Genomic DNA, 72,089 nt, shown 5'->3' on the forward strand with positions numbered 1-72,089 from the left:
TGAATGCTTGATTGTGGTTCTAAAGTTAGTAAAGAACCGCGAAAAAAACTACAAGGTTAAATATTTCAAAATTGGTACCGCATCAAGTTGCGACTAATTGGGCCAAGTATATTAACATCCATAAAACGCCTTCGGTTCACCTTAAATCACACTCATTTCAGATGCTAATGACCTGCATGTCATTGCTATCTCATGTTCCCTGTCCTCTTATTGTCATTGCAACCGAGATGATGTTTGCTTGGATGACACACATGGTAACGCAACGACTTTTTGCCAGCGGTGCCCCAGGGGGACGCACGGCAATGACAATGGGCTGTCCACAGATCGTTTTTCAATCCGCATTAATTTGGTTTGTTGAAAGCAACATGTACAGTGATAGGAGACATGCAGAGCCCATCGTGTGGACACCCTCTGAATGTCCCCTCCCGTATGCTGTGGACACTAGAATTGTGTGCCAAACTCTTACTTTTCAAGACAGTAATTGAATAGTAGTATGTCGTGAAATAACAAAACCGTCGGAGCCCATAGACCAGACACACCATGGTTGGCATTAAGGTTATTAATTATTTTAAACTGTTGTGATTTGGTAGTTCACGGCATCTTACGAATGGTAGTGAGCTTTGGCAAAAACTGCATTGCTCAATTCATAGTGAGTGTGTAGAAGAATTAAAATATCACAAATATACTTTTATAGGTGCTGCGGTTCTTGAGTTACGTTGTAAAGAGGGCTGAAACAACAACACTTTTGTAAAACGTACATAACTCATTAACAACAATAAATTAAGCAAGTTTGCAAAGTATACAATTTGTAGAATGAACTTTTGCAAAACATCAAGGTGTTATTTTTCAATAATATATTGATCTAGATAATGAAAATCGATTTTAGGTTGCTTCGACCAACAATACCTCGTCTACCCTTAAACCAGTCTGGTTGGCAATAAATTAGGCACACCATTGTCATAATACCAAACTCTACTGATATTTAGACTGATCTACATTCAACACTGATATGTAAGCTATGTACCGTCGATAACCCTCCTCATACGAAAAGCTTGAAAATATACACACACAAATTCTCAATTTTTGTAACATTTACATTGTCTTCAAATAAGAACAAACATGTCTGGATTAATTTGTGCGGCTTTTAAGATGACCGATATTTGGTATAAATCTTGGCATACTATCTGATGATCTAGGGATGTCTATGCTCCCCTTGGAATGCCACGTCATAGCAGGCGTGAATAACAATTTTATCAGATTTAGCGGTAAATAGTGGCTCTTCATGTCATTTTGACATTTGGCAATGTAAAATGATATTGTGATGACAATTCAACATTCATTAAAACACAATTCACTTGGGAAACCCCAAGAATAAGTGGCTTTTACACATCGTCTGTGAGGTTTGTTTTAATTTTATTACTTCTCTTATAATCACTGTACATTATCATGTAAATTCAGTTCATTTGTTTTCACAAATTAGTCATCTTTATCACATTACTTTTGTTGTTAAGATCGTTCAAAAAAAATCCACCAAAATTAATAAACAAAAATTAGAATACTTTTTAATAATAACAATACATCATGTGCAATTTTTGAATGAGGGTGTGCGCTTCATGTAAGAGTGCTTTAAAAAATAAGAAAACTTACGTGGGTTAAAACAAAACAAAACACAACAATTGTCTATGATATAATGTATAATTGGCATATTTAAACCTATTTAAGAGTTGAGCAAGGAAAAACACATTATTATGCTTACAAAATAATCCTACTGACACTTAAGTTAAGTTCCATAGACATATCTATGATAATTAATAATATTCTCATCTAAAATTGCAAGAATCTAAGATTAATATCAATTCCAAATTAATGAGGTGCTAGAAGGAGTCAATTCCTCTATGAACCCCAATTGTCGTAACATCCTTTATTCCTCTTTCAGGATAGCCTTCATCCAAGATTCCCTAAATTTTCCTCCTCTTGAATGACTGAACTTGGATTGAGTCTATGAGCTCAGCCGTAGACTCAATCCAAGATCACTTGTTCAGCATCTATGCAATCATTGTTTCATTCATCGTGAGGGAGGAAAACAAGAGCTTTGGACAAAGGCTACTTTCAGGATGAATCAAAGTATGAAAATGTCTCTACAGATCAAAAGGAACATGACATGCAAACTGTATCCCTTGTACAAAGACCATAATGCTTACACAATTCATACATTGAGCAGAACAGGCTGATTTGTTTGGCCTTGAGTATATAAACAATGTCTCTTGTAATAAAATACAATAATTTTATCATCATACAAATATATATTTGGTCCTTATTTGGGCTAAAATTCACATAAAACAATATTCATTTTCAAATACATGTTTTTTACTCTCAATAAAATATTATTGGAAAAATAAGATTGAAAAATATCACAATCTTTGCTTATGCTTAAAGAGTAGTCAAATATTAATTATTCTTAATTGCTATCACAATAGTCATTATTATATATTAAAGTTTAACACATTTTTAACACTACTTTTACACATCTTGTTTGTGTTTTCCTGGTCAAATATATTACCAATGTTATTTATCAGGTAGATTTACTTTTGTTCCTGAACTTTTGTTGCAATTGGTGCAAAAATGAAACCAAATGTTACATATACTATAGCATAATAATAATACATGGCAACTCCAAAAGAAATACAACATATTTACATAATATAAGTCATCAATCTTTGCAGTGCTTTGTTCCCATGGTTTTTGGCAACACAACTGCTATATCAAGTTCATTGTGAACAAAACGTTGTGTCCAATATAGTACAAATGAAAGTGTGCTATACATTTACACATGTTCCATTTTTTCCCTTCACAATATCACTTGCCTGTTGAGCACATACAATTTTGCGCTAAATTAATTAACACAACAAACAAACCAATAAATATAAATATAGGAATATTTTTGAGGGGGGGGAGGGGGCAATGTGAAATTGGAAGGGGAGGAAATCTGAAAATTTGCCCAAAATAGTGGGATTTTCTGTGATTCTTTGTCCTGACAGGGGGGAACTGGGGTGAGGGTGGGAGGCAAGCCCATACTTGGGGGTGGTGAGTGAAATGATACAAAAATGACAGTTCTTGGGGGAGGTACAAAATACATGAAATAGGAATAGAACTTTCAATCTAAAGGGAAATGAGAAACATACTACAATCTTTAGCATTCTGGTATATTACCAAGACACAGAGATGATAGATTTTTCTTTATGGTACATACAATATACTAAGCACACAGATGGAGTTGTCCAAATTATACAAGCACACATCAAACAATAATTACTGTTCTCATAATTTGCAATAATAATACTTTTAATATATGAGTGCTATATACAATATATATACGATAAGGCACTTGTGTATAACATCATTAGGCACCGCAAAGTCAATTCTGAGTTTCCCGTCACATATTTTTAGAAAACAAACCACAGATCCTTGATATCTGTGAACAAACGAGGCAACATTTTCTTTATTCATTATTGTCTTACAGTTTGCAGTATGTGAAGCAAATTCAGATTGCTTTCCCCGTCCAAAGCAAGTGCACACATTTAATATCAGATTTTGTTGTTCAAGTCCAGAATTTTACTCACATTTTAGACGTTTCATCTTCCGTGCGGAAGATTTCATCAGTAATGCGCTGATACAGCCGCTGCACCACCTCTGATCTTCCTACTCTCATCCCCAGGGTGTGTTGTTGTTTTCAGTAGCTGATTGTATAGAGTAGGAGGATCGGCCATAATTGATGAAATCTTCCGCACAGAATATGAAATGTCTAAAATGTGAGTAAAATTCTGGACTTGTATAACAAAACCTGATATTGAATTTAACTATATCAGTCCTGATGAACTTATTCAAAAAGTGCGCACATTGTTTCAATGCAAAAACACAATTAAATAATGAATTAAAACCTGGGCATTTATTTCAAATGTTGGTAGGCAATGGGAAACTCAGAATTGACATCGTGGGGCATTTGCAGTTGTGATGATTAAGACCCTGTTTCATGTAAGACACTGTCACATCACATTAATTCTACCATCATTAAATTTGCATATCTATGTGGCACTTACATACATATAGGCACTCTCCCACATGGTCACAAAATGAATCCCAGAGCTAAGATAATTTACATTAATTACATCATATCAATTATCAAGACACCTGAAATAAACCCTTACAAATTTGTGGAGAAGGGTACAGAAATTGAACTTAGAGATCATAATAGACCCTATCCAATACTACACCAGTCTTCCTCATAAAATTCTGCCCTCCAAGAGGCCTCCACGGGGGAATTCACATCATAATACAATAAAACAGGTGATAGGTATGAACGGTTGTGGAATAGAACTACAGACTTTTTCCTCGTGTCACTTAGAACCAACATGTCTGCCATTTCAATTGTTAAACCGTTCCGACTGAGTTTATTCGATAAGGTCTATACAGATTCATTAAACAACAGGTCAATAACTCTTTTCCATAACAACTTCTCTTGTCACCTTAGTCCTCCCTTCTCTAAAATCAAACACCTGAATTAAGAGTGACAATTACTGTGAAATGCCCTGAGTGAGCAACTTGATGTCACCTCAAGATTTAAACATGTGACTTGGAGTGTGATCATGTGTCAAAGTCCACACTGCTATATAGCAGGCCACCGGCTACTACTCCAAGTGAAGTACTATTAATTTAGTGTGATAGACTTAATAGGATGACATCTAAACAACAATGACAACATAAAAGGTATATGGACTGTTTGTGTGTCAAATATATCTATATCAATTATAACATTAGACATATTATGTGATGATTTCCTCATCTGGGCTGTTGGGCTGTTCCAGCTGAAATTTATACACCGTATGGAAGACATTTGCTTAATCTCCCACATGGGGGTGTAGATTTCAAATGGAACCACCTATTCAGGTAACCCCATTTGAAATTCACACTCCTCTGTAGAAGATTAAGGTCACATCTTCCATAGGGGGGTGTATGGATTTCAACTGGAATAGCCCAGTATATAATAGTATAAAATAGTCCATTGTTTTTTTCATGCATTTTTTGATGTTAGACAAACACAGTTTTTATTTCACTTCTTTGCTGCGATTTCAGTTCTCTGGTACAATTTTCCAATCCAATAATTAGCTTTCTATGAGATTAGTTCCTACTTCTTAATGCTTTGTCGCAGCGGTACACTTTGGACAGATTCTGCAGCAAAATTGCCATCTCATTTGTCGCAATGGCAAAATGCATCACTGCATTTTTGCACTTTTCACGGTTACTTTAGAACTGCATTTTTGGTCTAAGGCTTTAATATGTAAATGTTTGTAATCACAAATATAAGAAACAGCAAAACTGCTCTGAACCCCTGAAATCGTGAAAAATGAATACCGTAAAAATATCACGCTTTAGCCTTCACACAATTGACCTCTCGTTTATATTCAACCCTGGATGACACACCAGTTGCACTACAGCCTTTGTATCAGGAAATAGGATTAGAAATGGATAAGAAATTTCAAATTCCTTTTATCTCGTCCCAAATGCTAAGAGCAAAATTGTTACTTGATTGTTGAGAGAGGTCTCCTTTCTTCCCTCTATTTCTTCCTATTCTTCATTCTTATGATAGACCAGCATACTTGTTATAGGTTTTCTTAGCCTGGCTTATGCATTTTGAATGGATCTGGTTTTGGATTTCCCATGGGCCCAAGCATGTGTTTCCTTACAGAATGACTGGATGAACAAACAAATAAACAAACAGCCTATGTATGTGTAACACTAAAATGATAGTAGTTTCCCTACAAAATAAATGTATACGAGTGGATATTCAATCCAAAAATAAATGTAATCTAAACATATTTTATAACTAACCACACTGATATGCACATTCTGAATTTCTTTTCATCCAAAGGGCTCAAGTCATAATTGCATCCCGTATAGGCCAACTTGTGTTTCTCTTAATTTGAAAATTAAATTTTATTACTACATCAAGTCTTGACATTTTTGGAAAAACATATACATGTGCATCTCATGAATTACAATAACTATGTGGTTATCTACAATACAGATTCCATATAAATTTAGTGAGTTTTAAAATAAAAAAGCAGCATTATATCAATCACTTGATTCACATCTTGCTATTTGATATACAACTAACATTTGTTCACATGTTCATATTTTGAAGTCTAATTTTGATAAATTCTCACCCTTCACATATAACTAAAGAAACTTAATTGAAATAGATAATACATGATTCACTTCTGGTAACAAGCAACTCATTTTCCTACATCATGCTACACCATAGATCTTCATGCTACATGATTAACTGCCGTCATATGTCACATTGTGTTTACATACATACTGGCAGCGATCCATCTGGTAAGCTTAATTAAATAAAAAACATTCACATGAATTCATCTTAGAGGCAAAACATTTACATGACCTAAATCTTGTCTCTCGACTTAATCAATTCCCTTTTTTGCCAAGTTATTATTTGTAGCTGTACAATGGGTGGAGATAATTAGAGGCATAGATCCCCAAGGTCTCCTATTACACTATCATCATTGCCACTTTATTGTGTGTTACAAACTCATATGCATAGAAAATAATTGAGTCACTGTAAAAGAGCATATCTTATCTTTACTTCTTTGACATTTTACTTCTCTTATGACAAAGCTATAGTCAACTATTTTCAATGACCCTCACATTGTAAAAGGATGTAATTTATACAGACAGTAAGGGGAAGATACTTTCTTTTAGCAGATTATGTGGCATACAGTTAACTAGTAACATCATTTTAATATTTTTATATGCCACCACTTTTTTCCACTTCAGGCAAATAAAACAGTCAATTTCAACTAGGCCTATATGGCAAATGGAAGTAAACTATAAGTGATGTAAACAAAATATACAGCATTTTACCTTATTACGACCATAGAGCTGTATATAAAATATACAAAGCTCTATTATTACAACCCAACTGTGACTCTTACTATCTGTGAGGGACATGAAAAAGTTAACCAGAACCATGTAGTATAGTGAATTGGGCTATTCTGCTTGAAATCCACACTCCCCTGTGGACAATTAAGTGAAGCCTTTCACAGAGGAAGTATGGATTTCAAATAGAATAGATGAGTTGATAACTTTCACTTGAAATACTCCAGTTGTGAACATTTTAGGGGCAAGTCATACAGTACAGAGGGAAGTATGGGTTTCAAAATACAATAACCCCTGAGCACTACCTGCCAATCTAACATTGCCTATGATTGGTCAATTACATGATATCTTCACTTTGATCACCAATCAGAATGGAGCTTTGCAAATAAGTCACCCCAATTTTTGTGTGTGGTGAAATTATTCTAACAATGTTGCTGATTGGTCCAATTGATAATGAAAACTTCTTTTTGGACAATTAGCAGGTAGTTCACATGGGGTTAAAGCCTGTCAATTCCATTTGAAAAACATACTGGAAGAATTTTCTTAGTCTTCAAATGGAATAGCAAATTTTAACAAGAATTGGTGGAAAAATAGGAAGGAAAAAACTATCAGTTTGAAAGCATATGGTAAAGTGTTTCTGTTACAAATAGATAATGCTTGCAATAATCTGTTATCATCCAAGTTACTAAGTTGGATGCACTGTGTTAAGGTGATCACCATGGTAACAACTTCATAACAACATTTGTTTCTTACTAGAATGTCTCCACATTATTTTTCGTTTTGCATGAACTGCATGTCAAATTACAAGTCTCAGGTGACTACAATTCTTGTGAACAAACTGCTATATCAAGTTCATTGTGAACAAAACGTTGTGTCCAATATAGTACAAATGAAAGTGTGCTATACATTTACACATGTTCCATTTTTTCCCTTCACAATATCACTTGCCTGTTGAGCACATACAATTTTGCGCTAAATTAATTAACACAACAAACAAACCAATAAATATAAATATAGGAATATTTTTGAGGGGGGGAGGGGCAATGTGAAATTGGAAGGGGAGGGAAATCTGAAAATTTGCCCAAAATAGTGGGATTTTCTGTGATTCTTTGTCCTGACAGGGGGGAACTGGGGTGAGGGTGGGAGGCAAGCCCATACTTGGGGGTGGTGAGTGAAATGATACAAAAATGACAGTTCTTGGGGGAGGTACAAAATACATGAAATAGGAATAGAACTTTCAATCTAAAGGGAAATGAGAAACATACTACAATCTTTAGCATTCTGGTATATTACCAAGACACAGAGATGATAGATTTTTCTTTATGGTACATACAATATACTAAGCACACAGATGGAGTTGTCCAAATTATACAAGCACACATCAAACAATAATTACTGTTCTCATAATTTGCAATAATAATACTTTTAATATATGAGTGCTATATACAATATATATAACGATAAGGCACTTGTGTATAACATCATTAGGCACGCAAAGTCAATTCTGAGTTTCCCGTCACATATTTTTAGAAAACAAACCACAGATCCTTGATATCTGTGAACAAACGAGGCAACATTTTCTTTATTCATTATTGTCTTACAGTTTGCAGTATGTGAAGCAAATTCAGATTGCTTTCCCCGTCCAAAGCAAGTGCACACATTTAATATCAGATTTTGTTGTTCAAGTCCAGAATTTTACTCACATTTTAGACGTTTCATATTCTGTGCGGAAGATTTCATCAATTATGGCCGATCCTCCTACTCTCATCCCCAGGGTGTGTTGTTGTTTTCAGTAGCTGATTGTATAGAGTAGGAGGATCGGCCATAATTGATGAAATCTTCCGCACAGAATATGAAATGTCTAAAATGTGAGTAAAATTCTGGACTTGTATAACAAAACCTGATATTGAATTTAACTATATCAGTCCTGATGAACTTATTCAAAAAGTGCGCACATTGTTTCAATGCAAAAACACAATTAAATAATGAATTAAAACCTGGGCATTTATTTCAAATGTTGGTAGGCAATGGGAAACTCAGAATTGACATCGTGGGGCATTTGCAGTTGTGATGATTAAGACCCTGTTTCATGTAAGACACTGTCACATCACATTAATTCTACCATCATTAAATTTGCATATCTATGTGGCACTTACATACATATAGGCACTCTCCCACATGGTCACAAAATGAATCCCAGAGCTAAGATAATTTACATTAATTACATCATATCAATTATCAAGACACCTGAAATAAACCCTTACAAATTTGTGGAGAAGGGTACAGAAATTGAACTTAGAGATCATAATAGACCCTATCCAATACTACACCAGTCTTCCTCATAAAATTCTGCCCTCCAAGAGGCCTCCACGGGGGAATTCACATCATAATACAATAAAACAGGTGATAGGTATGAACGGTTGTGGAATAGAACTACAGACTTTTTCCTCGTGTCACTTAGAACCAACATGTCTGCCATTTCAATTGTTAAACCATTCCGACTGAGTTTATTCGATAAGGTCTATACAGATTCATTAAACAACAGGTCAATAACTCTTTTCCATAACAACTTCTCTTGTCACCTTAGTCCTCCCTTCTCTAAAATCAAACACCTGAATTAAGAGTGACAATTACTGTGAAATGCCCTGAGTGAGCAACTTGATGTCACCTCAAGATTTAAACATGTGACTTGGAGTGTGATCATGTGTCAAAGTCCACACTGCTATATAGCAGGCCACCGCTACTACTCCAAGTGAAGTACTATTAATTTAGTGTGATAGACTTAATAGGATGACATCTAAACAACAATGACAACATAAAAGGTATATGGACTGTTTGTGTGTCAAATATATCTATATCAATTATAACATTAGACATATTATGTGATGATTTCCTCATCTGGGCTGTTGGGCTGTTCCAGCTGAAATTTATACACCGTATGGAAGACATTTGCTTAATCTCCCACATGGGGGTGTAGATTTCAAATGGAACCACCTATTCAGGTAACCCCATTTGAAATTCACACTCCTCTGTAGAAGATTAAGGTCACATCTTCCATAGGGGGGTGTATGGATTTCAACTGGAATAGCCCAGTATATAATAGTATAAAATAGTCCATTGTTTTTTCATGCATTTTTTGATGTTAGACAAACACAGTTTTTATTTCACTTCTTTGCTGCGATTTCAGTTCTCTGGTACAATTTTCCTTTCCAATCCAATAATTAGCTTTCTATGAGATTAGTTCCTACTTCTTAATGCTTTGTCGCAGCGGTACACTTTGGACAGATTCTGCAGCAAAATTGCCATCTCATTTGTCGCAATGGCAAAATGCATCACTGCATTTTTGCACTTTTCACGGTTACTTTAGAACTGCATTTTTGGTCTAAGGCTTTAATATGTAAATGTTTGTAATCACAAATATAAGAAACAGCAAAACTGCTCTGAACCCCTGAAATCGTGAAAATGAATACCGTAAAAATATCACGCTTTAGCCTTCACACAATTGACCTCTCGTTTATATTCAACCCTGGATGACACACCAGTTGCACTACAGCCTTTGTATCAGGAAATAGGATTAGAAATGGATAAGAAATTTCAAATTCCTTTTATCTCGTCCCAAATGCTAAGAGCAAAATTGTTACTTGATTGTTGAGAGAGGTCTCCTTTCTTCCCTCTATTTCTTCCTATTCTTCATTCTTATGATAGACCAGCATACTTGTTATAGGTTTTCTTAGCCTGGCTTATGCATTTTGAATGGATCTGGTTTTGGATTTCCCATGGGCCCAAGCATGTGTTTCCTTACAGAATGACTGGATGAACAAACAAATAAACAAACAGCCTATGTATGTGTAACACTAAAATGATAGTAGTTTCCCTACAAAATAAATGTATACGAGTGGATATTCAATCCAAAAATAAATGTAATCTAAACATATTTTATAACTAACCACACTGATATGCACATTCTGAATTTCTTTTCATCCAAAGGGCTCAAGTCATAATTGCATCCCGTATAGGCCAACTTGTGTTTCTCTTAATTTGAAAATTAAATTTTATTACTACATCAAGTCTTGACATTTTTGGAAAAACATATACATGTGCATCTCATGAATTACAATAACTATGTGGTTATCTACAATACAGATTCCATATAAATTTAGTGAGTTTTTAAAATAAAAAAGCAGCATTATATCAATCACTTGATTCACATCTTGCTATTTGATATACAACTAACATTTGTTCACATGTTCATATTTTGAAGTCTAATTTTGATAAATTCTCACCCTTCACATATAACTAAAGAAACTTAATTGAAATAGATAATACATGATTCACTTCTGGTAACAAGCAACTCATTTTCCTACATCATGCTACACCATAGATCTTCATGCTACATGATTAACTGCCGTCATATGTCACATTGTGTTTACATACATACTGGCAGCGATCCATCTGGTAAGCTTAATTAAATAAAAAACATTCACATGAATTCATCTTAGAGGCAAAACATTTACATGACCTAAATCTTGTCTCTCGACTTAATCAATTCCCTTTTTTGCCAAGTTATTATTTGTAGCTGTACAATGGGTGGAGATAATTAGAGGCATAGATCCCCAAGGTCTCCTATTACACTATCATCATTGCCACTTTATTGTGTGTTACAAACTCATATGCATAGAAAATAATTGAGTCACTGTAAAAGAGCATATCTTATCTTTACTTCTTTGACATTTTACTTCTCTTATGACAAAGCTATAGTCAACTATTTTCAATGACCCTCACATTGTAAAAGGATGTAATTTATACAGACAGTAAGGGGAAGATACTTTCTTTTAGCAGATTATGTGGCATACAGTTAACTAGTAACATCATTTTAATATTTTTGTATGCCACCACTTTTTTCCACTTCAGGCAAATAAAACAGTCAATTTCAACTAGGCCTATATGGCAAATGGAAGTAAACTATAAGTGATGTAAACAAAATATACAGCATTTTACCTTATTACGACCATAGAGCTGTATATAAAATATACAAAGCTCTATTATTACAACCCAACTGTGACTCTTACTATCTGTGAGGGACATGAAAAAGTTAACCAGAACCATGTAGTATAGTGAATTGGGCTATTCTGCTTGAAATCCACACTCCCCTGTGGACAATTAAGTGAAGCCTTTCACAGAGGAAGTATGGATTTCAAATAGAATAGATGAGTTGATAACTTTCACTTGAAATACTTCAGTTGTGAACATTTTAGGGGCAAGTCATACAGTACAGAGGGAAGTATGGGTTTCAAAATACAATAACCCCTGAGCACTACCTGCCAATCTAACATTGCCTATGATTGGTCAATTACATGATATCTTCACTTTGATCACCAATCAGAATGGAGCTTTGCAAATAAGTCACCCCAATTTTTGTGTGTGGTGAAATTATTCTAACAATGTTGCTGATTGGTCCAATTGATAATGAAAACTTCTGTTTGGACAATTAGCAGGTAGTTCACATGGGGTTAAAGCCTGTCAATTCCATTTGAAAAACATACTGGAAGAATTTTCTTAGTCTTCAAATGGAATAGCAAATTTTAACAAGAATTGGTGGAAAAATAGGAAGGAAAAACTATCAGTTTGAAAGCATATGGTAAAGTGTTTCTGTTACAAATAGATAATGCTTGCAATAATCTGTTATCATCCAAGTTACTAAGTTGGATGCACTGTGTTAAGGTGATCACCATGGTAACAACTTCATAACAACATTTGTTTCTTACTAGAATGTCTCCACATTATTTTTCGTTTTGCATGAACTGCATGTCAAATTACAAGTCTCAGGTGACTACAATTCTTGTGAACAAATTGGCACCATATTAACTTTGAAGTTAAAGGCACTATCAGTAATCCAGTAAAATAGTTCATTCTGTTAGGAATGGCTTAAAAGTGAAGGAAAAGTCATAAAAATATAAGACAATGAAAAAAGATTTACGAGCAGACAGACTTTTGCAGTAGGGTCGGTCTGGATTTTTTTTGCTGCAAACCTAATGATATTTTGAGACATTTTTCGGTCAAAATCAATACATTTTGAAAAAATAATCTCCCAAAAAACAAAATCTGGGTTGGTCAGGGGTGTAATTTTTTCATCGCCTTAAGTGGTTTTTTTTTATTCATATAAAAAGAATCGGCAAAAGTGAAGAAAGTGAGTGTGTTGATAAATGATATTCCATGCAATTGCATGTAGCTAGGTCCATAGGGACAGACTCCTCCATAATTAAATGAAATGTAACCTTTTACCCTTATTTGGACATGGTCGGTCTTCAACTGGAAAGGCAAGTTAGCTCTTAACACACAGAACGTTCTTTATGAAAATGCAAAAATCTGATTTTGAATGATTGATTTACTGCTTCAACAAATCACTGATATAGCTTTAACTAATAATCATAAAAATATACTATAAAACTGACTTGGTTGTTTGTAAATTTATATGAACAGATGCAAAACTTCTCATCAGCAGTCTGCATTTATATTCCAAAATTGTCAAGACATCATTTTTACTGGGAATCATTAACATACAACGGTCCTAGAAAAGATATCTTCCACTACCCACAATGTATTTCTTCCTGGTACTGATTTGCCATTCAGTGCACCATGGGTCAAAAGTGACAAGAAACACCTCAACTGCAAGATCTAGATCAATACTGTTAATTGACCTTTGAATATCAACCCATATTACACTGAATAGCAAATCAGTAGATGGAAGAAATGCATTGTGGGAAGTGTAAGATATCATTTTCGCAACAGTCCTACCATGATTTTTAGCCCATAATGTTCTGAAAAGCTAATGTGGAAAAAATAATAAAATGAAGCAGTATTTCCAAAATTCTGTTGCGGAGAAATTTTAGGGTTCATTTTTGTTTTCTGCTCACACAAGCAAACACAAACATAGATGTTGATAATGGTACTATCAGTCACTCACTCCACCATCCTGTTCATCTCACTTAGCTACACTATCCATTTAGTCCTCATCCCAAGATACCATGTCACATGACACTCCATCTCACCAGGTGTATCCTTCCTCATGTTACCAAGGCAACTAATGGAACTACTTGCCTTCAAAACAGCCCAATAACATTATGCATGTCCATGAAGCCATTTACATGTACATACATGCAGTACAGTGGCAATGTTATGGTATAGAAAGATAATATTCAATGCGTAACACAATTTGGTACATACTTCTACGGAGCATTTACATTCAATTATGGTGGACAAAAACGAATCAAGTCTAGACCGGAGACCGAAATTTGAAAATGCAACATTAAAAATCACAAAAGATGAAGATATGTCATTTGAAGCTTTCGCCTGTATACAGTGTGTGAAATGAGACAACATTCAATGGCCTAAGTCTGAAATTCTAAGTGCATTGTCAATTTCTAAATGTCCAAATGTAAATCTTACAAGTAACACCACAAAACTGTATCCACCTTTATTGAAATGTCCTTAAACTTCATAGGATTTTTATAGATAGATAGATCTTCAAATATTCCAAATTTATGCATGAGATTTGAGAATGACAACAGGTAAAGTAATAGCAGAATAATGGAGGAACTGTTCATTTTGAAACAACTGATATGAAAGTGATAAAACCTACGCTCTTCATCTTGATGACGTAAGCATCAACATTTCATGAGCCCTGGGAGCACACACCTGGTGCACCCGGCGACTCGCAATGATTACCATGTGTATTTGGTCCGAGGGGCCTCCTTATTTTGTACACTGTGTCTACACTTACGCACATCAAATCCACACACCCCTATGGAAGACATTTTCTTAATCTCCCACACAGGGGGTGTCGATTTAGCATAGTCACCCATTCAGGTAACCCCATTTGCAATTCACACTCCCTGTGTGGAAAATTAAGGTCATGTCTTCTACAGGGGGTACATGGATTTTAACTGGAATAGCCAAATATGTAATGAAAATACCTTGAATAATTAAAATTATCATGCCTGCCTGCTTCTGCTTACCAATTTCATATCCCTATTAAAATATTAAATTTCACTGCCTTTGCACATACAGCTTCCATGCATTCAGCACTCCAAATTTCATTCATTAGACATGTCAAATATAACGAGAATTACAGGCAAATCACCTGTTGACTGACACGCAATACTAACAAAATGACACCAATCGATTACCACAAAATCAATACATCTCTACAGTTACACAAATATTACTTTCATTCCCAGTCAAAACAATTAAGAGTTGAACATGTATTGCTTTTATGCACTTCTTGCTTCAAAAAATATTTCCAGAACATGTCATAATTGATTTTAGGCATGACTGGGCATGCCTAGATCATTTCCATAGCAACCCTCCATTTTATCATCCTCCTCCTCTTCATCTTGATTGAAGGCGCTATGGTGACAATCTGCATCCATCCCTTAGAAACTAAAGAGGACTATTTGCACCATCACTTACTCCCACTTGGGATACCACCAGAGTATAAATGTGTACATAAACTCCATTAATATTCATGCGCTTATCTAATTTCACCACAACTGCAAAGATTACCTGCACAAATTATTCTTGTAATGTGTAAATTCAAGAGTCGAACCAAATTAAAATAATCAAATTCGGAAAAATGCACAAATGTTTCAAATAATCAATGAGTGAAAATTTCTAAGATGTAAAAAATAGTTGACATCTTGAGAGAAGCTGTGTGTTTTCTCAGTTGTTGTGATCTGTTTTGTGCACACCATTCAAAAAGTGTGTCAATGAGATGAACTAGAGGCACTGATGAGAACCATATGGGAACTGTTGATATATACTTCACCCTTTAAATGGCCTAGTCTATTTTTGAAAATGTCAAAGAAAATCCAGAAATATGCAAAAAAAAAGACATGTTGAAAAGAAAGAAGACTTGTTAATGTGGATGAAATGTTGTTTTCAGTGTTAATAGTTTATTACATTAAAAACTAAAATAATGCTCTAGTGGTGCTTAAGGAGTGTCAGATCTATCAGGTATCATTTTTCCAGTTTGGGTAATTTTGCTTTTATAATTTATTTCCGCAGGGTAATACATTGATCTTTTAAGATATGCATCAAGGAAGCCGCTGGTCAGATTCGTATTTCAATATGTATTCCAGTTATTGAGTTATGACAAATAATAGGCCAAAATGAACATTTTTGCTATCTCCCTCTCCCAGGAAAAATTATGCACATAGGGGAAAATAAAACCCATTACAATGAGCCTTGGAATCTCATGTACTGAACCCATCCCTTTTCCTATGAGTGTGGGCTTTATTTTTCTCAATATTGGATCACAAACACCACTGCTTCTACCCGCCTTACATGAAGGAAAGAAATTTCAGACCATAAGGGATTCATCAAGGTTCTTGTGATTCCAACTGAGAAATTTACCACTGTACTTTTAAGTTGTAGGTGTACGCATTATAACGCATGTGACACAAAAACATGTGTCATGCACATGTGGGTGTACACAAGATTATGCTCGGCTTCTTGACAGCCTCATCACAAATTGTTCTTCATAAAAACTGAGATTTTGAAGAAAGCTCATGTTTTCTTATTACCTGTAGGATTTAACACCAGAGATGTTTCAATTAGATGGTGTGAACAAAAACATGGTGAATTGTGGTAACAACCACCATGAGTGTATCCTATGGGGCATTGTTTTATATGTTTGCATTGTTTTATATGTTCGCATGTCAAAACTGATGGAGCAATACAACTCAAAATTTGGAAACATAACGTTTTAGAACATGGAAAAAAATTGGGCAACAAACCTTTAATAAACCTTAAACAAAAAATGTGTTATTGGTTTAAAACATGTGTTCAAGTTCCAGTTACGCTCACATACTGTAAATATATTTCTCATTCAAAACAGCATTTATAATAAGCTTACACGATATTAGATATTGCATGATTTTGATATACTGGCATGTTTTAAATTGAGATTAATTGCATTGGGCTTTGGTGAATTTCCTCAATAATTGTGTTACATACACTGAGTAACATGTGCTGAATATTTTGTGTTTCACTACACATTTTACAAATTACTCTTTCTTGGGTATTTCAAGAGCTATGTGTGATCAAAAGTTAAAAAACTTTCATTGTACTTGTTCAATTGTATCATTAATTGCATTACTTACTTTTTTGGAAACACATGACATTTCTTTTCTTTCCAATTTTCTCTTCATTTTTTTTGTCTAAAGTAACAGACTACAATGTATGTTTTAATGTTTAAAATATCACAAAGACTGCTGTTACAATATGATGAACCAAAACTCTAAAAGTAAAACCAATCAATATAAAGAAGACTATTTTAAATTATTGGGCCAATCAGCAACATGATAAGAATGGTGGCAGGGCTGAAGAAGACAGGTTAATGCGGATTGGTCTCTCAGATGAATAAATCATATAAATAAGAGATATTATATTAATGCTTAGCAACGTTTTCACATATTAACAATCACATCCTGACATCCTCCTCCCCCCCCCCCCCATGTCAAAAAGCTAGGCTCCTATGCCACTGGCTAATAATAGAAGTAGGAGAAACAGATTTCAAACAAGTCACCAAACAAAGAACAATCAGATCAAATCTAGAACCTGTGCGTGGTAATCTAGGAAACACTTTACGATACATTAAAAAAAGAAAATCATGATGTGCACTTTCCAAAACTGTTTTAAAATGTCAAAAACTATGCTTGTTTAAAGAAAGTTTTCTAGCCAAGTCAGGTCAGGAACGACTTATGCAGGCCTATAGCAAACAAATTTCTGTAGACTGAAACCCTTTGAGAGCACTGTATCAATCATTATCTGGATATGTTTCAAACAAAGTAAGTGTATTTCTTGTAGGAAACAATTTCAAATATCTATGTATCAACATTTCAACATGTCATGTCAACATCAACATGACATTATCACTGTTGACCTCTATTTCTCCCCAAACAAAAAACAAGAACACATAATGTCACATATCACATGAATTAATTATCAATGTCAAAGTTATTTATCCCTAAACAGTACACATAATGTCACATAATTTTGAGGTGTCATGTCTATATCAATAGCATTCAAATTTATTTTATATTTTAGATTATAATATATAATTTCTTGTGAAATACATCAACATAAATTCAGAATATGCACTGGCAATACTGTGTTGCTTTACGACTGCAGCATATTTCAATACTTATTATATACGATATACAAAGCATTTGTAAGATACATAAAATGAAATACAATATGTTTTGTTTGTTCATTTCTTATTTTGTTCCTTTGCAGAGTTATGAAGCTAATTCTCAAACTGCACTCTAAAGTGATTATATTAACAGATTTGCAAATTCAGAATATCAGAAAATAATCCATCTTGGCATGGTCAAAAAATGAGCACCCCATGACCTCTTTCACCACCAGTCTGCAATTGGGTGTGATCCTTCTATGGGTTTGCCAAACGAGCTATTCCATTCGAAATCCATGCACTCCGTATGACAGACAAGACATTAATCATACATACAGGGAGTGTAGAATTCAAATCACTCATTCATCAGGTAACCCCAATTGCAGGGCCGTAGCAAGCGGGCGGGCGGGGATGCCATGGCCGCCCCACTTTTTGAGAAATTTGTTATGTTTTTCTTTATATCTTTATTTCAATTTGGGCATATATTTGTAATTTGGCCGCCCCACATTTGTGATGGCCGCCCCACATTTTTCAACCTTGCTACAGCCCTGTCCAATTGATATTCACACTCCCTGTGCAGAAGATTAAGGTCATAGGGGTATGTATTTCAACTGGAATATCCCAATGTTCATCTGCACATGTAAGAACATTTCAAAATATTCAGGTTAGAAAACAAACTTGTTTCATCTTTATTTCAATGGAAGGTTTACTAACTCAAGGATGTGCACCCTTGCCTGCAAGAATTGTATTATTTTTATCTGATTTTGAACATAGAGGGCTCCCAACCTGATCAAGGCATGATCTGACATTTAATCTTTAACATCAAGAGCAAGAAAATATTTTTTGTTACTGAAGTGCAGCAAATTGTTCTCATTCATATTTTTTCACGCTCATTTCAATAGATTTCAGCAATTCTTCTTAACAAGTTTCTGTATCATTAAATATAATCTATGTCCTACTGGCCTCTTTACATATATTGTAATATAACTCTAAATAAATCACATAAAACTTTCTATACATCAATAAATTGATCATGTTCAATATGTCAGAATGTAATACTAATCCGACATATTGGCTCATGACTTGCATAATTAAACATGCAGAATGATAACATAAATGCTGATAAGAATACAAATTCATATATAATACATAACAATTCAATATTTCATACACATGCAAACGTCATTAAAATGAAATACACCACAAAATGTACAGAAAATATTCTCCTTCTTGCTACACACAACAAATATTACTGGGTGGGGTACTGGGATAATAAAAATACTTTTTTAATGGTTTTACCAAGTATGAAAAAATATTTCATTCAAGTGCAAAATATATTTATGCAGTTGTTGATTTCAATTTGATTCCTGAAAAATTCATATATAATTTCAATTGAGTTTTTGTTACAATTTCATAAATATACATCAAGCGTTGATCTTCAAACATTAATTTGATCGATGTAAACATGGAAAACTAAGAATTCAAATGCTATTGGATGCACAACACTAAATACCTTAGTATTGTGTGATCCAACATGAGTATATGAGGCTCTCGGTGAAGTTAAAAATTGTGAGATTAATATAACAATGTTAACATTTTGTTACCAACACCAAATTGGTCCATTGATATCCAATCAAAATTTGTAAGAAACTAAAATTCCCGCTCTCCAAATTATCGGGTACATGGAAACCACATTTTCATATTAAGAGCACTTAGAAATCACAATTTTTGACCAAGTTATTGGTAAAACATATTCCTTGTACAAAATGAGTTATAGAGTGTTTAAAACCCTGTATGACTTACAGTAACAATAATAATTTTTTATCAAAGAATAGGCATAAGTGAAGGGTTATTTGTCCGAAAAACCACATTTTCATATTAAGAGCACTTAGAAATCACAATTTGTGACCAAATTTTAAAAAAATCCTGTACGACTTACAGTAACAATAATAATTTTTTATCAAAGAATAGGCATAAGTGAAGGGTTATTAGTCCGAAAAAGGTTAAAGTTAAGGTATTCGCCTTTAGAAGTAGAGAAGTAACAGGATTAAGTACCGTAGCGATAGGTGAAAATAATTTTTTAATATATTGCCATGCACTATAAGTAAGCTCACTAGGCTGCACTCATCACCTGTCATCTGTGTGCAATCGTAGATTGAATACAATACCACTCTTTTTGAAGACATTTTAAAATTGTACAGGTGTGATAGAAATGAACATTGACCCAACATAATGTGATATTTCCATAGAATTACGATCCAGGTTGTTATGCCTATTCATTGATAATCAATGGTGCGATGCAGAGATACAGCATACATCTAGTGCAGGGCAATACATTCAAAAACAGTTTTCACCTAACGCTATGGTAATTGATCCTGTTACATCACACTTCTGCTGTTAGGGAAAGGGTTAGGGTAAGTGTTAGGATTAGAGTTATTGTTAGGTTTTGGGTCATGGTTAGAGTCATGTTTATGGTTACAATTAGGTCCTAGGTTATAGGTTAGGATCAAGATTAGGGTTAGGGTAAGAATTAGGGCTTCCAACAAAGTTATTGGGTTTTCGGACTAATGCCCTTCGAAACTCTTGATGTGTAACCTCCTTTATCAAATGCATTCAAAATGTCAGATGAATGCAATAAGGTTATAAGTGCATGGTAATATAAACTCCTCAACAAAAGTTTGGAAAGTTTTTTCAAGCATCTGTATCTCCAATTATTTGTGACATATTCATATCGTGTTGCATATCACTGGATAGCTACAATACTCCCCTTTACAATGACACCCCATTTGAAACAATAACATTTTTCACGGTTGAGTACGCGCCTTGTGAATGTAGTGGGGTCTCAAACAGAATGTGCCAAATTGACATTATTCTGTGCCCAAACAACGCTAGCCACTAACCTCAATAGGCAGCCACAGCCTCAGGCACCTTCTCCTCATGCTGCTCACCGACCTGGTTACACGTTACTGTGGGATGGAATTCCATTCTTCAACAAGGATTCGTGGCAAGTCATTCAATGCGGTTGCATGTGGGCTTCCCTGGCACGCACAGCATGATCAAGCTGGTCCCACAAGTGTTCAATCGGGTTGAGGTCTGGCCCCGGGTCTGGCCTGATGGCAGGCCATTTTGACTCTACTCCCATATTCTGTAGTTAGTCGTTGATTACCGTGGCTATGTGGGGCGAGTGGTGTCATCTTGGAGGATTACATTAGGTCCCAGATTGTGAAGTTGTGGGATTGCAGCTTGCTGCACAGAATAATGATCAATTTGGCAAATTCTTTTTGAGACCCCACTACATTCACAAGGCGTGTACTCAGCTGTGAAAAATGTTATTGTTTCAAATGTGGTGTCATTGTAAAGGGGAGTATTGTAGCTATCCAGTGATATGTAACACGATATGAATATGTCACAAATAATTGGAGATACAGATGCTTGAAAAAACTTTCCAAACTTTTGTTGAGGAGTTTATGTGACTCGTTCTGACAAAACCTAGAACAAGTCACATTTTTTACATTTCATGATTTGAATAAAAATGTAAGCACGGGACAAAAAGCTATAAAATTATACCAAAAATATATACATAGCATCAATACTTTTCAAGATATGGATAATTTTGTAAAGGATACCTTGGATCTTTTTGCCAAATTGGTATTCTTAGTAATAGGTAATTATAGTTTCCTGCTTTACACGGGACTGAATAGGGATTATCATAGTTCAATAACTCAAAAACATGCCTGGCGACTTGTTCCGGGTTTTGTTGGAGATGGTCACATATACCAAAGCACTTCTTGCAATCAATTCAAGTGTAGCAGGAATGAAACTTGAAGTTATATCTTAATTTTTTTAAAGGTTTGGCCATATTTTACCAATTGTACCCTTTCTCTTTAATGGAAGTGCTCCCTATGGACTTACACAACTGTTTAAGAACCCAATTCAAGGCACTGGCCAAATTAGATCACAAGTTCACATTAAATTGGAAAAAACAAACAGTCGGGTTATTTATTGAGTTGCATTGGCTGTGACATTTGTTCTACACATTTCATTTTTCTATATCCTGAATCACAATAATAGCCCCGAGTTTAATGGTAGAACAGTAGATACAGGGATGTACCCTCATAATGGGAATACCCTTGAAATGGGTTATAGGTAAAACATTGAATATTAATGAAACCCTTGTTGTCCATATGTAAAAAAATTATCCTGTTTTTCCCCTAAGCACACACTCCAAAATACCGTATAAAATTTGTGATACAAAAATTCTCCAAACACTGGCATCCATCCAATACAAATCTCTAGTACCTTGTTTTAACACACCCTGATAATCCCACCTCAATAATATCCATTAATTGGCGGTCTCTCTCCTCCACCTCCTATTCCTCCACCACCTCCTCCTCTACCGCTTCCTCCTCTTCCAACCCGCATCTCGTATGACTCCGGTACCATGACTGCTGGTCCTGTGTTTCTATGTTGAGCACGAGGATGGTTATCGTGTGCGTATCCAGCATTGATCTCCTCTAGTTCTTGCTCTTCCTGTTGTCGTTTCTTCTCATAGTCCCGTCGTTTGAGACCATCTTTAAGGTGGCCCCAGTTGGCTGAGAAGCACATCAGAAAATTTACCTGTGAAAAACAACAGATTGATGAGATCAAGTCATTGATTAAATAAAATTTATCCACAGTCTTATATTTTCCCAGCAAGAGAAAGAAAAAATCTTTAGGTAATATGTTTTTAAAGATTATAAATGGCCACAAAATGTTTTTACCGATTTCATATGTTTGAGTCTATAAGATGATCAGGATCAAGTTTTTTTTATTGTGTCCTGGTTGTTTTATCATTAACTCAACACTGATTTTTAAAAACCAGCTAAGCAGATTTAACTCTTTTTTAAGTATATATCTCTCATCTTATATTTTCCCAGCAAGAGAGGAAAAAATCTTTATGTAATGTTTATTTAATACTTGGTATTTTTAATCAAATATCAAGTCCCTATAATATGCAGTTTTCTTCTTTCATTCGCCAATATAATATAGCAAGTTTTGTCCAAAACACATCTGACCACCTCTGGAAACAATGTCTATTGTACACTGCCCTCTATCTATGGCTAATAACACAAAATTATGGCATTGATGTTTACTGCCCTCTGTGATTCAGTGTAGTGCATTTAGGACAGAGTATGAATGAAAATCTCACCACAAAAGAAATATGTTTTCAAAAGGGAAATACCTTTTAATTTTGTCATTTTGGTTGTCATTGTTATCTGTAGGTTTCATACTAAGAATCAAGTTAGAAGCACAATATTGGCATATCACACTACAATATAAAAATTAAGTATTTCTTGGCCAAACTGGAACACTATAACGCTAGTGGCTCCGCGATAAACACACACAAATATAGCGCGATACAGAAGAAAGCATACACGCGCCTTACATTGTGTACACGCTTAGTATGCTACATGAACGCAACACACATGTTCCAGTTTGGCCAAGAAATACTTAATTTTACTGTAGCTTTATTTCATTACTTTGAAAATGTTAATAATCTTGTCTTTTCTATAACAAGATCTGATCCACTTGCGTCAAAGGCATGAATTAAGAAAATGAGATACTGGCCACAACAAGGAGTAGAAAAACAAACTAGAAGGCTATATATTTGTACACAAATACGGCTATACCCGCATGTTATCGGTGTACCCAAACTTACAGTCCTTATTTGCTGAGGACTTAAAATAAAGAAATTGTATGTGTAAAAAGTTAAAGTCCAAGTCACAAGCTTTAATTGAATGTAGGTTGCACTGTCGTAGCACTTAAAATAAAGAAATTGTAAAAAGTCCCCTCCTAGGGGAGTCGTCTCTCTCTTACTCTCCATAGGTTGCTGTTGTCAGTCTCTCTTACTCACAGTGAGGCTATGCAATATGATTCAGGGAAAACTATTCCAGAGGGAGTATGCAAATTAAATGGAACAGCCATTTCAGAGGGAGTATGTAAATTAAACGGAACAGCCAATGGGTATGTAATTTAACTGGAACAGCCTTAACGCTTCACGCTGGTATTTCCAATTATGATATAATACGATCTGTCTGTTTAGTCCTACGTGTGTTGTTTTCTTTGATGAGAAACGGCCCGCCCTTTGTTTTAACATTTGGGGCCCTGGGGCCGATAATATTTGACTTATGAGGCCCATGTACATAATTATGTTGAAGTATAATTTTCTAGTGCTATCAGTAGACTCAAGCTGGCCACTGTAGCTACTTTATTTACTGAGTAACGGCCGGCCCTATGTTTTAGGGTTTGGGGCCCTGGGGCCAATATTATGTGATATATGGGGCTCATATGTACATATAACAATGTAGTTCTCAGGTACAATCTGTGTACAAACTCTGAGCCATAAAGCTGCTTTATATGATGAGAAACGGGCCGGCCCTTTGTTTTAACATTTGGGGCCCTGGGGCCCAATATATATGACTTATGGGGTTCATGTACATATGTTGAAGTATGATTCTCAAGTGCTATCAGTAGACTCAAGCTGGGCATATTGTAGCTGCTTTATTTACTGAGTAACGGCCGGCCCTTTGTTTTAACGTTTGGGCCCTGGGGCCCATATTATGTGACATATGGGGATTATATATACATATGACAATATAATACTGAAGACCTATCTGTGTACCAAATCTGAACCATGTAGCTATTTTATTTGCTGAGAAACGGCCGGCCCTTTGTTTTAACATTTGGGTCCTGGGGCCCCCAGCCTTGTAACGTCTGGGGCCAAAATGGGCAAAAGGCACATCTACAACTTAGGGCCCATACATATGCCACATATGAGCCCTAGTGATCTTGTACTTTTAGAGCTAGGCTTGTCAATCTGTTGCACCATATTTTAACATTTGGGCCCCTAGGGCCCATAATATATAACATATGGGGCTCTTGTATATTTGTAAATATAGAGTACCCCTAGGGCTATCAGTGTACCAACTCAGGGCCCTGAGGCTGCTTCATTTGATGAGAAATGGCGTGATTTGTATTTTCACATTTGGGCCCCTGGGGCCCGTGACCTTTGACCTCTGGGGCCAAGATGGGCAAAAGGCACTTCTATGGGTTAGGGCCCATAAGTGTACCACATATGGGCCCCGGGGCCTTTGTAGTTTTAGCGCTAGCCTTGACAGAATGATGTGTTTGATGGAGAAGAAGAAGGAGATGGAGAAGGAGAAGAAACTAGAAGGCTATATATTTGTACACAAATACGGCTATACCCGCATGTTATCGGTCTACCCAAACTTACAGTCCTTATTTGCTGAGGACTTAAAATAAAGAAATTGTAAAAAGTCGCCCAATTGGGCAGAAAATGTGTAAAAAGTGAAAGTCCAAGTCACAAGCTTTAATTGAATGTAGGTTGCACTATCGTAGCACTTAAAATAAAGAAATTGTAAAAAGTCCCCTTTTCCAGAGGGAGTATGTAAATTAGATGGAACAGCCATTTCAGAGGGAGTATGTAAATTAAACGGAACAGCCTTTTTTGGGGACATTTCAGAGGGAGTATGTAAATTAAATGGAACAGCCAATTGGTAATAGTCTCTCTTACTCACAGTGAGGCTATGCAATATGATTCAGGGGAAACTATTCCAGAGGGAGTATGTAAATTAAATGGAACAGCCATTTCAGAGGGAGTATATAAATTAAATGGAACAGCCAATGGGTATGTAATTTAACTGGAACAGCCTTAACGCTTCACGCTGGTATTTCCAATTATGATAATACTGATCTGTCTGTTTAGTCCCCACGTGTGTGGGGTGGATGGGTGTGTGGGTGTTAGTAACAATATACTTCTCAGGTGCTATCTGTGTACATATTATGAGCACGGAAGCTGCTTTCTTTGATGAGAAACGGCCGGCCCTTTGTTTTAACATTTGGGGCCCAATATATATGACTTATGGGGCTCATGTACATACGTTAAAGTATGATTCTCAAGTGCTATCATTAGACTCAAGCTGGGCATTGTAGCTGCTTTATTTACTGAGTAACGGCCGGCCCTATGTTTTAGCGTTTGGGGCCCTGGGGCCCATATTATGTGACATATGGGGATTATATATACATATGACAATATAATACTAAAGACCTATCTGTGTACCAAATCTGAACCATGTAGCTGCTTTATTTACTGAGTAATGGCTGGCCCTATGTTTTAGCATTTGGGGCCCGGGGGCCCATATTATGTGGTATATGGGGCTCATATGTACATATAACAATATAATTCTCAGGTGCAATCTGTGTACAAACTCTGAGCCCTAAAGCTGCTTTAATTGATGAGAAACGGCCGGCCCTTTGTTTTAACATGTGGGGCCCTGGGGCCCATATTTTTTACTTATGAGGCTCATGTACATAATGTTGAAGTATAATTCTCAAGTGCTATCAGTAAACTCAAGCTGGGCATTGTAGCTGCTTTATTTACTGAGTAACGGCCGGCCCTATGTTTTAGCGTTTGGGGCCTTGGGGCCCATATTATGTGACGTATGGGGTTATACATACATTTGACAAAATAATACTAAAGACCTACCTGTGTACCAAATCTGAACCCTGTAGCTACTTTATTTGCTGAGAAACGGCCGGCCCTTTGTTTTAACATTTTGGCCCCTGGGGCCCCTAGCCTTGTAAATCTGGGGCCAAAACGGGCAAAAGGCACATCTACAACTTAGGGCCCATACATATGCTATGTATGAGCCCTAGTGATCTTGTACTTTTAGAGCTAGGCTTGTCAATCTGTTGCACCATATTGTAACATTTGGGCCCCTGGGGCCCATAATATATAACATATGGGGCTCTTGTATATTTGTAAATATAGAGTGCCCCTAGGGCTATCAGTGTACCAACTGAGGGCCCTGAGGCTGCTTCATTTGATGAGAAACGGCGTGCTTTGTATTTTCACATTTGGGCCCCTGGGGCCCGCCCGTGACCTTTGACCCCTGGGGCCAAGATGGGCAAAAGTCACTTCTACGGGGTAGGGCCCATAAGTGTACCACATATGGGCCCCAGGGCCTTTGTAGTTTTAGCGCTAGCCTTGACAGAATGATGTGTTTGATGGAGGAGAAGGAGGAGAAGAAGGAGAAGAAGGAGAAGAAACCAAAGGATAACAATATACCCGTTCATGCTTCGCATGCGGGTATAACTAGAAGGCTATATATTTGTACACAAATACGGCTATACCCGCATGTTATCGGTGTACCCAAACTTACAGTCCTTATTTGCTGAGGACTTTTAAAAATAAAGAAATTGTAAAAAGTCTCCCAATTGGGCAGAAAATGTGTAAAAAGTGAAAGTCCAAGTCACAAGCTTTAATTGAATGTAGGTTGCACTGTCGTAGCACTTAAAATAAAGAAATTGTAAAAAGTCCCTCCCAGGGGAGTCGTCTCTCTTACTCTCCATAGGTTGCTGTTGTCAGTCTCTCTTACTCAGGTAGTATGTAAATTAAATGGAACAGCCATTTCAGAGGGAGTATGTAAATTAAACGGAACAGCCTTTTTGGGGCCATTTCAGAGGGAGTATGTAAATTAAATGGAACAGCCAATGGGTATGTAATTTAACTGGAACAGCCTTAACGCTTCACGCTGGTATTTCCAATTATGATATAATACGATCTGTCTGTTTAGTCCTACGTGTGTGGGGTGGATGGGTGCGTGCGTGGGTGTTAGTAACAATATAATTCTCAGGTGCTATCTGTGTACAAATTGCAGAGGACTTAAAATATAGACATTGTAAAAAGTCGCCCAATTGGGTGGAAAATGTGTAAAAATTGAAAGTCCAAGTCACAAGCTTTAATTTAATGCAGGTTGCACTCTCGTAGCACTTAAAATAAAGAACTTGTAAAAAGTCCCCTGCCAGGGGAGTTGTCTCTCCATAGATTGCTGTTGTCAGTCTCTCTTATTCACAGTGAGGCTATGCAATGTGATTTGGGGAAAACTATTCCAGAGGGAGTATGTAAATTGAATGGACCAGCCATTTTAGAGGGAGTATGTAAATTAAACGGAACAGCCTATTTTGGGACCATTTCAGAGGGAGTATGTAAATTAAATAGAACAGCCAATGGGTATGTAATTTAACTGGAACAGCCTTAACGCTTCACGCTGGTATTTCCAATTATTATATTAATAATTATAATACGGATATGTCTGTTTAGTCCTCACGGGTGTAGGGTGGGGAGGGGTATGTGGGTGTTAATAACAATATAATTCTCAGGTGCTACTGTGTACAAATTCTGAGCCCGGAAGCTGCTTTATGTGATGAGAAACGGCCGGCCCTTTGTTTTAACATTTGGGGCCATGAGGCCCATAATATTTGACTTATGAGGCCCATGGACATATGTTGAAGTTTAATTCTCTAGTGCTATCAGTAGACTCAAGCTAGGCACTGTAGCTGCTTTATTTACTGAGTAACGGCCGGCCCTATGTTTTAGCGTTTGGGCGCTGGGGCCCATATAATGTAATATATGGGGCTCACATGTACATATAACAATGTGATTTTCAGGTGCAATCTGTGTACTAACTCTGAGCCCTAAAGCTGCTTTATTTACAGAGTAACGGCCGGCCCCTATGTTTTAGCGTTTGGGGCCCTGGGGCCCATATAATGTAATATATGGGGCTCACATGTACATATAACAATGTGATTTTCAGGTGCAATCTGTGTACTAACTCTGAGCCCTAAAGCTGCTTTATTTACAGAGTAACGACCGGCCCTATGTTTTAGCGTTTGGGGCCCAGGGGCCCATATTATGTGACATATGTACATATGACAATATCATACTGTAAACCTATCTGTGTACCAAATTTGACCCCTGTAGCTACTTTATTTGCTGAGAAACGGCCGGCCCTTTGTTTTAACCTTTGGGCCCCTGGGGCCTCTAGCCTTGTACATCTGGGGCCAAAATGGGCAAAAGGCACATCTACAATTTAGGGCTTATACATGTGCAACATATGAGCCCTAGTGCCCTTGTAGCTTTAGAGCTAGGCTTGTCAATCTGTTGCCCCATATTTTTAACATTTGGGGCCCTGGGGCCCATAATATATAACATATGGGGCTCATGTATACTTGTGTTTATAGAGTACCCTTGGGACTATCAGTGTACCAACTTATGGCCCTGAGGCTGCTTCATCTGATGAGAATCGGCATGGTTTGTGTTTTTACATTTGGGCCCCTGGGGCCCGTGACCTTGACCTCTGGGGCGAGATGGGCAAAAGGCACATCTACGGGGTAGGGCCCATAAGTGTACCACATATGGGCCCTGGGGCCCTTGTAGTTTTAGCGCTAGCCTTGACAGAATGATGTGTTTGATAGGAGAAGAAGGAGGAGGAGGAGGAGGAGGAGGAGGAGAAGAAACCACAGGATGGGAAGATACCCTGCATGCGCTGCATGCGGGTATAACCACAGGATGGGAAGATACCCTGCATGCTATTGCATGCGGGTATAAAGATATTACTATATTGACATTATACCTTCTAATAACTTTCACACCTAAGCATGCTAGGATGTAACTATTTCAGCAATAGCATACTTCTTTACTGGACAATGAATGATATCTAGTAACTCAATTTAAAATTGCCTCATTTGGATAAGATAGTGTTGTATGTAATGAGGCCTAGTATGGCTCAAAGGATCCTTGTCCTCTTTTTCACCTATGTAGACCACCATAAAGCATAAAGCTTGATGTATATTCCACTTCGCGGCTGTGAAGAAATTTAAGCTAAAATTTTACGACTTCCACGAAAGAATTTCCTTTGCAGAGCAGGTTTCTTCGCTCCACGTAGAGTTGGATTTGGTTCAACTTTTGGGGTGTAGGCCAGCAAAGTTTCTATCAGAAAGCACAGGAAAGGAAACAATTCTTCACAATACTCTGCGATGTTTTGATGGTAGTATACATCAATGCCTTCACGAGAAGCAGCAAATTTTTTTATCGTAGCTTCACACGAAGTGGTGAAGTGGTGTATACATCAAGCTTCAAACTATATACCCAATTGACTTTTTTGGTGAATCCCATAATTCTTTGCGTTTAGACCTGAGATGTTGTCATGTGGCATAACGCTGATGTGCACATCGGTTTTTGGCGCTTTGGCGTGACAACATCACATGTCTAACTGCAAAGGCTTATGGGATTTACTGATAAGGTCATTTGAAGATGCTAGTTCTAAAATGGGTTAAGTCACAAAATCATGAAAATGAAGATTATGTCAGTTTCTGTAGACACCCTCTGTGCAAGTTTCATAGTGAAACTAGCGGGTACCCGCGCTTCGCGCGGGCCCCCGCTAGATGAGTAAATGGGGAGCGGTTAGTAAGCGGGAGCGGTTAGTATAAACGATGGAAATGGTAATCATGTCAATTGGTATCGCTTTTAACAGCTCAATTATTACGCGGTTAGTGATGTGGTAGGCCTACCATTTGTTGCCTCTACTTTGCAAACGACTTCCTTAGCGTTCTCACTTTCCCGTTCTTTCTTGCTTTCCCGTTCTTTCTTTCTTGCTTTCCCATTCTTTCTTTCTTGCTTTCCCGTTCTTTCTTTCTTGCTTTCCCGTTCTTTCTTTCTTGCTTCTCCCGTTCTTTCTTTCTTGCTTTCCCGTTCTTTCTTTCTTGCTTTCCCGTTCTTTCTTTCTTGCTTTCCCTCCCTTTCTTTCTTGCTTTCCCTCCCTTTCTTTCTTGCTTTCCCTCCCTTTCTTTCTTCTTTTGCTTTTTTTTCCCTCCCTTTCTTTCTTGCTTTCCCTCCCTTTCTTTCTTGCTTTCCCTCCCTTTCTTTCTTGCCCTCCCTTTCTTTCTTGCTTTCCCTCCCTTTCTTTCTTGCTTTCCCTCCCTTTCTTGCTTGCTTTCCCGTTCTTTCTTTCTTGCTTTCCCTCCCTTTCTTTCTTGCTTTCCCGTTCTTTCTTTCTTGCTTTCCCTCCCTTTCTTTCTTGCTTTCCCTCCCTTTCTTTCTTGCTTTCCCTCCCTTTCTTTCTTGCTTTTTCTTTCTTTCTTGCTTTCCCGTTCTTTCTTTCTTGCTTTCCCTCCCTTTCTTTCTTGCTTTCCCTCCCTTTCTTTCTTGCTTTCCCTCCCTTTCTTTCTTGCTTTCCCTCCCTTTCTTTCTTGCTTTCCCTCCCTTTCTTTCTTGACGCATGTATGTGGGTTTCTTTCTTTCTTTCGTTCGTTCTTTCTTTTATGTGTTTCTGTTTCATCAAGTAGGTCTATAGCAACATTGGGTTTCAAGAAGGTTGAGTTACATAGGCGTAAATTCCGGTGGTGGGGTGGGGGATACCCCCCCCCCCATATTTTGATAAGGTCAATGGTTCGTATACAATCACCCCAAGTTGACACATGTATAATAGATGTGGGTTTCTGACAAAATTAACCTCATTTTTGGCCAAACTAAAAGTGCCAATTTTTGCGGCCTTCGATGCGAATTTGTTCCACTTTTGCACAATATAATTCACCAGTAGGCCTAATTAGCTTGCCATAAATTATTCTGTCGCCAAGATGCTGGCTTCACTGTAGGCCTATTGCAAATTGATTTAAAACGGACCCATCCCCCATGGCATGTCAAGAGAAATCTACGCCATTGTTAATGTTGCCAAAAGATGCCGGATTCACTATTAATATGCCTACTTCAAGAAATGTTTTCATCCCTCCCCCAATGTCAAAAAGAAATCTACGCCACGGATATGCTAATCTGCTAATAATGCCGCTCCCCATTGAAATTCATCACAATATGACAAACGAATAAACTCAAATTACTTTCCAATATATGCCTAGGCCTACCTTGAATTTATAATCTTCGGAAAGTCATCACAAAAGAAGTTTCCGAAAGTCATAAACGAATGCAGTTGATTTATTATTATAGCGGTTGCGGTTACCATGCCGCATAATGCCCACTCTCCATCGAAAGTCACCACGAACGGATAAACTAATATCACTTTCAAAATATTAGATCACTTGGACCATTTTTCGAAAATCATCTGTGTAGCGGTTACAGTAGGCCTACCATTGCAAACGGTGATACAATTTTACAAATACGAAATTGCGCCCTCGTATTGAACATATGCGTATAGTATACGCGTAGCTTGTCCGTAGCAACGAAGCAACGAACCGTAGGCCTACAATAGCGGGGCCACCATTGGTTGATCTACCGAATAAATCCAAATAATTCTTTGTATTTATTAATTTATCTATCTATCTATGCATTTACCATTCATTTGGAAATGCTAGAACTTATTTATGTATCTATTTATTAATTTATTTTTCATCTATAATCTCTGAGATGATACCGATGAATAGCTTGTCCGCAGCAACGAAGCAACAAACCGTAGGCCTGCAATAGCGGGGCCACCATTGGTTGATCTACCGAATAAATCCAAATAATTATTTGTATTTATTAATTTATCTATCTATCTATGCATTTACCATTCATCTGGAAATGCTAGAACTTATTTATTTATCTATTTATTAATTTATAATTTATCCATAATCTCCGAGATGATACCGATGAATCGATCAGTTCCTCTTCAAAGTATCGATTATCGGCAAGTTCCTCTTTAATAGTATAGATAACATAGTAAAACATTGAAACTGCATGGATATAATCACCTCCTTGCATTGAAAGTAAATGGCCATAAAAATTATTCTTTGCCATTTATCTTAAAATGAACTCCTGTGACATAACTCCCCTTGTAGAACTAGGATCTTCAATAACTGACACCCTGAACTAAATAGACAGAGGCAGGTATTTCCCCAGGTTATATGATAAACATTTTGCTAAGCTCTTTAGTAGCGATCCTCTTATTCTATGGTGGGTGGTGTGCTGGTGGATGTGAAAATGAAACGTTCCACATATCGCAAGTCAAAAACTCTAGTGCAACACTCCTGATCCCCAATGATAGCAAATTGTGTTTACAGAATTCTGCCCTCATAGTCATAGGCCTTTGTAGAAAAGGCTGTTTCACTGGTCTGTGGCTTTATTGGGGTTGGAAAAGTCGCTGTTTTCACTGTAAAGCCCATTTTTCTGAAAGTTTTGGTACCAAAATCTCATTACAGTAAAAACTCGATAATTACCATATGTGCTAAATATTGAGTGCTTTTGAAAACATGAAATTGTACCAAAGTCCGGCGTTTTAGCAACTGAGCTATCAAATGGGATTGAGACAAAAATTTGCTTGTTTACTTGTTCGTATGTAACTATGTGTATCTATGTTCTGCTCAAAACCCTTTGCACTTTTGTGGATGGGCTCTTCATGTTTGCATGTTTCAAAAGCGCTCGATAGTAAGCACATATGCTAACTATCAAGTTTTTACGGTATTGGCAAAAATGGAGATGAGGCAGTGTTACGCTGAGCCCTATAAGCTTCAACTTACCAATCCTAGTAGCACTATAACTGATCCTCCGTATGCTACTATGTAATATAAGAAAGCTGTGTCAGCCTGAAATGAAATGCATCAACACCATTATTGATATGATGGGATTAAGTGATAAGAACATGATACAAACCATATACAAATGCTCTACGTTTGGTTGAAACCTGCATCAACATTGATTCTATATCTAAAACAGAATCCTCCACTTGATAATATCAATGCCAACCAAAGAAGTACTGCCAGAGTCCAGATTCCACCATGTTTGCACAAATGCTGCCGGTTTACTATTTGCCTGCCCCTTTGTGATAGTCATATATGACTGATTTTATATAACATTGGCCCCAGACCCAAATACTAGTTGTAAATTTCTGCTAGTCAGTGACGTCAACACATTGAGGTAGTTGTTTTAAGCATCCATCTATGCGGCCTCTTTAGATATGTGCATTATGTACATAAAATGTTTTGATAATTTGATACTTATTTTGTCAGATAGTAACTAAGTTTTTTTCTACTTACACTACTACCGAATTTGTTCAAGTCTTCTGTCCCACATACTGTTGTCCCTCTACCTCCTGTATCTGTGAAACCTATAACAAAGACATATAAAACATACATGATGATTTGAATTTGAAATTTCATACAAATAGTCAATCATTAACAAAGGGAAACAATTTTCCCACATCCATTTTGGCAGAGCGTTTTTACCCATAAGCCGATGAAGAAAACAAACAAGTCTGATCAACCAAGATTTTTGCATTTTGGGCATCTTTAAATTTGTAGGTTTTATCATGTAAACTCAGCCATTTTCCCCGAAGTAAATTGAGTTTGACTAAATAGTGTTTTCATGCAGTTGCACCACAAGCATGCCAACAAACCAACCTTGTATGCACATACATTTCCCGGAATAAGCTTAGTGTGTGCAATTCGACATGACAACCATTGAAATATGCACTCCATCACTACCAAATTTGAGATGTTCTCAAAATGGGCTATTCCAGTTGACATCCAAACACCCCCTATAAAAGACATGACCTTAATATTCCACACAAGGGGTGTAGATTCCGCATAAAGTCACCCATTCAGGTTATCCCATTTGAAATTCACACTCCCTGTGTGAAAGATTAGGGTCATGTCTTCCATAGGGGGTGTACAGATTTTAATTGGAATAGCCTGATGTCTGGCATAACAAGGTGTTTATCAGATTGCTATTATAGTTGCTGCAGTTCAATAATGTTAGGTATTAACATTTGTATCTATAGGTAGCAAACAAGTCAAGAAGAGGGTGTTTAGGAAGTTGTTAAGCACAATGGCCAATATCCTCTTAATTAATAACTACAGAGTCACTGTGTGTACAGGAAGATAAGCGCACCAACAACCCTTGTACATTGATGTCAAATTGTTTTTATCAAGATATATTCTATTGTGGCTCACAACGTTACATGTACATGTAGATCGAGTCCAACAAATTAACATATCAATTTATTATCAAGGCAATCTGATTTATCACACAAATATGAAGTTTATTTTATCCCAAAATCTGCACTACAATATAAATCTATGATGGATTATTAATGTCACTTGATTTATCACACAAAAGTTAAGTATTCTCACAAAACTAAACTACAATATAAATCTATGATGGATAATTAATGTCACTTGAGTTTAGGAAATATTTGAAAACAAACCATTAGAAATTAGAGTTCCTACCAAATCAACAAACATGACCACAAACCTTGTGAATATCATTAGGAATTCCAAAATACACAGCTGACGTCAATTATGATGAGTGTAGGAAGCTATCAGGAATGTACGATATTACTAATAAAAACTTATTCCCAAACATATTATTGAATTTCCCCCTAATCACTATCTCATCACAATCATCTATAACACTGAGCCAGATCAACATTAATTTGAGTTGTGATGTGGTTGCCACAATTTTGCACACCAAAAGGCACAGTTAGCAAACACCACTGTTATGGGAGTGTCAGGTGGCACTCAATGAGCCCAATTTCAAGTCAAAATAAAAAGGTACATAAACTTATATCTTAGTGGTGTTACTATATCCAGTGATGCGTCACCCAAGATTAAGTACATAATCCGAGGAAGGGGCGAAGTTATCTTTCTTGGTGTGGGGAGGGGGCAAATATAAATTTCTTCCTGGTTTTAATGGGGGAGGGGGTCAAAGACAAAAAAGTTTCCCCTGTTGCATTATTTTGACCCAGTATAATCGGTGGAATATATACATATCCTGGTTTTTTAGCGATACTGTACATGCATAGTCAAAAATTGGAAGTATTATCGCTTCCAAAAAGACATTTATTGGGATAATGTGCATGTATCGCGTGCACAAATAAGGGGATTTTACATTATTTTGCCCCATATCCAGGTTAATTTTGGTGAGAAACAGGAAGCACATTATCCACTGGGCAATTTTAAGGCATCTTTTTCATTCTTTTGTTCCCACTTCTTTTCTTCTTTACCCATTGTTTCCTTCACAATTTTCTCTTTATTTTATTGTGAAGGGGCAGTCTTGGTTATTTTTCACCTTAGCGATCCATAACAAAACTGAGACTGTACCTTGTCCTTGTCACATGACAAAGTAGTCCAAATTTTGTGACACATGGCAGGCCATTTCAATAACACCCAATTGTGCATGTAATACACCTTCTAGCAACACTGACAGCAGTGTGTGGGAAGTGTTTACTAAATACACCTAATCCAAGAAGGACATCCTAGTCATTGATAAGATATGTGCCCGCATCAGTTACGTCATTTAGTTCAAGCATGGGAAATGTACGTGTGTCCATTCATGTGTAGCTCAAACTTTTCCTCTTTGGGTGTCAAAATTAATGCAACTTTTATCACACTTTATGGATCTTGTTATTCATAATGTTCAAATTACTATATAATTTACATGTGAAATTATTTACAGAATGGATGTGAAAGAATGTAATTGGTACTGTGTAAATAATTCACATAAATATCTTCAACTAAAGATAGACTATTCCAATAGAAATCTATACACCCTTGTGGAAGGCATGACCCCCACACAGAGGATTTCAAATGGAATCACCCATTCAGGCAACCCCATTTAAAACTCACACTCTCCATGTGGAAGATTAAGGTCACATCTTTCAGAGGGTGTATGGATTTCAACTGGAATAGCCCAATTACATACCATACCAGGAATCTACACGTAGATGCAAATTGAGATATATATGTGAATCATAGAAATGCTACTACTAATAAGACTAAATTGGTAAATGAGCAAACACTGTTTAAGCCAATCTCTTCCTCTAACTATATCTAGTTTTGCCAACACCTGTTTATTCCTGGTTTTATTCCGTTTTGCATGCATTGGGGAAAGATGTGCAGTTAGGATTACAAAAACACCTTAACGATATACAAATTAGAGAAATTCTGTTCAAATTTACGCTAAATTTGTCCAATTCCTGGAAAATGCAGACCTGAAACAAACCTTACTGAAAAATGCTGAAAATGCTGAAAATGCTAAAAAAAGAGAGCTAAAAACAGCGTAAAATTGGGGTAAAATGTCTCAAATTGAACTGAAAATAAAATAAAACACATTAATTTGATCAGCATAAAAAGCTGAAATCCGCTAAAAAGAGGATAAGTTTCAGGCTTGAAAATGGTTACAATTTGGTGAAAAAACAATCACAATCTGGGTGGAAATTTGGAAAAAAACCATCTCTAAACCAGTTTTCTGACAAATGTAACCTAAGTCTGCCACACATCCCAATATCCCAGTACCTACCTTTCCACTAAGACCCCCCCCCTCATATACACCTCCCCCCTCCCCTGGATCTCAACCATCATGATTGTGACACCTGTTGCATAACTTTACATTCACTATTCGCTGTCAAAGTGATGATGTAACAGGATTAATTAATTACCATAGCAATAGATGAATACAATTTTTGAATAGATCTGCACTACAACGTTCATGTAGTACCTATGCATTGAACCATAGATGCTAATCACTCGCACCTGTAAGATTAATATCTTTGAAAAGAGCAGTGTTGTATTCAATCTATGATTGCAGACATACACAGGTGATGAGTGCAACCTGCTTATAGTGCAGGGCAATCTATTCAAAAATTGTATTCATCTATTGCTATGGTAGTTAATACGATTATTGCATAACTTCGACAGCAAGTAATGATTGATGACCTTACCATAATATGCCAGATCAATGCAAGCATTAGCTGTACTGTTTTGAGCCAAGAAGTTGTAATATCTGGATACCATGATGGTGAAGATTATAGGTAGAATTATAGCACCATTAATAACAACCCATAGAAAGGTCAGCATATAACCAATGATCAGAGCCTGTAGAAGGTAAGAAATTAGTAAAAGCAAGCGTGTCATAGATGTTAGGCAAATCACCACCAATATCTCTGCAGATGTTAACTAATGATTGAAATTTTTGACCCCACTTACACAGATAGAAGTTGATATCAAATTCAAAATGCATTCAAAGGATTTGCCATAAATTCTTTTATGACAGATAAGAGTGTTTACAACAGTAGCTGACATCACAACTAAAGTGAATTTGCCTTTAATGCTCCAATAACCATTAAATGAACTCAAATTTTAATTGCATTTTACACTTCAAAATCAAGATTTGAAGATGAGTTTGAATTCAAAATTCCAAGTTTGAATTCATATTTTTGCAACTGTTCTTTTTTATGTTATGTATTATGTTCAGCATGTTTAATCAGGTTGTACATGTTTAATACAAGGCCTTCAAGATCAGTACAGTACTAAATACTGACAAGGCTACCCGGGTTAAGGTTTATAATTTTTTTCCCTTTAAAACAAAACAAACAAAAAAATAAGAAAAAAAACTAAGGCACCAAAATTAAATGGTAAAAGCTGTACCAAAGCAATGCACTTTTGAATGATGAGTGTAATTTGAGCTACAATTTGAACCAATTAATGCACTCCAAATATGTATTGCTTGCCCACATGCACATAATTAGCCAATAATTAATCAACCATGCTAGATAGTGGCTCATCATTGATGGTCATTAATAGCTACAACCATGACAACTAGCTAAAAGCTTTATAAATACCAGCTATATGCACTAATTGTCAAAATATGTTAATGGTATCCACATAACAGCATATTTTCATCATTGTTTTTCTCATAACTCACAGCAACCTGATAGGGTTATGTCCAAAAATTGATATTTTTCCCACTGGGAAAGCCACAATAGTATAAAAACAATGCTATACATATGATTAAAATGGAGCCTTTTTCTTCAACACATATGTGACCCATCACATTAAGACAATGCAGTTGTCATCAAAAAAGAAATTTCCAATTTCTACACAAAATGAAAGAACTGCTTTTATGCTTTAAAAAGACATGTTACCAGTGCTTATTCACATGCCATAAAGTGAAAATGAGATTTGGTGCACTAGAATTTGCACATTGACATGTAGAGGAATTTTTGAGCCAAAATTGGGCCGACTTGAGAACAAAAATGCTGTATTAGGCACACTCAATATCCAGAGAGAGTAAATACTGATATACGTTGGATGTAGAATCAGTGGCTGGCACCACAGGGGCCATGAGGGGAGCAAATGCCCCCAGTCAGAACTCTTGCCCCTCCCTGTTGCCCCCCCCCCAATAAAAACCCAAAATTACAAAAATTTCACCTTTAGGCTGGAAAAAAAAATCCCGGTGCCGCCACTGTGTAGAATAGTGATGCAACAAATTTAATGCAAATTCTTTATTAGCTTCTTTATTTTTTCATTCCCATTTTCATTGTGATCTTTAACATGTTGACTGACCACTGATGTGTGTTTCCATGTGATGGGTCACATAAATTATCAACCATACAATCACATTAAGATCAAGAGAAAATTAAAGGCAAACATTACATTTTTATTACCAATTTCAATTGAGTACACATTTTCCACACAAAAATATTATCAGTCTTTCCGATCACTAAAGATTGCATTTCACAATATGACTAATTCTTCATAAAAGATCGTCTGGTTTTGTATGAAGCTGGAAGTATTTGAACAGAACAAATAGAATAGGTTGGAATTTGAACAAAATTTGAGATTGAATTTGGGAAAAGCAAACAATAGAGGTAGGATTTAAACATGGTAGTCTGATTGCAACACACAACCTCACATTGAAGCCCATCACCCAAACCTTCTTATTCCAAATTTTGAGTTAAATTGCTCAAGCGGTAAAAATGTGTATCAAAGTGATCCACATGACTTTCAGCTTTTAAAAAAAATATTTTAGACCTAAAATTTTACTGGAGTTATAGGAAAAATGTGAGCTTTCACCTGATATCAAACTCTGCAATTTGGGTAAGGGATATAAAGTGGTGGATGGGGCAGTCAATCAGGTCACCCATCTTTAAAAGGAATTGAATATTAAATTTTCTATAATTTTTGCTCAAGTATACAAGGAGTGAGATCAAAAGTGGGTGTGGGACTGCATTTGGGTCAACTCCATACAGTTATTATAACAAAATCCTTTTTTTTTTTAAAGGCTGACAGGTTTCTGTTGGTCACAACACTGTTCCTGTCCTATCTGTATTTCCTGTCTTAGTCTTTTGATGACAGCTGCATATTCCCATGTACTACAGCTGGATACTGATGATAAAACTAAACATTTCTATCATACAGTGTACCTTGAAAAGGGATGTAATTTATTTCACTTTATAGCTTCGAAACTTGGCTTAGTCTAAGTCTTGTATTAAGGTTATACGATGTATTGTTGGTCAAAGCAGCAGAAAAAAAAAAGTAGTTCACAGCATCTTGCAAATGTAGTGAGCTTTAGCAAGAATTGCATTGCTCAAATTCATAGCGAGCGTGTAGAAGAATTCAAATATCACAGATATACTTTTGTAGGTCCTGTGGTTCTTGAGTTATGTTGTAAAGAGAGCTGAAACAACAACACTTAAATTGTAAAACGTACATAAAACGTACATAACTCATTAACAACAATAAATTAAGCAAGTTTTCCAAGTATATGATTTGTAGAATGAACTTTTGCAAAACACCAAAGTGTTATTTTTCTATATTGATTCAGATAATGAAACTTAATTTTTTTTTGGCTGCTTCGACCAACAATACCTTGTATACCCTTAAAGCATTGAAGAGTTATGACGCAAAAAGCGATTTATCCATTTTTCTTAATTTGAGATATCAGCGAATGTATTCGTCAAATACAAAGAGCATAAGAAAAAAACTGTGCTGTTTTTGATCATAGTTTCAAAAAAATGCATTGTATTTTTTACAGCAGGGTGTCAATTTAAAGCTAACATCATAGGGCAGATGTTGGTGGCCTAATGCCAAAAGTTTGAAAATGCCATAAATCACCTTTTAAATCACTCCTCAACTATTCTTAGCCCTTCTAGAAGTACCTCGATGAGGGAGGGGGAGGGCTTAGCGAAGCCGAGCAGCGAGGCCAAATGCCGAGTTTTTGCCTCGCTATATAGATCTTAACCTAAGCTTCATTCTTGAAGGACTAACTATTCTTAGCTAAAGCTGCACATTTCTATATACAGTTTTCACATGTATCATAAAAGAAAATACTGATAAAGGGATGTAATCTATTTCACTTGGCTATGAAACTTGACTTATTTTAAGAGCTGCATACAATATTTTGGCAGAGGTAGTTAAAGTTGACAGACATAGAGTTCTATAATGGATCAAAGCCATGGGTTGGCTTTGGGCTATGGTCAAATAACAGAAAAATAATGCTATATATATATGCTCTTTTATTTCCAAAGAAGCTGCAGAGTGGATTTATGAAAATGTAGCAAAATATGCAAATCAGCTCATTAATATTCATAAATATGCAAATAACATGACACAAAACTATACAGCACATTAGGCTACCATATCCTATTCATAAATATGCAAATAACATGACACAAAACTATATAGCACATCAGGCTACCATATCCTACCACCGTACCAAGTTTGAAGTTGATCGGTTATTGCGTTGGAGCTGGATAGTGGATTAATGAATTTGCTTCTGCCCGAACAGCCAAAGAAAGAAAGAAAGAAAGAAAGAAAGAAACAACCAGGCAACCAGGGCCAAATATGATGCCAAAAATGCTGTTTCCGTCATGAACACTCCAACATAGGAGCCGATCCACTTACCCCCATTACCAGCCAAAGAGTTGCCCTTCTCCTACACTTTCCCATAACTTTGTGCAGTAGTTCTGATGAATTCATTCATCAATGTGCAAATACCTGCCTGGCCCACCTGATGTCTTGTATGTAAATGTACATACAGCAATCAAAGCCACATCACATTTTGTTTTTAAACCTAGTGATGTACAGCATTGTCATGCACAGGGCACAATGTCTTCCCCAAACATTTGTACTTATCTCTTGCTGAATGCATTCATCAACCCAGGGGGCACTTAACACAAATTACCATATTGGTATTTTGCCCAGAAAAGACCCGTTTTTGACTACGCAGCTCCAAAAGACCCATGAATTTTACCAAAATAGAACGCTGACCATTGATTTTGATCATTCAACTCTAGAAGAAATTCCTTTCACCCAGAAAAGCCAAAAAGACCCTGATTTTGACAGGACCCAGCTCCAGAACACCCCCCTTACTGATATGTCATCAGCTCCTAAAGATCCACCGTTTCCATTTCCACTGGCGACAGACCTAAGAGAAATTATCATGTGCCTTCCCACCAAGGTTCTTCTACCCCAAACTATAGCCTATACCATTTTCCACCCTGATGTGGCAGCGAAGTCAACACATTGAGGCAGCAGTTTTGTGCACGCATCTATGCGGCATCTTTAAGAATGTGCGTACATACGTCAGCGCTTTGAGCAAAAGCCAGCTATTTGATACTATGCCCAATGTAATATGTCCTGATATCACTGCCACATCAGGGTGAAAAATGGTAGTGTACAATTCAAAAACAGATTCTTCATTTGTCTTAATCTTCTTTAACATTTTGTTTAAAATCCTCAACTTACTAATGTTGTACAGCATCGTCCTCCACAAGGCACCGTGTCATCTTCATAAATTTGTCTTTTGCTTTGTGCTGTTGCCATGAATGCAACAAACACAAAGAGAACGGACATGAACACCATCAAACCTGTCACTGAATACACTGAGATCTGCATTGGACCAAAACTGGAAGGAGAGACAGTAGAAAAGTTTTTGTGAACTTTATATTACAATTTGTTGGTTTCCCATTTCCTCCCAATTGTTTGGCCATTTACTAATACCGTATTTGTCTATTTTACCTTTAAATTAACACCCACACACTCAAGTCAGTAACTTTCAGGGGGGTACTTATTAAAAGGATGAAATGAAAGTCATGTTCTCATAGATTCATGCCCCACCCCATCCACCCACCATTGTTGTTTTCATTTCAGAATTAATTTATTCTTTCATATCGTCAGCCGGCTACGCTAAATGCGTTCAAGTCATTTTTACATGTTTCTCATTTGCAATTTTGATTTTCTGAGTAATAAACCCATAATTCACCAAATTTCCAGCCGCATTCTTCATTAACTTGTGGAATACATCAAAAGAGATGTATTCCACAAGTTAATGAAAAATGCGACTGGATTTTTGATGAATTATGAGTTTGTTTCTCAGAAAATCAAAATGGCAAATGAGAAACATGTAATTTGTAAGAATGACTTAGGCATTTAGCATAGCAGGCTGACGATATGTAACAAATCAACTTATTTACACATGAAGATAATAAATCACCTCAAAACATTTCATGGCACAGTGTGATGAATGACATACTCACAATAATATGCTCTGAAGTCAGTTTATGCGACTATATCACATGCACAATAAATACAAGCAAGTGCATCACATTATTTTATACCTGTTGGCTTCAGATTGACTTCAAAATTTGAATTTTAATGTAGGGTTTCTGATTTCAAATGATAAAAAAAATCAACAGATACACATAAAGAAAAGTTACATACAGATTCAGTGATTTTAACATTAAGTGGTCAATTTGATTCAAAATGTGACACAATCTGTTCTATGGCGGCAAATATGAAATAAAGGCAAAAATATGGAGTAAAAAACAATAAAATACATAAGAAAATAGACATCACAAAACTTCATAACTTTAGAACCAAGTATGCTACACCTTTGGTGTTTTCAGTATAGATGAGTTGACTTCTGACGTCAATGCCCGGCAGTATGCGCACGCATCATCACAATTTCCATTTAATTGTTTTTTGCCTGGCAGTATGTGCGCGCATCATATTTTGTTCAGGGCTCGTGTTTTTAAAACTCCCGCCACATCACAATAAAGGTATTGAACAGTGTAGTGGTTGCATGGGGTTCACTCAAGCATATCGATACCAGTCCCTTGCCTTTGTTGATAAACATGCAACTCATCTAGATACGATAGCCTAATGTTTATATAAGGTAATAGTTATTAATAGTAACTCAATTTTCAAACATGCCTCCTTTGGCCCCATGGACCAAATCATGTCACAAATATTCTTTTATTTAGCCTGGTTTGAGATTTTTGGAACTGTTACCATAAAGGTTTGCATAATGGTACTATAGAACACCGAAGTGATGACGTCACAAAAATCTGTTTTTGCATTTCAGCATTTTCATGACCATATTTCAGTAGAACATGATGAAAAACATCCACAGTCAAATTTGGTGGGAATCGGATCATGAGGGCCGAGATATGGCGCATGAATACCTAATTAGCCCCATTGAAATCAGTGTAAATTGGCCTGGTTCCAAACAGTTATGCACCAGGCCAATTTACACTGATTTCAATGGGGCTAATTAGGTATTCATGCCATATCTTGGGCCCTCATGATCCGATTCCCACCAAATTTAGACTATGGATGTTTTTCATTTTCAAGAAAATTTTATGACGTCACACTTCGGTACTCTATGGGCTCCCTTGACATTTAAGTGAAATTTTAGGTACAAGCTAAAAGTGCCCCCCCCCCCCCTTCAATTCCCACCAGCAAATAAGGGCAAGGAACCTTAATTCTTGATGGAATTTCAGGAGGGAGCTCTCTATTTGCACATGAAATTTACATCATGGCAAAGGAGCGAGCCCAAGCGCACCATTAGGCGAATCTTTACGGTATGTGTACACAGGCTGGGGAGTATAATTTTATGTTGCTATTAGTTAGTTTTTTGAGTTAGTTTTCAGTCGTCTGTGTTTGGCACTATTTAAACTGCTCATTATTTCTTTAGTTTTTTATTTGTTTTTATTTCAGCACTCTGTTATAATGGCTTCAGGACTTGGTTTAATACATGTAATTGGGAAGATATCTGACCATGGTAATGATGACAACAATACCATTCATTCTTTTTAATTTGAGACAAAAGTAGTTTGGGAGATAATGGGTGGTAAAATAGGTTAAACAGGAAGAAATAAGAATCAGTCAATCCAAATTTATTATCAAATATCAACTTTTTCAATTTACTTTAGTTTTGTTTCCTGGTTCTCTAAAATAATGGGCTGATGATTTATCCATTTATTGCTTAATACTCTATGCTTGCTTGCTTGCATGCCTGATTTAAACTTATTTCATTTATTTGAAGTTTTTTAAATAGTCAAAATAGAGATTGTTTTGTAAGTTTGCCTAGTTTTAATATCAACCCTAAAAGGATTGAGGAGATATGTCAAGTTTCCCACAAAAATAGCAATATTTCCCATTATTTCTGACATATTTCTTTATTGGGGAAGCAAAATAATGTTGGTCCAAAGTACTCCAAACTTCCCCCTGCCTCATGCAAATACTTCCTTGGAAAGGCGCTACATGGATTCTACATAATTGTCTACATATAACTTGGCTTTCCATAATGTATTCCTCATAAAATGGTCTATCACAATGTCATAACATAGTAACTGGGAGTTAATATTAGTCAACTTACTAACATTTGAAAAATACTACATGTAAACCATTTTTTTTTTTTTTTATTTTAGTATGACATCATGAATCCATGACTGATTTATATGAATAAAATAATAAATCACTAACCAATATTTTGACACCTAAACAACAATAACACTGGCCTATGGGATAATTCAATCAATTGATAAGGCCAATGAAAGTCAATTTTGAGTTTTCCGTCACCCGTCCTCACGTCATTTTCTGACCCTCACTTGAATTCATTATTGTGATTTTCCAAAAAATACTGATAAAAACTGGTTATATTTGCAAAAAAAATGATGAATATCCCTTTATTTTTTGTGGAAAAATCAAAATCAAAACATACATTTTGCTGTCAACCTTGCAGACTCTTTTTAATATACTTTTGAATCTCATTTGGGCTAAACATCCATCTTCAAGTGAGTGAGCGGCAAATATCAACACATTTTACATGCGTGTTGGTCATATAATGAAAGGTAGAAAATAATGAATAATGAATAATGAATAATGAAAAAGTTACCTCACTTGTTTTCGGAAATTATGTGACGGGAAACTCAAAATTGGCTGTTAGGGGTGTAACATCTGTTGAATTATTTGTAAGCAATTAATTAGTGTTGAAAATCAACCTGCACTTTTTGATGCACAAACTATTTTCAGTTAAAATAATAGCACAATACATAAATTAATGGAAAATATTATAATATATTGCACTTTGTAGCCCTTGCGCATACATATATAGTCGTTGGATATTGGCAGGGTGCCTGGTTTCTCAACAGGTCCTTTTAAATAAAAATTATCTTTGCTGTTCATCACAAACCACATGAGTCACAGAGCTAGTGTAAGCAAACAAGAAATATTGGATTTAATTTAGTGTGGAATGGGTCTAGGACCATTATATTGGCACTAGACAGGTGCGCTCTAAATCAGAAGGACTGTTGCATTGGCAGTGTCACAGGAGGTGGGGGTGGGGGAAATGCCCCTGTTGCTCCCCCCCCCCCCGTAAAAATCAAAAATTACGAAAATGTCCACTTTTTGCAGCAATTTTGCGCAAAATTTGTTGATTTCTGCTGGATGAGATCATAAAAACAAAAATAATATTTTGTATATAGCAGTATACTTACAAATCCTGTGCTCTGTCTTTGAGTTCATCTGAGGTCACTCCAAACATGTCTGCCGTCTCTATCATGGCCACTTGACATGTCCCACAGAATATGCCCACACCTATACATACCAAGATGGCTGCCAAGATGGACCCATACGGCACATCCATGATTGTATTGAAATATTTACACCAGAAAACAATTTAAACCTGTAATAACAATGTGAAATTAGAAAAACAAATTTGGTACCTGCATGGCACATGCTGCATGGTATGTGGACTTCTCAAGTTCTGTTTACAACTGGTGTACATGTATATTATACAGCTACACAGGTCTCTTGAAACAGGGCCTCAAATTCGGCGAGCATCAGAGAATTGATTCTCGCATTGATTCTCCTAAACTTAAATTTGCAAGAATCAGAATTGATTCTCCCCAAATCATATCTATTCTGTACGCGTTAAGGGCTCAGTCACACACCTTTGCACAGTATCATCTTGTGGGACCTAAGACACACCAAATTGCATTCTGATTATGAGGAATGTCCTTCTGATATCAAATAATTTAGAGTTTTTGAAATTTGCAATATAATAATATAAATTTTATGGCAAATTATTAAAATTTTACATATTTTGACATATAACAGTCCTGGAAGTTAGTGCAGACTTTATAAATCTAATGCAATGCAATTAATGTAATTAAAATGTATGTAGCTGGGATGAAAAGCCAACCATCATATGAAAATTTTGACCTTTTGTATCTTCCCTACAAAGGGTCAAAATTTTCATATGATGGTCAGCTTTTCCTCCCAGCTACTAGTATATGCACTTTTATTACATATCATTAGATTTACATGTACTTAAAAAATTTACTTTGAGGACTGTTAATGTCAATTTTTAAGAATTTGCCATAAAATTTGTATTATATGTCACAAATTTCAAAAAATCTAAATTATTTGATATCATCAGGATATTCCTCATCTAGAATGCAGTTTGGTGTGTCTGTTTAGAAGCGGCCTTCGAGTGCGCTTGCGCACATTAGGACTGGTGGATTGGCTATATAGGACTGCATGGTGGATTTTGATGGATTTTGTAATGTCAGTGAGGGCCTGATGCTCTCTAGTCTTTGTCAAAGACTGACTCGCAATAGTGTCGGACTCGCGATCAAGGGGGTGAGCAGCGAAGCCGCGATGAGCCGCGAAGTGGCGAGTATGAGCCGAGAGTGTGTGGTGGTTCACAGTAGTTTCTCTCCCTATGGATAATATAGGTACACAGTCTGTAACACAGACTAGATGCTCTCCTATGATACTGAACATGTGCTATCACTGCTATGTGTGGTCCAAACCTTGAAATATTAAAGCAGACTGGAACTGGAGAAATTTGTTATTGAACATTGCTCCTGGTTCACTGGGATTTTACAAAAACCAGAAGCAATTTCTGAAGAGGAGCATTTACAAATAGTAATCCTTTTCTGCATATAATACCAAGTAATATAATATAATATATAATATCAAGTGCAAATCTGTAACCAGGAGCAATTTGTTCTAGAAAATTGCTCCTGGTTCATATGAATTGTACAAGGACCAGGAGCAATTAGTGGCTTTACGAGAGCAAATTTGCTCCCTGCGCCCGCTTGGCGTGGTCTGATGTGCTCTACATAAAATTCTATGTAAAGGTAGGTTCCTGGTCCCCGTACTCCGTGCATCCGCGGGTATTCATGCTCGTCGAAAATTTCGCGAAATAAGGGGTGTTTTCAGATGAAGAAACGCGATTCGTGAAACACACAAAAGGGGTGTTTTTTCAAACCATGTGTTCGCGAAATTGAAAAAAAAGGGTATTTTCATCGAGCAGCCTACGCGTTTCTGCCAGAAAAGGGTATATAAGAAATATCGTTCGCGTTTTAGCGAAAATAGGGTATTGTCGAAGGGCAAATAATTCAGCGAAATCGCTAAAAAAGGGTGTTTTTCCCTAAAAACTTCGCGAAATGAGATGCAAAAGGGGTGTTTTTAAAGTTCACCGACAAGCATGAATACCCGCGGATGCACGGAGTGCGGGGACCGGGAGGTAGGTTACAGTCTCAGAGCTCTTTAGTTACCGGTGATCAGTCAATTTCACAAGTTTGATTCTCACCACATGGGTTTGTGAGAATCAATTTTGATTTACACAAAGTGCGACAAAATTGAGCCCCTGTGAAGTTTTTAGCCCGACTTCAGCATCACACATAAGTTTGCAAATAAAGCTTCTATCAACTTGCTATTTTACACAATACTAAAACTATAAATCCAAAGGTATTTGTACAATCTCTCACCATAAAATATTTCTCACAAATCACAATTCAGGATCACAATGTTCATTGATGTTCAATACATGCACTCTGCTTCCACTTAGTAGGGGATGGATTGCATTATTGGTATGGCACACATAATATGACCCATGCTAAAGACTAAAAGAGGAAGCCAAAGGTCATCCCAGGTCAGCTTCAGGAGAATTGAAGCATGGGACTCAAATTACCCACTTGAGAGTCTTATGTCAAAGTATACAAACAATTGCACAGGATACAAAAATGTGCACAAAGTTTATTTTCCATTACTGATCAACATCTTGGCTTTCGTTGATGAATATGACTCAAATGACTCAAGGGGAAAAATCAAGGGGAACGAGTCCGATATCGCTGATATTGTTTTGTTTGAAATAAGGTTTGCATCAAAATGTAGTGTTTGTAAACCCCGGTTGTAAACTGCCAGAAAATGATGCAAAAGACTCATTCCCCTTGATCATGTCACATATCTTTTAGGGGTCTGTCACTCATAACACAGGGAAATGCCCTAGTGGCACTCACCTCTTTAAGTCTGGTTCCTACTCCACATCGCAGCGCGCAGCGCTCGGCGGTAAAAATTCTCATCGCGCGGTGGAAATTTCGGTCCGCGATGGAGTTGGATTTTGTCAACTTTATAGCATGGCGCTGCGATATCGCAGCCGTGCACGCTTGTGATTTGCTGCTGGAAAATCAAGGTCGGCAGCCTGACCATAAAAGGAGATGCAGACCTATATCGCATCGCGCTGCGATGTGGAGTAAGAATTGGACTTTAGTCTTATCTATTTCCCCAGAACATCATGTACAATGTAAGTTCTAACCTCATAATAAAGTTTTTATCTGCTCTGTGGTCAATTCTTTGGAATATTAGGCTGATCATAAAAAGTCACTTAAATCTGAAATATGATTTCTTGGTTCCTGTTTCGTTTTCTTAAATTTCACTGCCTTTAATTATCCAATGTTCATAAATTTTGTCTAATTCATTTCGCAACACAGCCTAAATATACCTCTTGCTTGAATAAAATAAACATCTTTGTCAGTAGTTAGCGCCTGATAAGTTTGATATAGGCCTACATGATCTGATCCACTCATGACAATGAAGGTAAATATAGAGCTGATGCTTCCCCATCTTTCACAAGTTTTGCAATGCTAAAAACCTGTTTCTCTTAGTTGTGTTGTTATATATGAAATGAGGAATTGTGTCATAACAAAAACAAAATAAACCATATATCATGCTGCAATTTGATGGTTAAAAAAAGTAGAAGCTTGTAGCTTGATAAATCATCACAGAAATATAATGTCCCCCTCAAGTCAATCAAAACATTTTGCATCCCCCTAAAATCCTCCAACCCCCCCCACCCCTATGTAAATAGTGATCCCTCCCCTAGCAAAGAGAATTGGTGTGTAAATAAATGGAGATTGTGAAAAATGAACTCTTTTTGAGCAACAATATCTGATTAATTCAAAGAAATTTACATTCTTGATGTAATGATATTCAATGATACCAGGAACACTGGAGAGCTTGTTGAACAAATCTGAGCCTGTGTTTATTGTTGCATGCTATTTCCAGTGTAGTTTAGTGGCTTTACTTTTGTATATGGTGTAGGTTTCCATTTCAATATTCCTGAAGCATGTAACAAGTAATGCAAAATGCATTGCAATGTGGATGTGGATGATGATTCACATAAGTCGTGTTCACATTTTGAGTTACACCTGGCGTAAACTTACGCTAACATTGATCAAAATTCCACAAATATTTTCCCTACTCCTACCGCGTGTCCACACCTAGCCTACTCCTAGCACTACGCCAATTAGTTCCACCAAGCATTCACTTCTGGTCAGCGTAATCTGGCTACCACTTCCGGTGTTTCTGTGACCTTTATCAACCGCGCGATATGTAATTTCTTAGTTCCGACTAACAAAAGGTCATACTTACACCGGGTGCCAGGAGTAGCAGCGTTCACATTGCAACTTACGCCTGGCGGAGGTTACACCCAGCTCGCTACTCCTGACTTTTCTCAGGAGTAAATTGTCAGACGTACGCATGGCGGAACTTACGCTTACCATCGTTCACACTGCACCTACTCCTGGCAGCGCCTACCACTACTCCTAGCAACTTACGCCGATCAAGTTCCGCCGGGCGTACGTCCGACAATGTGAACATGACTATATTGTGCCATTTATTCCCCCTTGTTAAATATGTTGTTTGGGGATCATGACCCAGCAGCTTATCACGTTTCCATGTATACCCATTTTGTCATGATAAAAAAACATGGAGCAGGCCCACATAGATAGCTAGAAGGTTTTAATGAATTCAACTACTCCAAGTAGTCATTTACAAAGAAGGTTTTTAATATTTCAAAGACTCCTATACTTGACATTTATCTAAATCATTGAATGTAGATACCTCCAGGAGATACCCAACATGATAAATTGGTAAATGGTATTTGCTAAAAGTTGCCAAAACTTGTTGCAAATGTTTTCGTATAGAGTCCGTCAAATTCAAAGTTTCAATGACAATGACTTCTTGACAATTGCCCCCCTACCCCCAATTTTGCAGGGATATATAAAATGGGACTGGCAAAGAGCCAAAAATGGAACAAGATATTGACAAATGGGGACAAAAATTTGGCTTTGCCCCCCCACAATGGGACAAAATTCTGACAAATGGGGACAAATTTGGCTTTGCCCCTTCACAATTAAAAAGGCTGGCTATGCCCCTGATCTTTTGAGGTTGGACTTTTCTATATTTCACACTTGCATTACAGGCAGGGGAGGAGAGTCAGCCTCCTAATATAAGCACTTTCATTTATTTATAAGCTTTAATAAGACCGTAGAATGTCGTCAACTTCTGGGTTGTTCCCTAAATGCACACTGACTTAAGAAAATATGGTGACTTTCTATAGTGTAAACCATTGTTAGGCAAAAAAAAGATAGTTTGCTTGTTCTCTACAACTTTGTCAGAATTGGGGCGGTCGGTCGGGATTGTTATTTTTTTCTTTTTAAAGGTCATAGACAAAACATGACTGCATACCTTTAGCTTAATAAATAGCCCAAATAGTTGTGAATTGGGCTATTTCTCTACTGTTTACCACCACTTCATGAATGTTTTTAAATTAAAACGGTTTAGAAGTAACTTTTCTGGGTGTCAAAAATGTTGAAAGAAAAAAACCTTTTTCTGGAATTGCCAAAATTAGGGTCGGTATTCTTCTTTGTTTTGTACAGTAAAACAAAAAAAAACTTTTTTTCCAGATTTAGATTAGGGTCGGTCGGTGCAGGACAAGCAAACAATCTTTTTTTTTGGCCTTAGTGTAAACAGAGCCAGTTCTTAGGTAGAATTTCATTGAATAATGTAGTATTTGAAACATATGTTTGGCGATAACGTAAAATAATACCAGTTTGATCTTGACCTTTTACCCATCAGAATGGGTATCTTAGTTAGTGAACTACGCCTATAAACAAATGACATGTGTATACACATGAAGACCTTAATCTTGTTAATTCGCAAAGTTTGTTTACATTGAATGAGGTTTATATACCATTTGTAAACAAACTCCTTCAGTCTATGTGTTCCACTCAAGATCAATGTACATACATGTATGTAACCACAGATCCTGACCAACATTGAACTATTATAGTGTTAACACCACGACAATTATTGCTATCATCTGCTATGACCGGGACAATATTTAAAAGGGTTCTGACAGATTTCGCAAAAAAATTTAATGAGAAAACCTTGCTTTCTTGAATACTCAAAGAGCCTAGCAAGAAGGCATTTGGAGGCAACACTCTGTAATGAAAAGGAGAGACATATTATGAGTACTGTGTCTGCTGATCAACTGTGTTGTGGAATTAAGTTCCGGATCCGGGGTGCAGGGAGTGCCCGCCGCATATGATATCCTAAATTTTGACATCGCCACTGGATTTAAAACATGTACTCATGAAATTTTCACAATTCAAGTCTTCCTTTCTAGGGTCTATGGTCTAATACTGCATGTAATGAAACAATATTTGTTATTCTAAATCCGTTGGTGTGCACTTTGTTCACTCGAGCCCCATACCTGTTTGTTAATTTAATTGATGTTGCTGTGTAATTCCTCAGAGTGGACTTTTTTTTTTGCTATTCATTTTTTACCCCAAAATTGTTTACTTTCATGTGTAATAGGAAATATATTTTGTGCCGTTTTTCACAGTTTTTGTCGTTGATAAATAAATGACAAAAATAGCAATTGACCAAGTAGGGACAAAAGGCAAACCTTTAATATCACATTTGTTAGTCGTAGTCGGCCAAATTGGCCCAAACACAATACATATTTTATATAGAAAATTAAATGTAAAGGATCGTCACGGAATCCTACATGTTGTCTATACTGCACTTGACCCAAATATATAATTTATTTTTGTGATGTGAGAATCGCACACAGAATTTTACAGGAATTTTAATAGCAGTTCCATATTGAAAAGCTGCTCTATCATGAGACTATGTTGTTTTGAAATGCAATTGATGCATCTAATGTTGGCTGAAATTCAAGCTTCGACAAGATGTAACTTTGTTACGGAAAGCACTACGACAAACTACAACAAGAAAGCACAACCTTAGATACAATACTAACAAATCACGAGTACGTTGGCATGGCTGGACTTGGATTCACTTCGGCTGCGCTTGCTTACACACAGTCGCAAACGCTGGCGACCTGGCATACACTGCAAAATCATCATGCTATGTCAGGCTGTGTTCATTCGATATTGAAATTTCTACTGTGTACCAAGAACTGTCTCTTGTGGCACTCCAGATGTACACAATGTATAATACAGACACCCTCAGATGACATACCTTGCTCGAGAGGTCTAGCCACGAATTGCTCACCGACAAGCTTCACATTCGAGGCTAGAGATTGTTTTATTCAAAATCTAGTCAGATTCATTGGAGCATTACTCTGTGTAAAGCAATGGAAGTTCAGAAGTAAACACAGTAGGTCATGACGGGCCATCGCATCAAACATGTTGCTATTTAAACTACACTTCAACCAAATTTTGGACTGTTCAAAATAGGCAATCTTTACTCAAACAATGCAATTGACTCATCAAACATAAATTTAAACATAATAAATAATATCTGTTGCAAAAAATGTCACCGCTGACCGACCGAAAAACAATAGCAACGTATTCCAGTGTTAGATGCCTCTAAAAGAAAAGGCCAGCCGGGCCTGTACCTCTGAAAAGTCTGAAAATCCTCATGTAGGGGTTTCAGAGTTCTAGCGGCACCCTGTCAAAATGTAATTTGAGTTACCCCCTCCCCCATCATTATAACCCACAGGCTGTTCAAGTCAGGCATCTTGCTTAAACACTACAAATCACTCAGGTATCATGCTAAATATGTTGGTACTAAATATAATGCACAAAAAAGGCTGGTCAAAGCGGCAGTTGATGAAATGCTTCTAGCAAGATCTGGAATTTTACTTTATACTGACTGTGCTTTGTAAAGTAATTTAATAAATATCATTCATAAATACACGCTATATAACAGCAATACTTGCAAGGTACTTACAATTTTTGTTGTTATTTTGATGAAATAAGAATCACAAAATGTTCTGGTACATGTATGAACGGGGTTCATTCACATATTTTCATGACTAAACGGTTGTTTATGCCCTCGGGCATAAATAACCGTTTAGTCATGAAAATATATGAATGAACCCCTTATTTATAAATGGCAGATTGACAATGCATTCATGAATCATGAATGTTTAAAAACTAATACTTTAAGGTTAAAAAAGTTACCAGCCAGCCGGGCATGCGGGTTTGCAACTAGACTGCTATACCATTCAGCACATTACTTCAGCGCCATCAGCGGTGTCTGTTTGCCCGGCGTCTGCCCTGCCTGATTATCACGTAAAAAGAACAAGGTCACACGTTGCTACGCAGCTTGACCAGCGAATGAGGTGCCGATTTGCTCTAGAAGTCTAGCCAAGAATTTGCTCACCGATAGCTTCACATTCTAGGCTTGAGACCATTGCATTCAAAATCTAGTCGAAATTGCTGAAGCATGACACCGTGTAAGCAATGGAAGTTCAGAAGTAAACACAGCCGATCACGATGGGCGATCGCATCAAAAATGTTGCTAAAATTACACTTCAGCAAAATTGTAGACTGTCCAATACAGGCAAATCTTGCTCAAAAGATACAGTTGACTCATCGAAATAACTTTCATCCAAATGTCAGGTACAATTACCTGAATAGGGTGCAACTTGCTAGACTTAAGTTCAGTCCTTGTTTACGGAGTTCAGGGTTGGGGTAGGGCAGTCTTGTAATAAGACTAGTAGAGTTGCACCTTATTTGCCATCAAACCACATCATTATATATCAAATTAAAGCCCTTGAATAAAGAAAGCCAAAACTGAAAACCATTTTGTCATAGCACTTTCCATATAGCAAAGTTACATCTTATTAAAGGTTGACTTTCATCAAAAAGATTCTGCCAACTTTTAATGCATCAATCAAAAAACAAAACAGCATAGTCTCATGATAGCTAGCAGCTTTTCTATGTGGAACTGCTATCAAAATCCCTAAAAATTCCATGTGTGATTATGTCATCACAAAAATAAATCATATTTTGGGTCAAGTGAAGTATACAGACAACATATTTATGTAGGTTTCCTTGAAAAATCTGTTCTTTTAATTTTCTATTGGTTTGGGCCAATTTGGCTGACAAGCATACTATATGTGTTAACTGAGGTTTGCCTGAAGTTCTCTGCTGAAAACTATAGTCAGGAAAGTTACAGGCCATAGCCGGCGGACCGGGCGACCGGCCCTATTTGGAACACTGCTCTAGCATCAAATGCGTAAAGTAAACTATCATCATAATAATCATAAAAATATAAACAAAATAATGATAATATTATAAGAATATATAAGGTATATAAGATTTCTTTTATTAAAGAAATTATACAATTTTTTTATCATAGGCCTAAATATGAATTTGTAACATTATACATTATAATATCCGCACAAACAGCATGACTATAGCTTGTCATAAAATGTAGACCTAACTTGTAAACCTAAGACGAAAATATGTGTATACTAATTAATCAAATAAACAATACCAATTCAATTGAGCAGAAAAATGTTATATTAAAATGCGCTTTGCGATTTTTTTTTTATTTGGTTAAAACTAAGCACTTTAATAATTCTCAAATTGAAATACAAATAGGAAAGTGTCTTTTGAGTAGGCCTACATGTAGTATTATAGATTTGCAATATTATTTTTGTTAAATTATTTATATATTGTGTTATTCAATTTTGAATTATGTTCAATTATCCGAGCTTAGTTTTGTCAGCATAGACATCGACTGATCATACTGACATTTTTTTCACCGGAACTAGCGAAATAGACACCCATTATTATGATAAAGCATTCTTAGTCAGTGGGAGTGGTCTATTACGTACACATATAATCTGATTGGACAATCGCATGATTTTGGGTGTCGTCTATCAGGCTGTAGACGACCCCACGTCATCATGAGCGCAACACGCTCATAGAGGTGCGCGTATGTATCGCATTGTATGCGTAGACGCAGTACGGAATACTCACACGCGCTAGCAGTACGCGCAAGAAAAGATGTGTAGTTGTAAACAAGTTTCATTCATTTTAGAAAAGGGGAAGTTTTTATGACGGTAACTTAATTTTTGCTTTAAAAAATAGTTTACAATTATTATAATAGTAACTGACTAAGAATGAGAATAAACGATAGGAGTAGTGGATACCAGCTGCAAAATATTGGACCTGCCTGTCGTCTATTACACGGTACAGGATAGTCAAAATAAAAATTCCTATCGTTTATTCTCTAATTAAAGGACACGACGGAATGTTTCTCACTTGTTGCAGCCACAGATACTAATGCAGTGCACTGTAACTCAGTATTCTGCTGAGTTGCTGTCACTGGAACTATAAATATATCGCAACAAAAATGTTTGTACTACCTCGAGATACTCTAGCTAAAATACAGGTTTACATTTACTATCTTACATTATCTTGCTGTATTTCAGCTAGAGCTCCAAACGACAAGCTTCCGGGTTTTTTTGGAGAACAATACTGTTACGTAAGATGAAGAAGAAACCCGCCTCGGAGCCCGCCCTACTCATTATTTCATTGTACTTATTGCAATTTGCCTCCACACATTACGTAATCAACACAAAGCTTTTGTGAGGATTAGTGAGTGAATAAGAAATTGACAGTGGAGGATACAAAGGACACACCGATTGTTAGTTGTCAATCATGAATTGCCATAACGTATTAATATTTTACTGCATGGCATTCCGCAAACACCAAGACAAATTATGCCGTATTTTTCCAAAGATCATCTCATATGAAGTAAGCTGAATGCGATCTGTACTTTTGTAACATTCCGATCGCTTTTGATCACCTATTATCGGCGAATTTGCTTGAAAACACGTGAGTTCATGTTGTGTAAACATAAATTATAGCATAGACACAAATGAAATTACGATGCAATACAATGCAATTTGAATGCGCAGCAGATCTATAGAAATAACGTTGCCCGGTTTTATGCAGAATTAGACCCTGTCTGATATGCATGTATGGTGCTGCTGAATTCTTCACCCTCAGCATGCTCAGAAAATGAAGACGTTGCAATCCCAGGTTGCTGACATCAATGATGCTGCATGCATGCTGAGTGGTATTACGGGCCGTGCAACGATAAAAAGAAATATGTGTACTCTATCATATAATCACCTTTAGTATAAAATGTAAATTACAACAAATGAATTGAGTTAATTAACAAAATCAGTTCAAATATCTTACCTTTCGACTCTTGACAGTGACACTTCAGCAGCCACAACAATGAATCTGGTCAGCTGTGATGAATTGCTGGGTTTTGATGCTTGTTTATCAACATTCGCAAACGTCTACATCGCTGTGCGAATTGGAAACCACACATTAGTCACACATCTTATTGAACTGTGTCGTTTATTATGAGTTTTTGTATAATTAAGCGATGGCGCTGTGTAATTTTTGTGCCTGACAGCCTGTGTCTGACAGCCTGCCTGACAGGGTTAACAGGGGTGCCTGACTGATAAGTTCAGATCAGGCAGGCCTGGTCACAGGGCAGTCTATTCTCCAGGTTCTAAAACTCTGGTTCCTCACTCTCATCCATACACAAGCTAAGTTGACAAAATCAATTCAGCACCAGACGTAACTTTATGTCAGGAGCTGTCAGGGTGCCTGGGAAGTAGATTGGGTGCCCCGGACCAAGGGTGTGCAACTGTGCATAGTGCAGAACAATTTTAGCCATAGACCTAGGCCTACCTTACAAATTAGTGTTTCAGATGTTTCAATGAATTTCATATTAATAACAATGCACATAGGAGTTACGCCACTGTCCCCACGTTCCCTGAACTTCCCTCCCTTGCTCTCACCTGGCTACGCCACTTTCATAGTATTAGTTTATTCAAGTATAGGGAAGAGCGGGGAGTGTTCGCCCTATTTTTTTCTGACCAGCCTAGCGATGTCAATTTTAAGGTTAGGGATGACCTGATTAGCCCATGTGAAAGCCCTATGTCTTAGCTATATATGGCAAAAATCTCAGAACTATAGGCCTTACAATAGCAATAGGATAGAGCAAACAAAAAAGTTTTGCAAACTGGCGAACTTGCCCCATATTGGGGCAGGTTCGCCCATATGGTGGGGTAAGTTCACCCTAATCACAAAAAAGATTTAACCATTGCATAACAATAACATATTCAATGCAAACATTTAGCAAGAGTATACAGGGCATTCATTCTCTTCTGGGGAGTCCCTAAATTTGTTGCAGGGGTCGGGTCAGGGTAAAATGTAGGGGTCCAAAGTGAGCTTTATTAAACGTATCATGTTTACAACTTCGGGGAGATTATGGATTAGGACATAAACGATGGTATGAGTAATACTGATACCACATAACTTTAAACAATATGCTTTTCAGTAGTTTTACCTTGTTTAATGGTATAATTATCAATATTTTGCATAATACGTTGATGGGGCAGGTCCGCCCTCCAGGTTGGGGTAAGTCCGCCCGGGGAAGATATAGGGCGAACATGCCCCATCCTCAAAAGGGCGAACATGCCCCCTTGTGCACATTTTTGTATTTTCTTCAGGGCATGCAAAATACAAATGGAATAAGGAGTTTATAACTGCATTAAATCTTTGACAAATCCCATGCATATGTTTCCATTAAAACCGTCTGTATTTATGTATCAATGACAATACAACATTATAAATGCAAGAAAAAATTACGTTTTGGTGTAATTTTATTGTTTTGGCTGCAGTTCGATGAACACGTCCCTGTATGTCGCGTAGCTAATATGAGAAGTTTATAATGACCTAAGTCAACTAATTTTGCTATCACCAAATTCCCCGATAGCCGTAGTAATGAGAAACAAGGGGTGGGCGAACCTGCCCCTAGGGCGAACACTCCCCGCTCTCCCCTATTACAATTGTGTAAAAAATAATTTGTAAAAGTGTTACAATATGGCTTTAAATGAGGGTTTACCCAAGTGTGAATTTAATTTTCTTAATTTAAAAAACTTGTTAAGCTTTCAAAACAAAGCAAACACACACACACACACACAATTTAAACTTAATTATTTTATTTTATTGCAAATGAATTTAACAAAAATCAAGTAATTTTCATGTAATGTTCATACAACTATGATAATGGATTGACCTTGAGATAGGCGAAAAAACATATCAAACGGATCAATTCAATGAGAGAAAAAATTCCTATCTGACCCCCGAAAGCGATCGAGCGATATAGCTCCAAGGTCACATAAAATGGTAACAATTTCAATATGAAAATAAAAATTATAAAAAACCATGTACATTTATACAGACATCTATTTAAAAATCTGGACCTGTGTCGCTAATTGAGGGCAATATCAGAGTAAAATGCTATCTACTGGATATAGCATACGGTACTGCCTTCCAATGAAACAATGCTGAATATTAATATAGCATATTGCCCTCTAATTAAATAATACTATGTACTGGAAATGGCATATTGCCCTCACATGAAACAATGCTATCTACTGAAGATAGCATATTCCCTCTAACATGTCTAATAACAAATGCTATCTACTGAAAATAGTAATTTACTCTGACGAAATAATGGTATCTACTGAAGAAAGTATGTTGCCCTCTAACTAAATAATGTTATCTACTGAAACAATGTTATCTACTGCATATAGCATATTGCCTCCCAATGAAACAATGCTATCTACTGAAGATAGCATATTTCCATCTAATTACAAATGAAACAATGCTATCTACTGAAAATAGCAATTTACTCTCATGAAATAATGGTATCTACTGTATACTGAAGAGAGTAACTAAATAATGCTGTCTACTGAAGATAGCATTTTATTCTCATATTGCCCTCTAATGAAACAATGCTAATATTTACTGAATATATTGAATGTAGCCATTTACTCGCATGAAACAATGCTATCTGCTGAAGATAGCACATTTCCCTCTAATTACAAATGCTATCTACTGAAAATAGCATTATTTCATGAGAGTAAATTACTATCTAAGTGAGTATAATTGCCTCTAACTAAATAATGCTATCTTAGTACAGGACGCTATGGGTTTGGGATTTTATTTTCCTACATTAGTAAAACCAATGTTTTTGGCATCCTAAAACGTGAAATAATAAGAATTTGATTGGTTCCATTTGTTTCTATGCCCCCTGTGGTTCCCACGAGAGGTCGAAGGTCACAGTGGGGTCAAAACTAAAAAACAGTCCCATCATGTTGTAATGTATCTCAAATTGTTTCTATCATCACAGGGAATAAAAAAAGTCATATTTTTCTACGATGCATAGTTCAGGAGTTATCAGGTCGAATAGGTCAAATGTCAAAACTTTCATTCACAAAGGTCAAAATTAAAAAATGACTCAATTTCATCGAAACTGGTCTCAAATTACTCCCCTTAACATAAGATATCTCAAACATATACTTAATTCACAATTTTAGGTCATTTTTGTACTGTCATGTCACCCTTCAAAGTTCATGCAGCCAAAGTCCAATAAAAGTGACCTATGATTTCATCCGATTCTGAGGTTATATATTTCTCAAATAAACTATTTTCCTATTTGGTTTGCCCAGAGGAGTAATTTAAGACAATCGGTGCAATTTTGAAAATTTGGCTTCTGTACATGAGTTATTTGACATTAACTTATTTACTCTAGACGCCTGAACTAAGCACCCTAGTGAATGTGACAATTGACTTTTTGTTTTTATTCCTATCAATAAGAGGAACAATTTGAGGTAGGCCTATATTACAACATGATAGAACAAATATTAAATTTTGGCCCTATTATGACCTTCGACCCCTCGTAGGAAGCATAGGGGGCATAGAAAAAATGGAACCAATTTCAATTTTATCCTTTGAGGTGTAAGGATGCCAAAACAGATTGGTTCCACTAATGTATGAAAGCTAGATGCTAACTCAAAAATCACCCCATATCGCCATGCACTATCTACTGAAGATTTTATTCATTGCCCTCCAATGATACAATGCTATCTACTGAAGATAGCATAATTATTTCCCTCTAATTACAAATGATATCCACTGAAAATAGCCATATACTCTCATGACTAATGGCATGTATACTGAAGAGAGTATATTGCCCTCTAACTAAATAATGCTATCTACTGTAGATAGCTGAAGATACTGAAGATAACATTTTATTCCCATTATTGTTTTCTATGCCATGTTATTTATATTCCATGTTTTTAAAATTTATTGTTGTATATTATATTGTTTCCTTTTTACATTTTGCTTGTACATTATATAGTACTGTTGTATATTATGTTTGTAGTATTAAGTTGTAAAGCGCTTTGTGTTTTTTTACGAAAAGCGTTATTTTAAATGCTGTTTAGTAGTAGTAGTATTCTGGATAATTATAGATTGTTGCACCAAATTCCTAAAACTTCATCTTTCTTTAATTCTATATTATGTTTGTTTCCCTTCCACGTCTTTGGAATGGAATTCCCTCCGAATTGCATCATGTAAATAACCATGTTGTATTTAAGTCTGAATGCATATCTTTTTACTTACACAAGTTAAAATGATTACTGTAGTGTTTCATGTCATGGCTTATGTATTTTGACTGAATTTGATTTTGTTTTTCTTAATTAATTTATGTATTCATGTGCATGATGAGTGGGCACTTATTTGTTGGGGGTTTAAGCATGTTAATCTCATCCTGAATTACTTGCTTATTGTAATTTATTAGAAGTGTAAATATTTGCTTTGTTATTTGTTGTTATTTCTGTATTTTGCTTGTAATTCAAATAAATATTATAAATATTAACTCAAGGAAAGCATATTTTCTATGAAACAATTAACATTTAGCCCGCGTGGTTTATGCAAACCCCTTTCAGACTAGACTTGTCACTTCGTGAAGAAGTATTCCATACTTAATGTCAAGTCTGTATTTGTTATGGTTTTTGTTTCATTATTTTGCATTTATTTATTCTGACATGACATGACTTGCATTGTTTCTTGTTTTGCCTTTCTGTCTTTCTTTCTTTCTTTCTTTCTTTCTTTCTTTCTTTCTTTCTTTCTTTCTTTCTTTCTTTCTTTCTTTCTTTCTTTCTTTCTTTCTTTCTTTCTTTCTTTCTTTCTTTCTTTCTTTCTTTCTTTCTTTCTTTCTTTCTTTAGTGCGTTGATAGGCCTATTTATATGAAACAAAGACACCCTCCTGGATACACGCGTGATAACTGCAGCTGCTATCTTCGGTAGATAGTATAATTAAACAGTCTTGGTAATTACAGCTATTTACACCTGAAAAGAAGAAACAATTGAACAGTTCTGATGCAAATTGGATTTTAAAAAACCCTCTAATAATCTCAAATTTCATAAAGTATATTGAGTATATGAATTTTATTCGATCCATATATTGATTTGAATACTCGCGTGGAATTGAATGTATTCTTCACATGCACAGCAAACGAATTTATGTGAGTTTTGACTCGTACTTTTAAAATGTGATACTTAAATTATGCGGTGATAACACACATCTCCCCACACAATGAGGATTTTACAACAAATCACTGTGTATTTGGGAGAAAATCAAAAGAACCTTTACCAATTATAAAAAGTATGTCCAACCGAAACCATGCACGTAATGTTACAAAAACAAATTTGGTGTCATCAAGCATGCATATTTTCTATTTCTTATAACTATATCAAAATAATTATCTCAATAAGTCAAACGTTGCCATGCATGTTCAACGATCCGAGTGTTTGTGAGAACGGGACACAAATATGATTTATTTTGTCTTTAGCTATACATGTACACACAAAATATAAGTATTTACTTGTCGTACATGCACAATAGGTTAGCCTATATACCTAACTTGTCATTAACGGGTCGATGAGCATGATCCACAGTCTCATCCCCACGTTTCTCAAAAAAAGTTGAGATTTTTATACCACTGTAAAGCTCTGGCTACATAGGCCTAATGTTTATATACAAAAAAATCTTGCAGATGATTCGTTTAGCAAATATATCGTCAAATTTGAATTACGTTCTGGTGTACCATAACGAAATTACAACTGTGGCCTATGGAGCAGTGTAGTATACACATAATCATGCATAAAACGCAAAATCGGAATCAACTGAAATTTTGGGAATAAGCTTTTTTCGTGGATATCTACTGATAAATATCATAAAAAGAGGATGCTAGGATCACGAAATCATCCTTTAATTGGAACAATAAGAACTTATTTCAAAAGCTGTCCCTGCTTGGATCTAATAAGTCAATTAGGAAATAGTAACAAGAGCGAAGTGATATAAAGGATTTAAGCACGAAAATGGGAATGAGGAAAAAGAAGGCAAAAAGAAGCACTTTAACCATAAAGGCTAAAGAATGCAAAAAATAAGGATAACACATCAAAAGTACATCAGAGACAAAAGTGAAAATTAGGCTTAAGTTGAGCTTCCATGCAGTTTGTGCCACAGCCACCGCTGGCCATAATTAAACTTCGCTTCAAGTAGAAACTTTTTCCTAGTATTAATTAATTCGATCCGTTAATTTAATTTTCTCCTTTTTCTAGCTGCAAACTGTAGACATGTCAGATACCCTGGTGGTACACATTATGTTCAGTGCATATAATATATTATTATTATTTGCCAAGGTTAAGTTCAACAAAATTATTGAAAAGATTTTTCCGCTTGAATAAGTTACCTTTAGATACCAATACCGAACCTACCTGTTGCACCAATCTACATACAAGTTCACGCTGTGCCAGATACTGTCAGAAAAAATAACCATGGCACCTGGCTAAAGGCAGGACAGGACGTTGGTAAATTTTCTTTATTTTGACGTCCGTAATTAGTGTCTAGCCTATTACTTGATACTTTGATAAGCAATACACATAAACAAGCGACATAAGTTGAAGGGTTCTTTGATTTCGATACGTGGAATATACGAAAACTGTAACTTTTGGAAGGAAACTTGACGCAATAAAAAAATCACAATGAAGCCGAAAGTTGACGGGTCTGTGAAATCCGCCATGTTTACTTTGGTAAGTGGTATTATGCTTATTGTATTTATTAAAACATACAAAATCAGTGCTTGTTGTTATTTTACTGGGTATTCTGAGGGTGTTTGTAAAAAAAAGTGGCATGGATCCTATCGTTGCTAGCCTGAAAATAATTAACTTAATTTAAAAACGTCATAGAAAATATTTTTCAGTACTTCCAAAACAGTAAGTACTGCCATATTATAAGGCGGAAGTTGGTAATAGGCCAACGATTATAATAAGGATCAGTACTTTATGTATGATCCCATGTCAAAAGATGGATATTTTATCAGTTTGTCAGCAGATATTTTGATAAATTAATTATGATTAATATCAAATATATAGGCCTATATCTTTTGAGTTAGTCAAATTTAAAAATACATGAACAGTATATGAGTCGTTACAAAATTATGGGACTGGGCAAATACATTTGTGTGTATATAATAGGCCTGCTGTGATTTAGACGACGAGTGGTGGTGAAAATGTACGGTATGGTGGGGTTTTTTAAAGTAATAATTTGCAAAAAATTTATATCTTGATCTGATGCATAATGTGTGCGTTATAATATTCTAAATATATATCAAAATATATCATGTATAGTGATCCACTTGTGTAATATTTTAACTAGGGAGAGGAAGGGGGTTTAAAGAATACAGGTATAGCTATTTAATGTATAGGAGACAGTTTTGTTCTAGTGATCCGGATAGGGATACAATTTACGTGCATGGATCTGATCAATTAATCAATTAGAAATCACTTTAAAATTACGACTTGAAGCCTCACTAATAAGAAGACGTTTCTAAAACTTTTTTTTTATTCGGATTTAAGCCTGTTCTATTTTGTTTCATTCACATCGTGGCTCATTGCCCAAATTCCACATTGCATAAAAGTTTGTAATACATGGTGGTCCAAAAAGAATTGTATGCAATAAGGTTGATTTCTCGGAGTGTTAAGCAGCTATTGTAAAATTCATTATATATTCTAAATACACATTTTTCTGTGCTGAAAAAATGACAGAAAGAAAATTGAAGTAACAAAATGGCGGTTGTTTTACGTCAGCATGGTCAGAGGGTCCAAAATCACTTTGTCCCCACGTAATTCAATGGGATGTTTTTAATTACCATCAATATTGCGTTAGGCATACATAATTATTACTCGACTTGTCATTCAAAGGTAATTGTTTGTTAATACTTTTTTTCAAACTTTCTATTATAATTAAAAACTACCCCAAGATTTCGTTATTATTTATACCATAGTGAAATAATGGCTTTCTTTTGATCTTCACACGAGAAAATATTACAACTTTTGTTTTGCTTGGGTTAACAGCAAGATTCCATGTTTGACAATAAATGTAAACAGAATTGAGTGCATTTTGAAGATGTTGTTCGTTATTGGATAAAATAATCGTATACCATCGGCATATAATAAGACATATAATTTGAGCCATCATCGTTGCTTAATCCTTGAACTCTATCTAAGTCATTGAGAAAAATAGAAAATAATGATGGTGACAATTAAGTTTTCGCCTTGACGAACTCCAACATTACAACTGAATACATTAGAGGAAAAGTTATAACTTGACACATGACTAGGCCTGAGCATACATATTATAAATAACAGTTATTACTTTACCATTAACACCATTAGAAATTAGCTTTGACAATGATGAGAATCATTTTTATACAAGATCAAAAGCTATTTTGTAGTCAACTTAGGCATAAAAGGGTTTCATCATTTTCTTTAAATACATGTCAATAATAACATGAAATATGAATACATGGTTAAGTGAATAGTTTTCTCGGAACCCGGCTGCGATATTTTTTTACAAGTCAACATTTGCATCACATAATACATTTACATGATATACTTTAATTATTAATTTTATAAGTCTCAAAATTGTCTTTATATTGACTATGTAAACTTGAGCACAATTTTGTTTCTCAAACATCCCGCACTACATTACCAATATTTATTTTATTACCTAAATAGGCCTACTAGTGATTATAAATTTAATATTAGTATTACTTGGTTTAAACACTACACGAATAAGCTTATGTTTATATGAAATAGGTTTGTCTAAATCATGCATGACAAATAAATTATTGTTTAACAAGAGCCTGTATAAAATATGGGGAAACAATATTATATCACTCATACATAGATTCTAGACAGTTCATTGGTTGATTACCATTTATCATTTTTACCATCAGCCTCTCCGTGTGATAGTTTAAGGTTTTTACCATCATAGTGCTGTGCCGTAGTGCGCTTGTGCCAAGCCGTGTATGGCAAGCCAAGGGGGCCAAAAGCGTGGAACAGCTACGCGTAGCTTCTTTCTCGTTACGAGCAGCTGTTTGACCAATCAAAATAGTCAAATTTAATCACGTGGTTGGGTCGTTAGCTGCGCGTAGTATAGTTATAGGTATCCTCTTTCACAATTATTATCTTGTAATTAATTTACGGAATTAGCATAGATAACGAACGGGTAAAGGAGGCCAAATCACAAATCACAGCACGTGTCAAGAGAACATGTTGCTAATGCCTGGCTAAAATGACACAAAGCGTATTTATTTAGTGTTTCCAAGTTTACACCGTGTTTAATAGCAAGTAACTTTATACTCGGGTTGTATTAGCGGTGCAGGGGATATGAAGGTCAAACAACAACTACTACTGATGTAAAGCGCTGTGTAAAGATATTGCAGGGAAAGCGATATCACATGCCACTGTGTAAATATGGAGAGAGTAAAATGGGTCATCATTTTTTCGGAACGGGGGTCCTAAATTTACAAAAAGTCGGCGTCAATAAATTGCGGCCCTCACTATTTCGGCGACAAAATGTTATGACCCCCGACTCCCACCACCGATACACCTTACCCCTAGACAGGCTAAAATTGTATTGAAATCAGTCTTTTGAATACAATAAACACACTATCTGTAGTCATCTTGTGACTCCCTACATTTTGTCATTATCAATTTATGACCCCCCCCCCCTTATTAAAAAAAAAAAAAAGTATGACCCCCTTTATTTGGGATCCCCTTCCGAAGAAAATGATAGCCCCCTAAATATAGAACAATCATCATTCTGTTCAGATATTACTTTAATAGCACCTATACCATTTTTTGCTGATATACTACAGATATTTTCATTTACAAAAATTAACAACGTAATATTTGTGAGAGAGGATGTTTACATCAGCTCCACGTGTTTAAAACCGCGAATCTGATTGGTTAATAAGCTGCACGTAACGAGAAAGAAGCTGCGCGTAGCTAGTCCCACGTTCTGAGCCGCTTAGCTTGCCATAGCCGTGCGCTGAGACTCGCCGATTTAGCTATGGGGTGGACCCTAAAATGTGAAGTATATCACGGCAAAACATGGTGTTATGTTGATGAAATAATGTATTTCCTACCTTAAATAGTATTTTAGTAATATAATTTATGTATGAGTGATATAAACAAATATTAACTGTCTTAAATTCGTGAAATGGTCGAAATACAATCACTCGGTGAAAGATGTATTTTTCCATTCCACTCGCCGTTCAGGCTCGTGGAATGGAACAATCCATCTTTCACCTCGTGATTATATTTCGACCATATTTGTATGATATAATATACTAGCGATCACCCGTCTTTCGCGGTCACTATCTTTTGCGCTATATTGATAGTTTATAGGCCTATATATATTTGTTAAATGTTCTATTTAATGTGATTAGTAATGCAAGAGGATATTGTCATTTAGAATTACAATTGAGAAGGTCAGGTGTAATTTGAGTGATTGAGTTCATTATTTTACCTTCGGGTGCACCCCATTTTGATAGTTGTGATGCAATTTCACCTGATGCAGCGCAATTTGAAGTGCAGTCTCAGAACAATCGAAATAAATTGACAATTTTGTAGGACACTTACGTTCACCATGGGCCTAAATATTTTGCACATACACAGATTACCCCTGTCAGCTACTCCTGTAGTGACCCAATATCAGACAACCCCTCTACCAGGGTCAGCAGTTATTGCATAGTCCCTTTGTTGAATAAATGTAGGCCTTCAAGATGTTTAACTTTACCAGACTTGCACCTGCATTGTTGAAAAGTCACCCATTGTTTTCTTAACCATCTGTCTAATTTGTCCTACAACACAAAAGCATCAAACACTTGGAACTAATTCAATAAACAAACACTCTACTGTTGACAAAAAATACATGCTAATGTTGACAAATTGGTTGAATAAACAATACATGTTAATGAGTCTCTACTGTGTGATGTAATAGTTGATGCAGTGACCGGAGCATGAGACAAAAAAGAGTATGCGAGTGAAAAATATAGTATTGTTATTTTAGGCTGAAAGGCCTTTTCAGTGCTTTTTGGAACTAATTAACTTAATATGACCCCCTTAAGGGCTGGGGTATGAACGTTTGGACAGTATTTATTGTGGGACATTAGAGCACATCAGACATATCGAATTGCATTCTGAATACGAAGAATGTCATTCTGATATCAAATAATTTTGATTTTTGAAATTCGCAATTTAATACACATTTTATGGCAAATCATTAAAATTGATATTTTTGATATTTAACAGTACTTGAAGTAAACTTTATAAATCTGATGATTTATACTTAATGTGTATGTAGGTGGGATGAAAAGCCGACGATCAATTGAAAATTTTGACCTTTCGTATTAAAGATATGGATTTTTTTTCCCCAAAACAAAAAAAAAATTAGGTCTTTTTGGGAAAAAATCCATATCTTCAATATGAACGGTCAAAATTTTCAATTGACCGTCGGCTTTTCCTCCCTGCTACATACACTTTAAGAATATGTCATTAGATTTATATAATTTACTTCAAGGACTGTTATATATCAAAATTTGAAAAATATCAAATTTTTATAATTTGTCATAAAATTTGTATTATATTGTGATTTTCAAAAATGAAAATTATTTGATATCAGAAAGACATGCTTCGTATTCAGAATGCAATTCGATAGGTCTGAGGTGCTTTCATGTCCCACAAAAAATACTGTCGAAACGCAATAAACGCTCATTTTAGATCCCTTAACGTATAACAAAAACAAAATTTGACGTTTTATTGGGGTGCGCACGACCTTGTTCTTCGCATCGCAAAAGTCTGTTTTCCGAAATAATGTAAACCGTAAAAGTTTTTAGCCTAACCAATTTGCCAGTTACAGTAATTTATTACATATTGTGCTGCTACCATTCGTGCTAACACATAAGACTGCCATGTCTATATTTGTCCTTTGCAGGTTGAGGGCCTTGTCTTCATTTCATTAGGCATTGCTGTGAACCACTCGTTTCTCGGCGATGTCCACCATAGCGATCCGTATGGTAAGTAAAATGTTTTATCCTGAAGACATTCAATAGTCTTTCAATTGAAAATCTACACAGTAAAAATGGTGTCTTTGCAAGGTTTGGTCTTAACATATTCAACAACAGAAACCTTCAACTCTCTCCACTGCACGCGGATGTCGACGGCAGACGACAAGTTTCAAATTTTCTATAAAATTTAAAAAGAAAACAGAAATGCATTTCATGACCATATTTGGAAACGGCATGAAAAGTGCATTAAAATGAGTACAAACAAGCCTATCATTGGTTCATTGGTTCTTAAGATAGCTCTTGATAATTTGAGAAAATATCTCCAAACTTTTTATGTTGAAGCCTATAGCCAGCATGCAGAGCATTTTAACATGATAGACACATAATCATGCCTAGGTTGAAGACACAAGCTAAAGACGCATATGCAAACCAGAAGACACAAAATCAAGACGTGAAGCTTCAATAATAATTGACAGGTCTCAAAATTTAGACGTGTCTTGCACGACGACACGACAAGTATGAAGACATGTTGTAACATTACCTTCCATTTCCTTTTGATAGCATAAAGTAGCGTTGCCAATTTCTTCTCGTTAAAATGAGCGCAACAGATGGTTCTACAATTGCTTAGAAGCATTTGGTTACTTTCTTTCGCGTAATCGCGTTTTAGTGCAATATGGGGTGAGCCGTTGGGGTTGCATAATATGATGTGGCTCGACATCTTACCAGGAAAGTGTATTAAACTGCCTTATGTTGAAGTCGCATTGCTATAGACTCGAATTTTACAGTGTACAATATCTATGTTTCTGGGTCTATAGATTTCAGGGTGGGCGTCTTAGAGAGACTCATAAATTGCATTGATGAAAAAACCTTGAAAACGTATAGCTAAACGTATCGATCACAAGCATTAATGCCATGCTTTTATACAACTTGCAACTTCAGCCTCTCAATTATTTTATACTTATATAGAATCCGGTAAATATAATCTTAACGAACCAAACTTAAGAATCACTGAATTGTTTTAGAAAGATTGTTTAAAGAATTAATACCCAACCGCCTTGGCAACTTCACAGATTAGTGGAAGTTTGTTTAGATCTAACAGATTATAGGGATGGTTATTTGCGTTAGATTGAACATCGAAGAGACATGGATGAAATGAGTATTTTATTACTACCTACTAAAGGCAGGTGACTGTCCCAAATCAAAATGGCTTTCCATAGGTTTCTGAGTATTTTACAAATACAAAAATACATTTTGTAGTAAAAATTGTGGTCATAACAGCAGAATATTTTGTCAATTCTATTTTCAGCTCTTGGTAAAATGAGTTTAGACATTCTGAAGATCAAGACTTTGTTCAACAATGTATCGATAGCTTTCTTTGGATTTCTCGTTGTTGCATCAGTGCTACCACCAACTGCTGTCAGGAAGGTAACATGGATTCATATTCACTTGAAACATATTAATTATAATACTTTTAAAAGTAGGCTATATCTACTTGAAAAACGTATGCAGTAAAATGTTCAATGTTCGCATAGAATTGTCTTCAACACAGTGATAAATAAAATTAAGTAAAAGTTTCAACTCGAAAACCCCTGCATAATTATTATAGATATATAAATGAAGAGATTTCATACTTCTAGTCCAATAAAACAGTACTCACTGTGGACGTTTCGAAGTCTTGCAGACTGTTTTTTCAACACTTCTTCTTTCGTGTCCTTACATCAAACTGTTCTTATCCACTGAGAAACACACTTTTGTGCCCGTTGAGAAAATTGCGCCAGATCGTCTGTCGTCACAGGATCTTCCAAAAGCGGGCATTCCAGCAGATGCTGCATCGTCTGTGGCTCTTGTCCACAATCACACATGGTCGGGCCACTGATGTATCCCCATTTGTGAAGGGTATCCTTGCAACGCCCAACACCGGTTCGGAGGCGGTTAAGGCATCTCCAGTTTGCCCAGACTTCGTTTGCTCCTGGAGGTAGTGATTCTGTGGGTTGAATCCCCATCTCAGTGGTGACTGCTTCAGATGAAAGCCTTTCTTTCCACATCTGGGTGCGAGCCTCTGATGATGTTGTTTGCAGAGGGAGGGTGCTTGTGATGAAGCTTTTCCTTGATTTCAACCGTCTGGTTGGTGGTGTGTGGTTGAAGAGGGGGTGTCTTACGTCCGTGGTCTGTTTACGGCGTTCCTCTTTGCTTGCCACAGCTCTCCGGATGTCAGGTGGTGCGATACCTGCCAAGAGGTAGACCTTGTCCATGTTGGTAGGCCTTAGACATCCTGTGATGGAGCGGCAGCTTGCGTTGAGTGCAGAGTCTAGCTTCCTAGCATGTGATGATCTCTCCCAAGCAGGGCATGCGTATTCCGCG

The 72,089-nt window shown here is 36.3% G+C and overlaps 2 protein-coding genes across 2 annotated transcripts in view; one reads left to right on the plus strand and one right to left on the minus strand.

Moving 5' to 3' along the window:
• Window positions 1-22,125: 22,125 nt before the first annotated feature.
• On the minus strand, window positions 22,126-46,737 carry LOC140161181 (neuronal membrane glycoprotein M6-a-like). The gene is made up of 6 exons (XM_072184630.1): window positions 46,531-46,737; window positions 42,497-42,656; window positions 37,690-37,843; window positions 34,007-34,077; window positions 33,491-33,556; window positions 22,126-22,759 (listed from the first exon to the last, which is right to left on the minus strand). The coding sequence occupies exons 1-6, from the start codon at window positions 46,677-46,679 to the stop codon at window positions 22,472-22,474; spliced, it is 888 nt and encodes a 295-aa protein (XP_072040731.1). The 5' UTR covers window positions 46,680-46,737; the 3' UTR covers window positions 22,126-22,471.
• Window positions 46,738-64,136: 17,399 nt separating this feature from the next.
• LOC140161182 (uncharacterized) overlaps window positions 64,137-72,089 on the plus strand; it is a 14,958-nt gene continuing 7,005 nt past the window's right edge. The window contains exons 1-3 of the mRNA XM_072184631.1: window positions 64,137-64,404; window positions 69,656-69,737; window positions 71,035-71,153. Of these exons, the coding sequence (XP_072040732.1) occupies window positions 64,357-64,404; window positions 69,656-69,737; window positions 71,035-71,153 (249 nt within the window). The 5' untranslated portion in view covers window positions 64,137-64,356. The remainder of the gene's footprint in view (window positions 64,405-69,655; window positions 69,738-71,034; window positions 71,154-72,089) is intronic.

This window comes from Amphiura filiformis, chromosome 9 (assembly GCF_039555335.1).
Source record: "Amphiura filiformis chromosome 9, Afil_fr2py, whole genome shotgun sequence".
NCBI classification, from domain to species: Eukaryota; Metazoa; Echinodermata; class Ophiuroidea; order Amphilepidida; family Amphiuridae; genus Amphiura; species Amphiura filiformis.

Coding starts and splice junctions, on each gene's coding strand:
- LOC140161181 (XM_072184630.1), bottom strand. CDS start 46,679: ATGGATGTGCCGTATGGGTCCATCTTGGCAGCCATCTTGGTATGTATA. Junction 37,844..42,496: donor GACGATGCTGTACAACATTA/GTAAGTTGAGGA, acceptor TACCTTCTACAG/GCTCTGATCATTGGTTATAT. Junction 33,557..34,006: donor TGAACAAATTCGGTAGTAGT/GTAAGTAGAAAA, acceptor ATTTCATTTCAG/GCTGACACAGCTTTCTTATA.